The sequence below is a fragment of the Phalangium opilio genome, unplaced genomic scaffold (assembly GCF_054372755.1).
Source record: "Phalangium opilio isolate 3A_F unplaced genomic scaffold, DU_Popi_V2 ptg000352l_1, whole genome shotgun sequence".
NCBI lineage: Eukaryota > Metazoa > Arthropoda > Arachnida > Opiliones > Phalangiidae > Phalangium > Phalangium opilio.
In genome coordinates, this window is record NW_028324228.1 from 5,006,391 (window position 1) to 5,078,479 (window position 72,089).

The 72,089-nt window shown below is 35.6% G+C and overlaps 2 protein-coding genes and 4 long non-coding RNA genes across 17 annotated transcripts; 2 read left to right on the forward strand and 4 right to left on the reverse strand.

Moving 5' to 3' along the window:
• Window positions 1-10,084: 10,084 nt before the first annotated feature.
• On the reverse strand, window positions 10,085-11,592 carry LOC149607111 (uncharacterized). The gene is made up of 3 exons (XR_016377048.1): window positions 11,442-11,592; window positions 11,220-11,345; window positions 10,085-11,100 (listed from the first exon to the last, which is right to left on the reverse strand). It is a non-coding gene; the product is annotated as an uncharacterized LOC149607111 (long non-coding RNA).
• A 746-nt stretch (window positions 11,593-12,338) lies between these two features.
• On the reverse strand, window positions 12,339-18,045 carry LOC149607112 (uncharacterized). 11 transcript variants are annotated; one of them, XR_016377003.1, is made up of 11 exons: window positions 17,483-18,043; window positions 17,337-17,396; window positions 15,064-15,300; window positions 14,840-15,008; window positions 14,472-14,759; window positions 14,101-14,408; window positions 13,889-14,011; window positions 13,392-13,814; window positions 13,191-13,281; window positions 13,005-13,127; window positions 12,339-12,786 (listed from the first exon to the last, which is right to left on the reverse strand). XR_016377003.1 is itself a non-coding variant. In XM_089860305.1 (10 exons), the coding sequence occupies exons 3-5, from the start codon at window positions 14,723-14,725 to the stop codon at window positions 14,293-14,295; spliced, it is 291 nt and encodes a 96-aa protein (XP_089716431.1). In that variant the 5' UTR covers window positions 14,726-14,759; window positions 14,840-15,008; window positions 15,064-18,045; the 3' UTR covers window positions 12,339-12,786; window positions 13,005-13,127; window positions 13,191-13,281; window positions 13,392-13,814; window positions 13,889-14,011; window positions 14,101-14,292. The 11 variants fall into 11 exon arrangements, 4 of the variants coding, with proteins under 4 accessions (XP_089716431.1, XP_089716430.1, XP_089716432.1 ...); XR_016377000.1 differs by having other exon boundaries at window positions 15,064-17,396; XR_016377002.1 differs by having other exon boundaries at window positions 17,337-18,043.
• Window positions 18,046-30,229: 12,184 nt separating this feature from the next.
• LOC149607113 (uncharacterized) lies at window positions 30,230-33,892 on the reverse strand. The gene is made up of 2 exons (XR_016377023.1): window positions 33,795-33,892; window positions 30,230-33,480 (listed from the first exon to the last, which is right to left on the reverse strand). It is a non-coding gene; the product is annotated as an uncharacterized LOC149607113 (long non-coding RNA).
• Window positions 33,893-35,847: 1,955 nt separating this feature from the next.
• LOC149607114 (uncharacterized) lies at window positions 35,848-38,236 on the forward strand. Its single transcript, XR_016376955.1, has 5 exons — window positions 35,848-35,961; window positions 36,320-36,402; window positions 36,768-36,851; window positions 36,915-36,997; window positions 38,104-38,236. It is a non-coding gene; the product is annotated as an uncharacterized LOC149607114 (long non-coding RNA).
• A 1,053-nt stretch (window positions 38,237-39,289) lies between these two features.
• LOC149607115 (uncharacterized) lies at window positions 39,290-40,757 on the forward strand. Of its 2 annotated transcripts, XM_089860176.1 has the most exons (5): window positions 39,293-39,377; window positions 39,587-39,669; window positions 39,733-39,815; window positions 40,181-40,265; window positions 40,623-40,757. In XM_089860176.1, exons 1-5 carry the CDS (start codon window positions 39,369-39,371, stop codon window positions 40,714-40,716), a joined length of 354 nt encoding a protein of 117 aa, XP_089716302.1. In that variant the 5' UTR covers window positions 39,293-39,368; the 3' UTR covers window positions 40,717-40,757. The 2 variants fall into 2 exon arrangements, with proteins under 2 accessions (XP_089716303.1, XP_089716302.1); XM_089860177.1 differs by lacking the exon at window positions 39,587-39,669 and having other exon boundaries at window positions 39,290-39,377.
• Window positions 40,758-43,381: 2,624 nt separating this feature from the next.
• Window positions 43,382-45,263, reverse strand: LOC149607116 (uncharacterized). The gene is made up of 3 exons (XR_016377056.1): window positions 44,943-45,263; window positions 44,598-44,832; window positions 43,382-44,524 (listed from the first exon to the last, which is right to left on the reverse strand). It is a non-coding gene; the product is annotated as an uncharacterized LOC149607116 (long non-coding RNA).
• Between the last annotated feature and the right edge of the window lie 26,826 nt (window positions 45,264-72,089).

The following is a 72,089-nucleotide window of genomic DNA, read 5'->3' on the forward strand; positions in this document are numbered from 1 at the left end:
AAAATTTCAGATTAGCTCACTTAAACTAGGTTTTTATGACGTTACTGACGGGATCGGCAAAAAATACGTTATTCCTTTTTACCTTTGTCGCTTTGACACGCCTCTTCTTTCATACCCCTCCTTTCCGTGGAAGGGGGTCCGGGAATTTGACGCGTTCCTAGATTACTCTATTCTCTATTCCCACTTCTAAAATTAAATCTATCCCTGGCCTCACATTTGCGCTAAACGCGGGAGGCCATAGCCAACCTCAGGCTCCGTTTAGCGAAGCTCAATCGCGTAGCGAACATTCCTAGCATAGAAGCCCTCTCCTCTGAAGTTGTTTCTTATTTGGAATAGTCGAATATGTCTATTTGAAGGGATCTCGTGAAGCGCATACGCCATCATGAATGAGATTTTCTCTTGGCTGCAATGAATCGGGCTGAAGACCTAGACGTAATTAATATGAGTTCTAAATATTATGATATCATGGCCCATAATAACAAAATTTTCAAACCGCTTCTCCTCTTCAAAAGACGCGAGTTTTCTCTTAAAGGGAGTGGGAAGTGGAAAATAAAGTGATTTTTTTATTGATTCTTCTACCAGTATGCATAATGAAAAATTCAGGAAATACCTCCCATTGATTTTAATATTCAAATTAGGTTAAGATTTTAAGAATAATTTCAAAAAAGGAACTCCGACCAATCCCGTAACGCCGTGCCTTAATTTTCGCTAACAAAAGTTTCGTGGCACACTCCATGTCTCGCGCCACAATTGTCACATCGTGCAAATTTTTTCAAGTCTCGCGATAAATTTATTCAACACGGAGCGTGCCAAGAGAAAATTGTTGATAAAAAGGCGGGGCGCTACGCGATTGGTCGGAGATCCCTATTTAAAATATCCATGAAATTTCAAACTAATTGTCGTTTAAAAATCGTTCGGTGTTATTTCCTGGATGTTTCACGATGCAGATTGGTCTTATAGAAGAATTAATAAAAAATTACTTTATTTTCCACTTCACCATCCCTTTAATGAACGTCTGATTTGTTTCAAAGTATTGCGCCAAAAGACCAATCATATATATATGCATAAAGTGTCATAACATCTAACAAGCATTATTACGACAAAGATTCGATACTCGATTATGAATTATCGCCAATCTAACCAAGTTTGCCAGATTTTGAATAAAGGCTGATTACTCGTGACCTATTCATCCGAATTGAATTTGGTGAACACTTTTCAAATATGAATCGACCCCAAGGATTCCGAAAATCGCATTTATATCCTCGAGAATCCAATATTTTCAAAGTTGATAATTTTGACATTTCCGGTTTCCGGTATAAGTATGCAAAGGAAAACTTTGGAACGGGTAAAATATGAAAGAGAAATGCAAAACTTTTATAACGCACTTTATTCCAGAGCGCTAGCTTGAATAGTTTTTGAAATATAGTAAAATATGTGCGAAAACGCAACGCGCAAAGACTTTTTTAACAGTCTGTACATTGCAGGCGCGTTTCAGATACTTTGCAGGGTCATTGCAGGCGCGTTTCAGATACTTTGCAGGGTCATTGCAGGCGCGTTTCAGATACTTTGCAGGGTCATTGCAGTCGCGTTTCAGATACTTTGCAGGGTCATTGCGGGCGCGTTTCAGATACATTGCAGGATCATAGCGGGTGCGTTTCAGATACTTTGCAGGATCATTGCAGGCGCGTTTCAGATACTTTGCAGGATCATTGCAGGCGCGTTTCAGATACTTTGCAGGGTCATTGGTGGCGCGTTTCTGATATTTTTTAGTGTTGAAATTTTGGAATTTCATTTTTATAAAATTAATTTTTACCTCTCCGAGTGACGATGACGTCACGGAGAGGTATAACATTATGTGTGTGTTTGTGTGTCTGTCACCACGTTCGCAGTTGGAAAATCGGAGCAAACGTGTTCGCAGAAAGATACATTGGCTTCTACTCCACTACCCTCGTTAGGGTTAAGATGTACACGGCGATCGCCTAGGGTTACGAGAAACGTTAAGCTTCCAAATGCAAAGGCTTCCACCAAATATTCAAGCCATTGCGTTTTTTTTATCAATTATTGTGAATCAGTCGCCTTATATACCCTAAATTTCCAAACATTATTAAAGGCTTACGCTTGAGTTCAAACGTCAACAATAGCTATGCTTAAAATTATTTTAGGAATAAATTTTCTTAAAACGATTTAACTAGAATTAAGGTAAATTAATGATGATCAAATTAATAAATATCAATTATATTTATTTAAATATTTAAGAGAGCCTCTAAATTGCGTCTCAGCTCGAAGAGGTTTATTTAGGATTCCCAACTTGCACTTCTGATTAATATCTAGAAAATTTCCAAATCAGTTGAAATTAGAGGCTACCCATACAAAAATTTTAAGCTGTAATTTATCTGCATACACGCTTTTTTATCGCTACCACGCTGTAATAGGTATACATTAAGGCTACATTTTCTGCAGCAGATAAACGCGAAAATTTCACAGCAATTCCTGAACTGCAAATTATCTGCCGTTTCAACATTTTCTGTTTGTTAACTGTTAATTGTCTATACTGGCAGAAATATGCAGAGCGATTTTGCAAAAGCGATGCAAAAGTAGAAATCCAGCTGCCAATTTAAAATTGCAATTCGACCACATTTATAGTCATGTTACAGGTCTGCAAACGTGATGGAAAAGTAGAAATCCAGCTGCCAATTTAAACCTGTAATTTGACCATATTTATAGACATGTTACAGGTCTGCAAAAATTATTTAAAAGTAGAAATCCAGCTGCCAATTTAAACCTGTAATTTGACCACATTTATAGACATGTTACAGGTCTGCAAAAGTCATGGAAAAGTAGAAATCCAGCAGCAAATTTAAACGTGTAATTTGACCATATTTATTGACAAGTTACAGGTCTGAAAAACTTATTTAAAGGTATAAATCCAGCTGCCAATTTAAAACTGTAAATTAACCACACTTACAGACATATTGCAGGTATTCAAAAGTAGAAATCCGTCTGACAGCTATTTTAAAACTGTAATTGTGCATTATAGATATTTCTAAAGCTTATAGACAAAAATTTTATTCAATAAGAGCTGTGGAAATTTTCTAGACATTAAACATTACATACTCCTGTTTAATCTCGTATCCTGTTTAATCTCTTATTTGATTTTTGTCTACTTCTGCTACGATTTTGCAGACGTTCAAATAAAATTCTTTTCTATAAGCTCTAAAAATACGGATATCTACTTTTAAATACTTACAATATGTCTGCTGGATTTCTGCTTTTCAATTACTTTTGCAGACCTGTAACATGTCTATAAATGTGGTAAAATTGCATTTTTAAATTGGCAGCTGGATTTCTACTTTTAAATAATTTTTGTAGACCTGTAACATGTCTATAAATATTGTGAAATTACAGGTTTAAATTGTCAGCTGGATTTCTACTTTTCCATCACTTTTGCAGACCTTTAACATGTCTATTAATGTGGTCAAATTACAGTTTTAAACTAGCAGCTGGTATTTCTACTTTTGCATCGCGTTTGCAGAATCGCGCTGCATATTTCTGCTGGTATAGACAAGATCATGCAATATTTTAGAATGCCCCCAATGCAAAACCTCAAAAAAGCTAAACTCAATCTTCTATGCAGGAGTAAAGCAAAACGATTGTGTACCATTGGGTAGAATACCATTGGATCGCATGTCTTGTTCGACCGAATCCCATTGGGCCGAATTTCACAATTTGGAAAGATTTTCAATTATAAGTTTTCCTTTCATTTCTGCAGTGGACGTGTGCTATTTCTAAGTCTGCACGGCGCTCGATGCTGCTTAACTTCCTCGATCACACAACTCACTCTATTCATTGCGCTACTGGAGCTCGGCAACTCAAGGAAACGTTATGATTTTATATGTGTAAACCCATCCCATTCAGTCGAAAGCTCTTCCATATAAATATTCACATTGAGCAGAAAATCGCTCTTTGGGCTATAAATTGTTTTAAATTAGGCTACAATTGTACAAATCTGAATTCGGTCCAACGGGACTTTATCCAATAGGAGTATACCAAGCAGAACAACCAAATTTATTTACTTATATGTGAAACCAAAACCTTCGCTTTAGTTAAAAAAAAAACACTTAAAATACATGTACTAAATGGCAGTGTGTAGCCATCTTTGATCCATTTGTTCTTTAATTTTTTTATTTATATTTATTTATTTATTTTTTCCTTTTTTTGATTATTTTTTATTTCAAGAAAAACAACTAGTTTCATATTTTATATTAAATCAAGAAAAAAAGTCATGCTTTCCAATAGATATTAGAGAGTGAGGATAGCCTTATATCCCAGGTTTTACCCCTTTCTTTCCCCCCTTTAGGGGGCGTAAAACCCGGGTTATAAGGCTATCCCTCTGGTTGGGGGAAGGGGAGGGGTTGCTCTTCCCTCATGTTGGGGGATGAGGGGAATTGATGACGTCACGCGATGGAGTTGGCCAGGGTTGGCAAGTTTTAAACAAATTGTTTTAAACTTTGGTTTAAAACATATTTTAAACAGCCATTAAAAAAACTTTAATTTGATTTAAACGTTTTAAACAAAAAGTTTAAAACATGTTTTTTTATGGAGAAAAATTTCGAATATTTTTAACTCTTTTTTTATTTGAAAATGAGCGAAAAGATTAAATAATAGAAATAATAAGCTCCAGTCAAAACCTTCCAATTATTGGACTGTTTCAAATGTTTGTTTAATTGTTTGGAGACCCTACCACTTGATTTATCCATTACCAATCTGTATTGAAGACTGATATTCAAAAATATGATTAAGGATAACTTATTTTGGCATCTACTTAAAGCAAAGCAATAACATTTTTCCTATGTGGTTTCTCTACACTGTTGGTACAACTTACTGTTCTAAAAAGATTAGGCGTTATCTATAAAGCCAGGCCTTTGACAGTGCTAAAATTAATACGCTTAATCTGAAAACGGAAAGCATGAGCGCCTACAAATAAGTAAGGGGTGGTGAAGTTTCAAATGTATGATGAGTTCTGACCAAGAAATTCAGATGTACGGAAGCGGAAATGCCTGAATAGTGGCCACAAAAGAAATCAGGCATTAAGACATTAGGGGTTAAATGTACAAATTTACGCATCACCCTCATTTTGTATCCGCTATTAAAAAAAATATATTTTACTTTTGAAAAGATCGTTTGCACTTTTTTAAACAGTCAGTAGAATTTTTCAAATATTCAATATTGTTCCCTCAACACGCACTCCTTTTTTAACTAAGTTTTTGCCAACCCTGACAAGGACCCTTTCTTACACCTTCAAATTCTAAATTTTTGGAGCTCTTGATTTTCGTGTTTGACTTTGCAGTACATGTTCGTGGTACGTTGGTCTAGGGGTATGATACTCGCCCTGGTTGCGAGTGGTACCAGGTTAAATCCCGGAAGGTCGCGTCTTAGAGCTTCATATTATAAATTTAGTATTTTTATTTTCGTGTTTTACTTCTCAATACGTTTTCGTGGTCCGTTGGTCTAGGTGTATAATACTTGCTTTGGGTTCAAGTGGTCCCTGGTTCTAATTCCACACGGACAATTTCTCACACCTTGAAATTCTAAATTTATTCAATATTGAACGCTCAAAATAATTAATATCATAAAATAATTTCGGAAAATCTAATTTGTTCTTGAAAATGCGTAAATTTGTAGTTTTTTCAATCGAATTAAATATTGATTAAGGATTAAATTAATATAAATAAAGAAAAATTGCAATATCGGGACGTCACACTTATCGTTTGTTTTTTCTGTCTTGGTCCAAACCAAGACCTTTTTTTAATCAAGTAGGCTGTGAAAAAAAGCGCCTTGCGCAAGCAGGAGTAGTGGCTTAAATGGAGAGCCGCGATATAGACTATTAGATCTAAAAGAGTGATTTAATCATGTTTAAAACTAGTTTTTTTTGTGTTTTTTACTGTTTTTTCTACTTGTTTAAAAAACAGTTTAAAACAAAAAGTCGTGTTTTAAACAATAAAAAACACATTTTTTGTTTTTTTTTTAAACTAAATTTTTGCCAACCCTGGATTTGGCGGGAAATTTGAATTGTTACGCCACTGGTAGTGGATTTCTTGTCAGCATATTTTAGCCTCATTGGTTGTACATGTTGTCAATTGTTACATGCTGCTATGAAATTTTTTACACGGTCGTAATCATTGTAAGACATAGTACCGCGATTTATATAATATTTTTGATTAATATCATTCATGCATTTAATAACTTCGGCTTGATCATTTAAAAGATTGTAGTGAAATTTCATGAAACCAAATTTCTCCATCAGTTTCCTGGCCTCGGCCGTTGTTAGAGTAAAAACGCCACCATCGTTAAATACTATCTTCCCCTCCATAACGGTTACTTTTATTTTCAAGTTTAAGTAACGATAATTACCCCAGTCGCCAGTTTCCAACGCTGAATGGATTTCCGTCCACTCCTCCATGAATTCCTTCAAAACGTTTTCCGAGATGGTGACAATGGTTCCATCTTTTTTGTCAAAAGTAGGCTTGGCTCGTATTCATTCACCCCGAAAACGGCGTCGCATTCATCCCCTAGTCTAACGCGGGCATTAACGCGATAATCTAAAACACGATTTCCTACCATGGTGGACATTCTTGAGACAGGTCTTTACGGCTTAAAAGGTGAAAACCGAATGATCTTCATCGAGGGATTTTCTTGAGAGCGGGGTTGCTATTTAGCCTGAGGGTATATTGACTGATACTTATCTGCTTTTTATTGTCTTTTCTTCAATGGGACACATACCAGGTGGTTTAGGACCTTAAAAGGGGGCATGGCTAAAACATTTGTATTGCATTGATATCCATGGAATTTATCCCCATCGGCTTTTTTTATTTATACGTAAACACGTGCAGACGCGTCTTAATGGCTTCTGGGGCGGGTGTGTGTGGTCGGAATTTATTTTGTTATTTATTGCTTTGTTAGTTGGTGACTTTTCCTACCACCAAACATTTAATTGATTCCAGGTGTAGGGCATTATGCTGACAAGTCTCTACATGTTTAAAATATTTTTTTGCGTTACCTGAAATTAAAGTTATATTTTTAATATACCAAAATGCAAATTCAACTAAAAATACAGTTACGTGGATGAAAGTAACTGCCACTATTTCCCCTGGCTTTGAAAGAGCTTCGCGAATTAACGTCTACTTAGTAACAGCGTCCATTTTAATCTAACCTTTCATCGACTAATTTGGGGTATAAATAGCGGGTGATTTGGTTAGGACCTCATTCGGTTGTTTGACACCGCAAGGATTAGATGAATCGAGAAATTACTCGTCTAGAAACGTTTACTGGATTTTCGAGTACGTTTGTAAAACCGTCAGAACTAGCTCGTCATGGGTTTTGCTGGATTTTCGAGTACGTTTGTAAAACCGTCAGAACTAGCCCGTCATGGGTTTTACTATTTATGTTAAATGCCATTTTTGTGACTTAACGCTACCTAACGACAATGTTTTCGAATAGCATCAAAAATTCAAGGCCGACTGTCCATTACTTCAAGGATTTCCAACTAATAACATGCCTATATTCATCCAAAACCCATTGACTAAAGACATACCATCAAACAGAAAGTACAGAGATGTCCCTCAAGAGGAGTGGGTGAAAGAAAAAGTCATTCCGCCAACTCAACCCATACCAACAACACTTACACCGAATGACGATATTGTACTAAGAATTAACGCGCGAATCTCGAGAAAGCTATAATTGAAATGTTTATTCAAGAACTTTTTCGACATGAAAGTTAAATCCTATTGTTGTAATTTATTTCATACCTTACGAAAGTCGAATAAATTTCAATCAATATATTACGTCTTATACACCGAATTATAAAAAGTTTTAGAACCAGTCAAAAAAACTCGAAATCTAACTCTAAAAATAAATATAATTTTTGTCTTAATTTGTTCTTTGTAATTCTATTTTAGCTACTGCAGTCTTGACAAAACCTTTGCAGTGGTGATAGTGTAGGGTGTTATTTAGCTTTTCGCAACACCATTTCGTGTTATAACTAAAAATCAATCAAAACATTTTGGAACATATACATTACATTTCATCGAAACGATAACGATCATTTAAAATTTCTAAAATCCCATAGGAATACATGGGAAATTGAATAATCCATCGAAACGAAATCAGTCGTTTACATTACATTTTACCGAAACGAAACGCGTCATTTGAAAAAAAAAACATTTCAAATGTTTAAAGCGTTGAAATAAATTTTAACTAAATTTAGGAGAATTATTAAAAAAAAAGTACCATTTTCAACTTGGTCTTTGAGAGTTCATCAAAGTGATTTATGGCTTTTGTGAGGCGTGGCTGAACTTGGTCCCTAACAAAAGTTGGCTAACAGTTTTTAAGATGCAATGGAATTTATTTTTATTTAATTGGGCCACCCCACAAGTTGGTCCATGACCTTGAAAAGGGTCGAACCTTAACAAGCGAAATTATTCCCTTTGTGCTTTTGGGGCTTTCCAGGAGTTCTATGACCTTAAAAGAGTCGAACTTGAACAAAATAATCTATTCCCTTTGTCCTTTCCTCAATTGGCTACATACCAGGGGATTTAGGACCTTAAAAGGGGGCGTGGTCGAACCAGTTGTATTTTTTTCAAAGGAATTTATATTTAGAGTGCTTTATAACACACACAAACGTGTTAAGACATGTCAAAGTTTATGCCATTGAGGGCAATCTAATTTTCTAATTGTACCACAAAAGCATAAAAGACCGGGTCACTCCAGGCTACTCATCAGTTTAGTTCTGACCGCTGTTGATGCAAGCCAAGAAATGTTTCCAAACAAACTTGTGAGTTATTCCGTGCCCATATCTCAGTCCTTTAGTATTTTTAACTTAGTTTTTTTTTAAATTTCATTTTTAACTTAGTTTTTCTACAAGTGTTTTAGTATTTTCATTTAGTTTTTTACAAGTATTTTCGTATTTTTAACTTAGTTTTTAACATGTGTTTTAGTATTTTCGTTTTAACTTAGTTTTTATAAGTATTTTCATTTTAACTTGGTTTTTTATTAGTATTTGACTGCTTTAGTGTTCTCATTTTAACTTAGTTTTTATTAGTGTTTTACTGTGTTAGTGTTTTACTGTGTTAGTGTTTTAGTGTTTTATTGCTTTTAGCATTAGTGTTTTAGTATATTTTTGTGTTTTAGTACTATTATTGTTTAGGCCTATTCTGTTTTATTATTAGTATTTTGTGGTATTTGTATTTTTAAATTATTACAATGGCCAATTCTAATGTAGAAATTGCTTTCCTTAATGAGGATGATAGTTTTTTAGGCGGCTTTCCAGACTTGTTAGAAATAGCATTTTTAAATGCCAATGACACGTTCTTGGCAGACTATTCTACCCCTCAGTCTATGGCTATCAATAGCCCTCCTCCTCCATCACCTTTATCGCCTCTGGAAGAGGCTTTTCTTAAAATGGACGATTCTTGGTTTTCACTGGCCCAAAACGCAGGAAAAACCGCGTTCCGTGCCTTTTTTTAAAAGGTAACTTGCCGCAAAATTTCGCGTTTTTTAGGCGGCAAGCACGGAATTGGTTTTCTTAGGACGCAAGAAATACCGTAAGAAACAGTGCTTTAACAAGTTTAGGAAAGTAATATATTTTAATTTATTATTTATAAAGTTTTTGAATATTTTAGGAACTATGACGATTTATCTCCGGAGAAAGAAAACGATTCTCAAGTCTATAAAATCGCTGAAGTGGCTGCAAATATATTTGAAGATGTGGAAGACCAACCAGGCTTGCAAAACAAGGCCGATTTTGAATTTTGCTGTAGTACCGAATCTAAAAACCGCTTAACATCGGAAAGTCCAGTTAGTAAATTTAAACCTTCAAGAAAACGCCGTCATGATGAAATTGATAAACAAGTGGTTGATATACTTCAGACGGCAAGCAATAACTGCAACATACTACAACCTTCAAAAGTTAAAGATGACTTTGAAAGTCTTGCTCATAAATATAGAAAACTTCCCAAAAAACTACAAAAAGATTTGAGATACCAGATTGAAACATTTTTCAATAATGAAGTAAATGACAATGAATAAATTTTATGATTTTAAAACAATTACTAGATAATTTCTTTTATTTTCTTAGTACATAGTCTTTTTGAAAATTAGTAGCACCTTCACTGAACAGATAACTAGCCAGTTTGTCTCTCTATAATTTGAAGGCTTCATGCCAGACCTGTTAGACTTTCTCATACCAGGTACTACTCTAACAGCTGAATAACCAACCTTTGACCTCCATTGGCCTTCCTTAATTATGTTTCCGTTCTCATCCAAACTATCAGTCATACCATCGGGGTTATATTTGCTATGATGAGTCGGTTCCCACATTCATCTGTCATTAGGAAATTGTGTAAACATACTGTGGCCTGTATTATACCATCTACATTTTCAGGATTTTCTTTTATGGTTCTATGGTAAATGTTCCATTGAGCTGCCATAATTCCAAACACATTTTCAACTATTCTACGAGCTCGACAAGTACGATAATTAAAAGTACTTTTTACTTCATCCAAAAAACGACCGGAATAAGGTTTCATCATGTTGGTAAGCAAAGGAAATGCATCATCCCCAATGAAATAATGTGGGAATGATATAGACGAATTGGGGAGATTCCTTTCTTGTGGCATAGAAAGTTGCTTGTTTATGACTTTGACACCAAATTCACAAGAGGAGAATATAATATGCCTGCGTCACTTGCACTTCCATTATTTCCAATGTCAACCATGATAAAGCGGTAATTTGCATCACAAAGAGCCATTAGAACAACACTAAAGGTTCCTTTGTAGTTATAATATTGGGATCCACTATTGGCTGGGCACGTGATCACAACATGCTTCCCATCTAGAGCTCCGCAACAATGAGGAAGATTCCAACGTTGGTCAAATTCTTCGCCAATTTTTGTCCATTCCATTTCAGTTTGAGGCATTTTAGTACCTTTTCATAAGGGCTTCCCAAATTGCTTTGCATGTATCACGAATTACATTGCATACTGTTGTCTTTCCCAACCTGAAGGCAAATGACATGTTTGTTTGATTATCCCCACTAGGCAAGTACCTATAAAAGAATAAATTAAGCACGTAAGAAATGAAATGTTTAATAAAATTAAATTATAATAAAGCAAGGACTCGGACTCATTGCTCTTAACAAACCTATCATTACTATTTTAAACTCACCTTAACGTCAATGCCAACCGTTCTTCAGGCCGAATTGCCTTTCTAAAATTGGTGTCTCGCTTCATTATTTTGTCTTTCACCATAGCCAAGATTCTGTCAAATTGATTAGGTGTCATCCGAAAGAATCTTTAAATAATAACACCATACGTTCACATCACATTAACATCAGTTGCATTATGAATTCGTTATTATGGTACCAAAGTGTTTAAGCCTAGGCCCTACCAAAAATGGGACTCTAAATCCGATTCACGCATTTCTCGAATCAAGTTGGAGTAAACACCATGTTGTTTTCTTCTTAAGAAAATGTCACGAACCCAGAATCGCCTTTCATATCGGCTTTGCCTTTGTTTTCGCCATAGCGAAAAGACCAGTACAGCGTTAATTAAATTGAAGTATCATGGGTGAAGGATGAAGGATGCGCGTGAAAAACATTCGACGCTCATCAGGATGTGCAACTCCCTATACTAAAAAGTAGACAAGTCGATACTAGCGCCGCCTGGCTACCAGCGCTGGAAACCTCCGCGGGAAAAATAAAAAATACTGGACACGAGAAAAAAAAAACGCGCTACCATCGTTTTTTTCCTTAGCGTCGTCTGCTAGAAGCAAAACAGTTTTTTTTTCTTATGTCCTGTAATTTTTATTTTTCCCGCGAGGGTTTCCAGCGCTGGTACCCAGGCGGCGCTAGTATCGACTTGTCTACTTTTTAGTATAGGGAGTTGCACATCCTGTAGAGCGTCGAATATTTTTCACGCGCATCCTTCATCCATGGAAGTATGCCAAAGCATAATGCTCGACCGAAACCGTGCCGTCCATTTTGAAAAATAACGTCAAACTGCTCAGCTGTATACTCTCTTTGATCAAAATTAGAGTGGTATATAGACCGAGTGGGGAAAGGTGAAGCCCCGCCCATTGACATGCGCGGTAACTCCTGGATGTTTTACTTCCAACAGTAACAGATAGATGGCGGGAAAATTTGGTCTTTGGCGCGAAATTTAAAATACTTCGTTTTTAGAACATTGATGTTACAAAAGACATTGTTGGTTGAAATTGTAATAAAAAACTGAAAATTGGTGTTATTTTATAGATTGTGAAAAATATTGCCTCCATTTTTAAACACAACTTACACATTGTTTATTACTAAAGAATAAAGTTGAATATATTCAAGTTCACGAGTTTTTCTTTATTCAATTTAAAGTCAAGGGAGTAGGTTGAATTTAAATTTTCAATTTAAAATTTACTATGACTCGTAAATGCGCATTCCCGCCTTGCACAAACACAGAAAAGGATGTTTATTTATTTTATTTTCCAAATAATCATGACGTTAAACAACAATGGTTTAAATTTATCGGTAGAAATAGCAATGATGCCTTAAGTGGAAAATATCGGCACTTGCGTCTTTGTAAGGTAATGTCTTGTTTTATTAATGAATGAATAATAGTTATCTAATAACCACTTGGTTTGAAGGATCATTTTTCTGCTAATTGCTTTGGCACAAATGGTAGAAAACTCCCAAATGCAGTTCCTATAATTGGAGCACCAAACCCAATTCAAAAAGAAGTATCCATGTCTGAGAGGAATAAAAGAAAAAACACCGGAAATGATATGGTAAGTTTAGATTTAATAACATCGCAATATTGTTTGGTATCAGGGATGTTTTAGTTATTTATTGCAATTAATCCCAGGACGAGATGGTAAGACTTTCTAAAGTGCGGCGTTTGGAATCAATTGATGTGGCCAAAAATGTAAATAATCACGATTATGAAACATATTGAATGTATGTTATACCTTTTGGCGTTGGTCTAAACTTTGCATTTATATGTTAAAGGCGTCTGTTGACAATTCACGAAAGTGCCACATCGAAACACAGACAGAAACTTTTCTGATGAGTCAAAGAATGCCTCTGAAAACCTGAAAATAATTATAAAAGATTTGAAGACTTCAATAGCGGAATTGTCAAAGAAGAATACAGACCTTGAAAAACAGCACGCTAAACTGTTTTCGGAACACGAAAGGTCGAGGTACCAATTAGAGAAAGTAATGACGGCCTTTGGCAAACTCTTCACTGCGGATCAAATAAATCACGTTGTAGAACAGCGCAAACGATGCAAACAGCCATACAATCGTCGTTACAACTTCTATACAATATTGGTACAAATGGGTACAATTTCTTACGTGAGCAAGGCCATCCACTTCCAACAACAAGGTGCCTAAATCAACATCTAGAGACGCTTCAATTTCCGCCAGGTATTCAAAGTGCCACGCTGCGTCTGCTGCAAAAACAATCACCCAAAATGACAAAGATAGAAGAAAGTGTTATACTTTTGGTTGACGAAATGCAAATTAAGCGGTCATACGAATATGATGCCGGATTAAAAACTGTATTGGGACATTCAACATTGTCCAACCATGCAGTCGCTACCCAGGGATTAGTGGTAATGGTTCGTTCTGCATGCTCCAAATGGAAATACATTCTTGGTTGGCATTTGGTTGGCAACAGTATAGACAGCGGTGATCTGAAGAATTTCACGACGGACTGTATAAAATGCCTTCATGACATTGGATTTAACGTTGTGTCGATAGTAAGTGACATGGGCCCTAAAAATATGGCTATGTATCGTGACCTAGGAATTAAGGTGTCATGTTATGAAAAGAAACACCACTTTACACACCCGTGCAATCCAGAGAACAAAATTTTTGTAGTACCAGATCCACCTCATGTTTTGAAAAGTGTTCGAAATTCTATTCTGGTCAATGTCTTGGAGCTGCCAGAGCAATGTGTTGCGAAATATAATCTTCCTTGCAAAAATGTTGACATTAAGTACTTGAAGCACCTCATACACTTTCAGGCAACTTCAGAACTGAAACTAGCGCCTAAACTTACCCCAACACGTGTTAATCCAACACATTATCAGAAGATGAGAGTGCCTCTCGCGCAACAACTATTAAGTGTCGATACAGCTGCTGGGGTGGAAACCGCTGTTCACATTTCCATAGATATGTTTAGAAAAACCGGCCTCTGACATTCTTCGAACTCTAGTGGAAGACATATTTGGTACAGAGGCCGTTTATGGCTTTATGGAAGACCAAAATAGTTCTGGCCACAAGCAAGCAAGGAGTTCTGATTCATGCTGTGATAATTTAGAAGACTTGGTGGAATTCCTTGGACTTGGAGGCTTGGCACAAAAAGACCTAAAAATTACTAAAGTAGAGAGCATAGACCCAAAGGAAAAGGCAAAAGAGTTAACAATTTACCATATAGCAGGATATATTTGTTTTAAACTCCAGAAACAAATTTGCGAATCCTGTTATAACGTAATTTCACATGAAAATAAAACGTACGAATTGCCTTCATCATCAGTTCTTACACAGCACAAGGCTTTTGGTAACCTCAAACATCCTTCATCGAGACTATTAGACTTCGTTAGCCTGTCTGAAAAATTCCTGGACACAGTTCTACAAAACATTATAAGCATGAAATCTCCACTTGAAGAATTAAGTTCATTCATAACTAGAATGCTCCACAATCAATTGGAGATTGAGCTAAGTTGTTGCAATGTCGAGCGAAAAATTGTAAACTTGTTTGTAAGGCTAAGAATGCACATTAGAAACAAATTCCTTACCTTTAAAATGAAAAAAAATGTTCTACATTACACCAGATCATCAGCTCTGTAATATGCAAATAATAAAAGTCGTGTAATGCACTTGGTGCGTGACATGCCACTATTGCCCAAATTCTATAGTACTGTCTCAGATTACGCATAATGTTGAGCAGACTCCTAAGCAGACGATCTTAAAAAAAGTATTTTAAATTTCGCGCCAAAGACCAAATTTTTCCGCCATCTACCTGTTACTGTTGGAAGTAAAACATCCAGTGGTTACCGCGCATGTCAATGGGCGGGGCTTCACCTTTCCCCACTCGGTCTATATCCCACTCTAATCAAAATGACTTGGCAGATCCTCAGTTCAGTTCAGTTTCATGGCGGGTGGAGGTCACTCTTTTTCACGTTACAGTTTTTAGAGAAAACGTTTTGCCGCCGTTTTTTTAAGGAATTTTCCGCAAAATTTTGCGGTATTTTCTTTTCTGTTCCAAGAAAATTTCGGCAGTGAAAACCAGGCTTTAGCCAGCTATTCTACCCCTTTTATAGCTCCATCTCAAAATGAGTCTACGGATCTAGGGGAAGGACAGTTAGGGGTGGGGCTCACACTTCTCCACCTCCATCTCCGCTAGTTGCACCACCAGGTGTAAACATAACTTCTAGCGGGGAAGTGTCCTTCCCCAATTTTTATCTTAATAGATGGGAAATACAGGTACTTGACAACAACATCGTCGAATCAGTAAGCGATTTCCTAGAATAAGTTTTGGACGACTGTTTACCCGATGACATGATTGCAATTTCAATGACAAGCATTAGTAATCCAGGAATTCAAACCGCAGACTTTAGTTTTAGAAGAAGGGACCAAATAGATATTGGATACATACTAGAATTAGTGGCTGATGAGGCCTATAATTCCGAAGGAGGGTTAAAGTTTTCTCTCGGTCCGATAGGAATAAACATACAGCGCGTGAGGTTGCCCCAAGGCGCTCGCCGAGGAAAAGCCATTGGTATCTGTAGTTTCGAGACTTTTGCCAGGGAGAAAAAATGTATTGTTCAGATCAAAAACAACGATTGGTCTCTAGTTTTTGCCAGAGTATACAGGAAGCATACAATGCATCCCTTGATAAAAGCCTCGAGGCAGATTTCAAAACACTATGTCGTCCCGATATTAGTAAAAAATCAGGAGAGAGGCTTAGGAAGATGGCGGAAATACCACTGGACGAGTGCGCGGGAGCGGGTGCTCTACCTCGATTTCAATCGTACTTGGTTGAATACCAAATAATAGTATTTACAGTTAGAGCAAACGTCCCCTACCGTATTTTCGGTGAACAAAATTTCATTCCAGGTGCCGATGGTAATCCAAAGCCGCGTCTATACCTTTTAAACTATCAAAATCATTTTGACGTCATCACCAAACCTAAGCCTCTCTTCCATTTCGAATATTTCTGCGAGAGCTGCCTTGTGGGAATAACAACTTAGACTTTAACCACGCTCGCAACAAGTATTGTTATTCCTGTCAAAGTGCCGATTATTGCGAGAGGGGAGAAATTAGATGCGGTACTTGTCATCGCGACTTTAGGGGGCAGGAATGCTTTGATGCACATAGGCTAGTGGACGCAAAACCCTATCCGTTTGTCAAAGGGTTTTTAAATGCCACCATTGCGCGAAAACAATAGATATGCGGGGAGGTTTAGTCCATCGTCTGTAGTAAATTCAACCTACCCTCACTATATTTAATGCAGGTTACCGTTTCTAAAAGACACCCTGCGTCTAAAAAAGCTAAGACCCATCCTGCGGTTACTATCTTCTATGATCTCGAATGTTTTCAAAATACCCCAGACCCTTCAAAACCCAATTCTTTCCTACACACTCCTATCTTAAGTATTTCTCAAAAAATCTGTGATAAATGCATTCTCGAGAAATCCGATCAATTTAATAGCGCCACCTGCGGCCCTCGAGAACGGGTGTTTCTCGGGAATGATCCGGTTCTGGATTTTTTGAATTATCTACAAGAATTCCACAATTCTCCCAAAATAACGGTCGTAGCCCATATCGCCAAGGGTTATGATCTACAATTTCTGTACAAAGCCATGTTAGCCATCAAAGCGTGGCGCTCTCAAGTGATAATGACGGGAACGAAGATTATGCAAATTCGATATGAGAATTTGACATTTATGGATAGTTTATACTTCATTCCTTTCCCCTTATCAAGCTTTGTATCTACTTTTCAATGTTTCGATAGCATTTGCGACCCCCAATCTAACCATACCCTGCATCCTGATGCAATTCATGCTGGAAACAAAGCTTTCGGAAACCTCAAACAGCCATCAACGTTATTCCTCAAGTTTATTACGTCCTGCGAAGAATGTTTGAGGGAGAAACATTTAGATAACCTAGATACAGTAACCGATCCTTTTAATGTATTTTCCAAGTCAGTTCATGACTATACAGACAGGTACAGACACACCTTTCGCGAGTGTTGCAATGTAAGATCGAAGGCAATAGTGAAATATGTACGTACCCGTGTACATATACGAGCGAAGCATGTAACCAAAACGCTCAAAGGTGTACCTATTCTTCACTACACGAATAAATAGTATATACATAAACACATTGTTGGTGTACTCAGTTAATGGATAAAATACCTTTACATATATATATACATACCTTCATGTTACATACCATTGCCGCCTATATTACCCGTTGCCTTGCCTTAGCTTAAACGTTAACGTACTTTTTCCTATTACATGAAACAAAAGCAGACGACATATGGATTGTGGGATTTAGATCGTTTCAAATCAGTTCTGCAGTTCCGAACTGATGGAGGGAGTGTATAACGCCATCTATTCACGTACACACGAAACAAAATGCGTGCACCGTTGTAGATGAAACCGTTGATCTGTGACGTCGAATTTCACCAATCGGCGCTACTCGGTCTATAATTACTCTGGTGCCGAGAGGAGAGGAGAGTTTTCCCACGTGACCCTACATTTCGCGTAGCCGTCTGCCTATTCATCTCACCATTCCATTACACCCTTCTTCTTTCATGGTTAAAGCCCTTGGTCGTCTTCCTCTTTGCCTATCAGCTCCACCGTTAAACTCGTTATTTCTGTCACGGTCAATCCAAGTAGCCACTGTCGTAGGTGAAACATTTAACTGCCGAGCGATTTCGCGATTACAAAAACCTTGCTCATGAAGTTCAACAATTTGACGAAGAATTAATACTCTATCAGCCATTTTACTTGTTCGGAGAATATGAAAATTATGTGATAAAAAGAGTGGTTTGCGGTCTCTTTTATATAGTAAACTTTGAATAGGTGAAAATATTTTTTCGTCGAGTGGAAGGTAAAAATTAGTTTTTGGTTGAAAAAAAGACATTCTTAAAATCTTAATTTAACGATGGAGGTGATAGGGAAAGAATAGGACGACCAAATATTTGACCTACCGAGAATTTTTTTAAGCGTGATACTTGTGAGCTACTTCAAATAAGTTTAAAACCGTAAGATGAACTTTGGTGAGACAGGGTCTTTTTGAACGCTTCGCGTGGCACTTTCTTTTCTCTAAAAGTCTAAAGAGGCTTCAATTTGGAACAGAGCAGGGTTGTTAATTTTTTTATATTTTTTCAAATAAAAGAAAAAAAATCGATTTTTTTATTTAAATCGGATTTTTTTATTTTAATTGAGTTATTTCATTTTTATTGAACTACTAGATAGTAAATTACCAACATGAAAAGTCTTGAGTCAAAATTAACCCCATGCAAAATAATCATGACATTTAAGCAGCTATTGGATATTGTTGCTATTCAAATGTTTGTATAAAAAGACTAGCTTGACCGCTATTTCATTTCTTAGCCTATCCAGCAAGACAAACTGAAGTTCTGGGAAAAACGTAAATTGAAATATAACAACACTATGATTGTTTTTAATTATGGGTCTTTTTTAGTTAAGTTTCTTCTCGAGTTTCTTAACCTACTTCTTGGAATCTTAGAAAACATTTTTTAAAAATAAAAATATATTCTTGGTTTTAATCAAATGATTTTTTTTAAAAAAATCGCTTGATTTAAATCAAACAACCCTGGAACAGAGCACTCAAATTAGACACTCGAGCAGTTAGAATGTGTAGTCTTTACGAATGATAAACGTTTCGTCGTCGAACACGATGCCCAGGCAATTTTTTAGAGGATGGATGTGCACCAATTTCAGCCCATCCACTCGAGCACTCGAAAGGCTTAATGTGGTTTAGTAGGGTAAAAGTCTTAAAACGGAAGTTAAAGAATGCCATTTTTTACAACTCCAATAATAGAATTTATATGTTGCCTTTCATAATTTCTCTATTAGGTGATGAAATGATTTTCAAAAAGCTGCGATATCAAATTATGAATGGTTTTAGCATTTTTCAAATATTAAAATTTTTATTAAGCGCTTTTATTGCTATTTTAGAGGAAACCTTTTCGTATATTTCTATGTAAATATTGTAATAATATTGTAAAATATAATGTTTACCAAAAGTTCTACCGCTAAAAATTTTAAAAATCAATTTCTATTTATGTAAAAAGGCGGATCTCAGTCTGTTTTTCCTTCCAAGGGTTTTTATCCTACTGGGTACCATAGGAGCATGGATAAAAAAATCCGCGTGAGGAAATTTGTTTTCACGCTATAGGATAGGCAACTCCCCTATTTCTGACGACAGCTTATTCTGTATAATCTGATTCAGCTTGGGTTGTCAGCACGCGCAAAGCTGGGTCTCAATGTAACGAAGAAAATAATGATTCTCTGGATTTAAAATATCCGCGAGTTTTAGCTCAAATGTATGGGCGGAAATTCTAGTAGGCTTCGAAAAAAGTTGAAGTGCCTCCACTGTCGAGTGTCGACTTCATAGTCGAGCCAGTGACTTTTAAAATTTCAAGTAATACTAATTTAGACTATTAGAGAAGGATGTTAGAGTTAGTATTTATTACGTTTCTAAATCTTTTGGGAATCTCAAGAAATAATTTTCGCTATTTTTAATAGCACAACGTTCCTCGATAATGTTTGAAGTCCCACCAATTGATTACATACGACTATGCACGTATTTGAATCTAAAGCCTACAGGTCCGTGCATTTGAGATAAAAATCTCGCGGATATTTATAATCCTTTTTTTTTCTTCGTCCCTTGTCAGCACGCACAAAGCTACATAACATAGAGACCTAGCTTTGCGCGTGGTAACAACCGAAGCTGAAAATATAGTATATACAGAATACGCTGCTGTCAGAGATAGGAGAGTTGCCTATCCTATAGCGTGAAAACAAATTTCCTCGCGCGCATTCTTTATCCAAAACAGAAGGTTGAAATTTGGCAAAGAGTTTCCTGAGACCCCGTGAATGGTATGAGTAATTCTAAAACTCCCACAAGTGTTCTTTAAGTGGTTGAACTTATTTTTTCCCTTGAAATGAATGAAAGTCAACGAATTAATTAGAAATAGTCCAACGCCTGATCTATTGCACTACCGGATTTCTGAAGTGTTTCGGATTATATTGATATTGTATTTTTTGTATGATGGGGATAATTATCGGGGGATTTTTCACTTTTCTCGGATAGGGTTAACAATCGAGGATTTTGTCTGGGGATGGGAGATTATCCCTGGGGTTCTTTGTCTTGGAAGGGTTTAGTCCGTATACCCATGTGAATCGATAAAACCTAAAAGCTATTTTTCAGTTCTAATATGTAAATCGAGATATTGAACAAGTTTTGAACACATTACTAGCTGTTTATACGTCAATCAATCCTATATCGCGTTTTTTGAATAAGTAAATAAACCGTCGTAAGTATACCAATACAGAAATTAGTACTGGAAGACGACCCATGTTCTATACCCTATATACCATTTGTTACTCAAATTTCAAAGACACCACTAATCTGAGACATCGAGTTTTTTACATTGGGAATTTCAATTTAAATCTTAAGGACGTCTAGGAAAGGTCAGACACTTTTAGGCTTAACATCTATAAAACCATTCGTTATAATTTGAAAATATTCAAGATTTATTTTTTTCCAAGTATTCATGATGCATTTTTTCTCTATATATTCATGAAGAAGTTTTTTCGAAATATTCATGATAGATTTTTTTCTTAGTTATCATGATTGATTTTTCTAAATTTTCATGATTAAATTCATGAAAATATTCATGATGAAATTCTTAAAAATGTTCATGATCAAATTTTCAAAAATATTCATGATTAAATTTTTGCAAACACTCATGATAAAATTCCTGAATATTTTCATTAGTGAATAAACGTAAATCGTAACATCATCTCCAACGTAGGTAGGCACTTGTTTACAGTGATTATACACTTTGGCGTGGCTGATGAATTAAGTGATTGCCATGCTGCAAGCTTAAAAAACAAGGCAGCCTACCTACTCGGAAATAAAATGCAAAAGGTATTTTTTTTTCGTTTCATGAAGCCCAGCCCCTATTATTATTATTATGTTGATGACTGTGTAAGTTCCAGTGAACTACTTATATAGTTTTTTATATACACATTAAAATCCACTTCATTCATTATTTGTAGACTACTTTTTTAAATACAACGTTCTAAAATTAACCTTAGATTTAACAAAAAATATATGGCATTCTAAAATTTAAAGAGATATAGTCTGTCAAACGAAAGAAGAGCCCTGAGAAATTTGTCCAAATTGGTGTCGCCACCATCGACCCCATAGTAATTTATCAACTTGCTTTGTTTTGTCAATAGTCGTCTGTAATATAGTCTGCTATAAACAGATAGGCTTAATCGCAATAGAACCAATACATTTTGCAATATATGACAAGTACTTTAACTTATGTCATTAAAATATATTGCAATGCTAGTTCAACAAAGATAAAACTGGTGTCTTGTCGTTAATTTTGTTTTATATTCTTTATTACTCGATGATCGTAAAAACCATGAAACATAAACATATTAAATATATATTGCAAAATGTATTGGTTCTATTGCGATTAAGGCTATCTGTTTATAGCAGACTATATTACAGACGACTATTGACAAATAAAACAAGTTGATAAATTACTATGGGGTCGATGGTGGCGACACCAATTTGGACAAATTTCTCAGGGCTCTTCTTTCGTTTGACAGACTATAGTTGTCTAATTTCAAAAGTGGTGGAAAAATTAAACTTCCAGACAAAAGGAGAAGTATTCGAATATCAATATTTTCATGTCATTAGGACAAGTGAGTCTTTTTAACATAAATAATATAATAATTCGAACCATTATCTTCGGAGATTACCATCCATTTCACAATGAGAATTAATATTCGCATCCTTCTTCAAGAATTTGTCGTTGTTACATTCTTCTCTAATTCATGTCATCGTGAATCTTCATTCCCGATTCTCCGCTACATTTCCATGGTAGACACGTCACCTATTCTGCAAACTGGAGTTCGGCCACGATATTTATCCTCCAAGCACTCAAAACATTTCCTAACAAAATCCAACCAAACATTTTTATACCGAAAAGACACCCAAACATTATTTACCGAAAAGACACCCAAACATTATTTACCGAAAAGACACAAAAACATTAATCATCGAAAACCCACCCACCCGGAAGCTACACAAAATATTTTTTCTTAAAGAGCTTAAAACATTTACTTCAGAAAGAATTCAACCCAAAACGCAAACTTCGCGCATTATGGAATATTTTTAATGTCGAAAATCCTTCCACTTTAGCAATCACAACTTGCTTATTATTCCAAATTCACAGACTTAACACTACCTTGCACACAAATCCAAAATTTCTACTTTCCAAAGCGCCATCCAAAACCTTTATTTCTAAATTGGAACCCTATTGTCCTTTTAAAATCAAGACCCTACTGGCAATTAACTAATAAATCGCCACATTACTGAACGTAATTCTTAAAACCTCATTTCTATAATTTCAGAGTAAAACTATGCTATGGCTTGAACATCCTGTTTTCTGATCGTAATGTTTTACTACTGAGCTAAGTTGATAAAGATGAAATAAATATTCGTTAGGCTTATTTGCCAATGTTTTTAACGTCACGTTTTTTGTCACAACTTTTGATTGTCTGAACCGATTGACAATTTGAAAACAGTTTTGGATTCTACATGACAAGACGCGTGCAACGATAGCATTGCTGATCCATTTGAAGCATTATTTCGTAACCATTTGCGCTATGGCTTACGCCCTATTAGTTCCATCGTGTCATTTTTAATATTAAAATAATTTTAAGAAGGCTACCCATCTAGAAAGTCCTATTTTGTTACTCTAGCTCAAATAGGAACAAAATGGCAGCCAAATGAAAATGTCCAGAAACTTTTGTCCGGGACTGTACTACAGTCTATCACTACACTAGCCAGTAGCGAAAATTATCATTAATCACAAATTAACCCAATCAATAGCATTTCGGAGTTTTACGCCTTTTGTTATGCCAGTTTTGTATACACATCGGTGGAGAAAGGTCTTTTGTTCTATTCCTGCGAAAGACGTCTAATGTTTGCTATTCGACTTGTTTTGAGAATTTTGATCCGCAGATAAACCTTTTCATAACGAATACTAGCTCAATTGGCGCTGTCTCTACTAAAAAACTTTCGAAATTTAGCCTCTTAAGGAATTAAATACGTTATATTTAAATGCCTAGTTGCTACCTGATTAAAAATATTTTATTGCCTATTCCGTAAACACGTTCAGGCAAGGGCTTTAGGAGGTGGTTGACCCGTGCTATTGCATTGTTATGAACGGAATTTATTTTGTGATTCTTTGCTTTTTTTAATTGTGTAGGCTGACTTCTCTCCTACACAACCATAGTGTGACTCATGACCGTGAGAAACTATCTTGTCATAGGTTAGAATTTTTTTGAAAAGTGTACAAGGGTTTTTATGACCTGTTAGAGAAATTCGGAACGTTATTATTTAACAGACTTGAAGATAACAAAGGATATTTTCACAATTGAGAATCACTAGAAACTTTTTACACACCATGTTTTTTATTTATTACCCTAATAAAGTATTGTCTCTTATTTGCTGTGTTTGTAACAAAAAATCTATTTATGGACCACTCTTTTCTTGACAATTTATTTCACATAAAGCAAATCCAACGTTCTTTTATTATAAAATCGGAAAACTATTAACAGGCGTGTGTCCGAAAATGCATAGTGAGAAAAACATCCGTTAACTGGTAAGATCAAGCAATAAATCAGGCTATTGTTGAACGATTGAATTATGTGGGCGTGTCTATTAAGAAATTTCGTTAGCTTAAGGTAGCATTTTTTTTTGAAAAGTGTACAAGGGTTTTTATGACCTGTTAGAGAAATTCGGAACGTTATTATTTAACAGACTTGAAGATAACAAAGGATATTTTCTCATTTGAGAATCTCCAGAAATGCTTTACACACCATGTTTTTTATTTATTACCCCAGTAAAATTGTCCCTTATTTGCAGTGTTTATAACAAAATTCTATTTATAGGCCGCTCTTTTGTTGACCTTTTATTTGACATAAAGCAAATCCAGCGTTCTTTAGTTATAAAATCGGTAAACTATTAACAAGCGTGTGTCAGAAATGCATTGTGAGAAAGCATCTGGTGACTGATAAGCAATAAATCAGGCTATTGTTAAATTATTGAGGAATGTGGGCGTGTCTATTAAGAAATTTAGTATAAAAGCGGCTGAAGAAATGATCAAAATACACAGTCGATCTTCAAACACCGAATGATAAACATGGATCCTGAAACTCTTAGTACAACTTTGAACGAACTGACTATAAATAGACCTTGGTCGTTACGTTTAATATATGAGTTTTATTTCTACCTATGCGCCTATCTGCGAATAGATCCGATGTACGGACCTCAGACTCTACCACAACTTGTAGTACAGGCTGACTTAAATGTCATTCAAGCCTGCCTCGACTTACTCGAATATATGAAAACAGTTGTTCGAACACCAGAGGACTGTACCACCATAGAAGAATTGGAAAACCTAAGGAATCTAATTCCTAGTCCCTTAAGAACTGAATACTCAGATCGCCTAGCGAAACGACAATAAGAAATTGAGCGCGGTATACGGGAAGAGGATGCTCAAATCGTCGACTTCAACAACTCGCAATATGACAAAGAGATAGCCGCATTTTTTTTACGGAAAAGATCAAGGACCACCCGTAGAGGAGACACCATTGAATGGTACCTTACCGAGGGAGAGCGGATCTGTAGAGGCCCTTTCTGACGAAGAAATTGATGTACAATGGGGAGGAGGAGAACCGTACCCGCCTACACCTATTGACAACGTACCTTCTTGTGAGATACTAGGTCAAAGTGAGAGATTTTACAAACATTTTAACATGTATGGTCGAGAGGTAGTTCTAAGAGTTACTGAAGATCCCGTCGCTAGTGTATGTACCGTAACCAAATGTGTTCTTAGTAAGTACAGGCCTACAGACTACGTCCAAATTACTTTAAAGAGTGCGGCAAATATTTGTAGGTCTGAACTAGAATTATCTTTTAGAAGAGCAGATCAAGTCGACCCTAATATTCCTTTTGACCAGCTTAGCGTTATGCTTTATGATGACGAAATGGAAGCATTTTTCCTTGGTCCTGTTAAAATTATTTTTAGCATTGTAAGGTTGCCTGAGGGCCAAGGGCGCTCTGTAGCCCGAGGTATTAAACCTTTCAATCTATTCTGTCAAGATAGACGTGGTATTGTACGTATAGTCAGTTCTGATAACCTGTGTTTAGCCAAATCCCTTTGTGTGGCTATAGCGCATAGAGCTTACACAGACGATACAACAGAGGCTCTGAAAACTCAATACGAAGCTATATCTAGGGCAAGACCGGGGAATAAATCCCAAAAAGAGGCTGCTTTAGACCTATGTCGTAAGGCAGACGTAAGGGTTAGTGAGTGTGGGACGGCTGAGTCTTTTGAAAAGTTCAAAGTTTATTTAAATAAATATTCGATTTTCGTCTACAAATTCGAAAATAGCGTTCCTATCTTGATTTTAGGCGAAAACGATCCCGATGATAGTAGGCCCCGTCTTTTTTATTGAATGAAAATAACCATTATAATGTTATTACATATTTAAAACCCCTTTTCAACCATGACCTATTCTGCGAAAAATGCCTCACCCCCTATTGGCGAATACAATCTCATAAATGTAATGACTTTTGCTTTAATTGTATGAGACCCACTATCTGTCAAGGCCCCCAGATAGCTTGTGGGTTTTGTTTACGGAAATTCTTAGGCGATGATTGCTATCAAAGTCACTTAGCATCTTCCAGCAATAAAAAGCCTCTATGTGAACGTCTTTTTCACTGCAAAGACTGCTTAAAAATTATTGATTTTTCCCTAAGAACTGAGATGCATACGTGTGGAGAGATATATTGTCAGGTCTGTAAGAAATATCAGCCGAGCAATCACTTGTGTTATATCCAGGTTATCACAGACAAACCTCTGAAAGTGCCCTCTGTTAAGATATAGAATGCGTACAAACGAAGGTATGTCAGGAAAAGTTGGGGGCCTACGAACACCAGGCTATCCTATTAGTCAGCACAACCGTGTGTGAGCATTGCATAGATGAAACGTCCCTAAATTTCAATTGTATTATGTGAAGTCAGTTTGGTAAGCGTAAACAACAATTTTCAGGCGGGAATCCTATAGCTTTATTTCTAGATTATTTAATGCAATTGCATGCCGTTAAGAACGTCATCATACTGTCACATTTTGGAAGTAATTATGATAATCAACTACTAATTCGAGAAATCATTAATCGAGATGAAAAATTCGTTCCGTCTTTGAAAATTAACGGAACTCGAATTTTAGAAATGAAATTGTTTAAATTTCATTTCTAAAATTCTGGATTCTTATAATTTCATCCCTGTAGCTTTAGCAAAGTTTCCCGCTACTTTTGGTATACCCGACGCAGCCAAAGGGTATTTCCCACATTTTTTATTCAATGTCGTAGAACATAAATTTGATGTAAATAGACAGGATGAAACCAACTATGTTATAGAAACTAATCTCCCCCCTATCGAAGCTTATGGTTGTCAATATTTTACAAGGAAAAATTTAGATGCCTTCTTAAAATGGCATAGCTCCGAAGATAGTAAAGGTAAAGGTTTCGACTTCTTGAACGAACTAAATTATTACTGTGAGAACGATACGGTTTTACTATTCCTAGGCTGTTTAACTTTTCGTACACTACTCTTTAAAGTAACGGGCGTAGATCCATTTAATTGCGGGGCAGTTACTCTTCCCGGCGTGTGCTCTTACGTATTTTGCAGAAATTATCTTAAACCCGATACTATAGGTATCATACCAGCCAATTATTACAGACTTAGCGAAAATCAGTCAATAGGGGCTATAGAATGGCTGGAATGGACCGCGCACAAACGAAATATATCTATACAATCTTCCTTTAGAGGGAGAGAAACCAGAATACAAAAAAATAAAGTAGACGGTTTTTGCGAAATCAACCAAGAAATATTTGAGTATCACGGATGTAAAATGCACTTTCCTCTAAACAGAAACAAGCCTTTGCACGGAGACCCTGCACAGACTTTGAATTCCAGATATTTTAGAAGCATGAGCGTGTTAGCTAAATTAGAATCCCTCAATTATAAAGTAAATGTCAAATGGGAGTGCGACTGGCAGGAAGAAAAAGCAAATAAACCCGAAATAATAGAGTTTTTAAAACGTAGCGACATAAGGCAAAAAATAGCGAAAATATTGGACCCGCGTGATGCCTTCTTCGGTGGAAGATGTTGTGCCACAAAACTATACCATAAAACAACAGAATCAGAGCGTATTCATTACGTGGATTTCACAAGTTTATACCCTTTCATTAACAAAACATCCAAGATACCTATAGGACATCCTGAAATCATATTAGACAACTATCCCTACATATCATCGTTTGATGGACTTCTTAAATGTGACGTCTTACCGGCGCAAAACCTGATTCATCCTGTTTTGACTGCTCGTATTAACGGAAAATTAACATTTCCATTATGCTACACATGTTGTAAAACCCAGTTTCAAGGCGATTGCGAACATACTCCTGAACAAAGAGAATTGAGAGGTACATGGGTAGTCGATGAGTTACGTCATGCAGTAGAGAATGGGTACAAAATCACACGAATGTACGAGGCTTGGTCATACAAAGTGGCACAGTACGACCCCAAAACAAAACAGGGAGGACTGTTTAAAGATTACGTTAATACCTTTTTAGAGTATAAAACCCAAGCTAGTGGCTTCCCGGCAGATTGCCAGACTCAAGAAGATAAAGAGAACTATATCGAAAGCTTCAAAGACTAAGAGGGTGTAGAGCTAGATATTACTAAATTAGAGAAAAATGAAGGCCTGAGATGCCTTAGCAAACTTATGCTTAACTCTTTTTGGGGTAAATTTGGCCAAAAAACAAGACACAACTCTACCGAATTAATCAAAGATGCCAACAAATTATACGCAATAATATTAAATCCGGATATAGAGGTTATAAGTTTACTAACAATCAACGAAAACACCGTACTAGTAACTAGAAACGTAGTTATCGCTTGTTACACAACAGCTATGGCGCGATTACATTTATTAAAGCATCTTGAAAAGGTAGGTGACCTTTGTTTTTATTATGACACTGACAGTTTAGTCTACCTCTCGCCAGACGGCGTTCTTTGCTACCCACAGGCGATTATTTGGGGCAACTTAAAAATGAATTAGAATCTTATGGACAGATGCGTATATTTGTGAATGGGGGTGTGCTTGACCATAGAACTATTCTATGGACATTCTAGACCCTAAAACTGGCACTAAAACCAACATTATTAAAGTTAAAAGATTTTATTTAAACGCCTTTACAGAAAATTATATAAATTCCGAAACAATGAAGAAACTATTGGGAGTAAACAATGAAGGTGAACCTCTACTGAACTCGGTTCAAGTCCCTATTGGCCCTCAAATCAGACGTCTACAAGATCACACTCTGATCACGATTAACCAGACCAAAACATATCAGGTCGTAGTGGATACCGTTTTCCGTTGAAATAACTTATTTTACAGGTAATCAATTTCAAAAATTTACTTATCTCGGGTTTTCGGGCACAATTCCATTCCCCCAAAACATTTTATCATTACATTAATCACTTTTGAGAGAGTACGTGTATGACATTCCCTCATTTGTGCCCGGCATGCTTCGCAGTGGATACGTTTTAAGACAATGGCGGAAAATTAAGTAGGGACAGTTAGATTTTTTACTCGTGGTTATGAAAAATGATGTAATGTCTAGTGTACTTCAGTCAACAGTCATACTGTTCATTCTCGTAGCTCAGGACATGATTAATGCTGCTCACTATTTCTCTCTCTAGTTTCAAACAATGGTTAGAGACCATTCAGTGCCGCAGGTCGCACATGAATATATTTCAACTGCAGTTTACATCAATTCTCTGTGGTCGTACTATTAGCGGGTTAAGCACTAATTTGTTCAGAACATGTCTCGAAAGTGTGCTTGTTGTAAGTTTTTAAAGCAGTGTTGCCAATGTTTGGGTAATTTCCCACATCGTGGGAGATTTAGGTTTGGTTTTAGGCTCTGTGGGGAAAAAGTAATATTTATCCGAAATCAATCAAATGTCGGAATTTTCCTGTTCAAGGGTTAATAGTGCAAAATTTTCAAAAATGCACTAATTTTAACTGCACAGTTAAAATTAGTGCATTTTCGAAAATTTTATCCGGTTTAATAATTTCAAGCGACATTTTGAAATAAATTCGGTGATTTTAAGTTTGGCACTGAAAAAAAGAAAGCATATTTTGAGAATTTTAAAGCTTTATAGCATTTGTACATATTGTCAAAGCCATGCGGAGTGATATTCCATATTAAACTTAGTATGATAAAATAGTCCAGATAAATATGACTGTAAAAAAGGGGGTGTGGGAAATGCGGCAAATTTTTAAAATGGAAGTGGGAAAATCCACTTTCTAACATTAGCAACACTGATTTGAAGGTTTTGGTCATGGCTAAACAGACCGCTCATTCAGTTTTCTATTGTTTTAAAGCTTATTTTGACACGTTATCTCTCAAAAGTAATGTAATGATAAAATGTTTTGGAGGAATGGAATTGTGCCCGAAAACCCGAGATAAGTAAATTTTTGAAATTGATTACCTGTAAAATAAGTTATTTCAACGGAAAACGGTAATGGAACGTTGTTTTTTCTTAAGAATGCCTTTAAGTTTCAATTAAAAAGAAAAATTAATATCTGATCCTTCAGTCAAGTGATAACCTCAGTCTTATCGATACTTTTTAGGACTTGATTCTAATCAAGACATTTTTGATTAATATCTGCTCCTTCAGTCTTCATTTTAATTAAGATTGTTAAGAAACTGTTTTACATTTTCAAAATCTACACTAAGCAGAAACATATAAAAAGGGGACCGTAACTTTAGCTCAATCAGTCATTTATTTATAATGATACTCCAAAAAATAAAAACGTAACTCATTGAAAGTTTGTATTCTTATTGTAATTAACATAATACAATTTTTTACAACCCTTTATTGAAACGCGAGGCGCTCCCCTAAAAATTCCACAAATAGGACCAAATTGACAGTTTTACACAATTTTTTAAAACGCTGATTTAGCCTATGTCTGTTTAACCTTTAGCTCAAACTTTTCATAAGCCCAATATGAAATTCGGATATCCATAAAACTTCTCAAAGACGATCCGAGATTATCAATTTCGAACTTTTTTGTAGCATTAACTAACGTCTGTTTGATATTAAGCTTATAAACCTTAAACACAATATAGTCAGGGCAATGCCGACTCAATTTATAAGGGCTACCCTAAAAGTCCACAAAGGTGATCCAAGATTGTTAATAAATACGCCTAAAAAGTGCCCTCTTCAAAATATGTAGCCGGGGAAAAGAGAGCGTGATCGAGTGGGCTATGCTAGTGGGTATTTTGGTAGTAAGTAACGGGGGTTGGGACTCCAGGCATAGCCCGCTCCATCACGCACTCGACAACGCAAAGCAACTCGCGCCAGCGTGGGAAATAAGGCGGTAACACAGGGCAAATGACGAGTTTAAAAACTGCCTGTTACAGTTCAAAAATTAAATCGGAGGGGGGTCAGTGGTCCACGAGACTACTAAAAAATTCAAGGGTAACCAGAGTCCACACATTAAAATTCTAATATTTTAATTATCCACTTCCTTAGCTTAGCAGACGACGTTCTCTGGCCAATGGTCACGGACCAGTTTATTTATTCCAAGTCAGGAGGGTCTCTGGCCTAATGTCTAGTTTAAAAAAATCCTTATTTCCCACCCTGACTCGCGCTATAGCGCAAGCAGCTTGCGACGTGTTGCGCGTGATCGAGTAGGCTATGGTCCGGTCAAAAGAAATCTTCAGTTCAGCGTTGTAAATAAGGCGGTGGCACAGGGAAAATGACCAGTTTAAAAATTAAATCGGAGGGGGAGCAGTGGTCCACAGGACCACTAAGGAAATTCTAGGGTAACCAGGGTCCAGACATTATCTCAACTATTTTAATTACCCACTTCTTTAGTTTAGCAGACGCCGCGCCCTGGTCAATGGTCATGGACCAGTTCATTTATTCCTGGGCAGGGGGTCGCTGGCCCAATGTCTAGTTTTAAAAAAATCCCTATTTCCCACCCTGCTTCAGTTGGGAGTCCTGGAGCTCCTAAAGTCCAGAGACGCATATGACAAGGATTCATTTCTCATAAGCGAGAATGGCCAACTCTGTTGTGTTAGAGACAGCCTGGCAGCCTGGTATTTTTTTACTTCTAAGTCAGCTGGGTTTTCACCTTTAAAAGTTAATACAGCCCTTTGAATTTAAATAATTAGAAATGAGAAATGTTATTAAATGAATAAATCTATACGGTTGCAGTTGTGTCGAAATGAGAGCAATTAAATATGTGTCTTTGATATTTAGCTCTGATAATTTCAGAAACTTAATAAAAAGTAGTGTTATGTATTTAACCAGAATTTATTTTATTGAAATTTATTAATAATTATTTAATTTAAAAAATTGTATTACTATTTTATGTTTTAAATTTTACAAATAAAATTCAAAACAGTAAACATAGGGCAAAGGTTATATTGTATTATAAATAGCCAGTGGGATTGATTTTAGCTATATCGCAATAGGGACTTGGCAATCCGGGCTTAACTCCGCCCCCAGCGCCATTATGGTATGTTTTTTTAACAGAATGAAAGCTATATAAGCCCCTCCTCCTGGTATGTTTTTTAGCACTAGTGGAAGGTAGCCTGACGTTGCATGACGTAGTACTGCCAAGTCCCTATTAGAGCTCGACATTTTCTATCCATTATCCACAAATTAGAAATTAATTTGAATGAAAATAGGTGGATATCTTTTATTAATTGGGAAATAATGCACACACTTTACATTTAAATTTTAGAAGTTAATTTATTATTTACTTTGTGTATGTAATATTCAGCATTAATTTCACTAAGGCAATAAACTAATTACCTACGAGGAATTAACTAGTATATATGTTTAAAATTATAATTTAATCGTTTCAAAACTAATATGGTTTTGAACCGGTCTTTGTAATTTAGTTATTAAAATTTGTGATTATCGATTGGTCGATATTGAAAATCAACCAATGGTGGAACGAATTTTTTTTAAACTCAATGAAACGGAAATATCAATGAATCATCTACTGAAAGAGGTATCAACCTATTATTTTTTTTCAAAAGAAGGTAAATAAGGATTAGATGGCTTGCTGCTTCAAACAAGATTTTTAACCATGAATAGAATATATTGTTAATTTTAGTCAAATTTAGATATTCGGTAATCGAGTTGATATGAATAAAGCTGTTTTTGCTCATGTCTATTTTAAATTTTAATCACAGATTTCGCTTACCATTTCACAAGCATAATAAACACTACTGAAGGGCGCAAATCTATCTGTGATCGGTAATGGTGACCAATATAGCAATTTGCCCAATTAATCAGTTTGAACTTCATTTGCACATTTCTATTCGTTAATTTGAAATGTTGCGAGAAATTTGAATGGAATATAAGTAGATATCTCTATCAGAAGATAATTTTTGATGTTGATATTTAAGATTCATTGAGTTAAAAAAATTGGTATTGGTATTTCAAGTAAGCTTAGATATCAACATCGGTGAATTTACGATATGGGCTTATGATGGTAGTCTGTTTATAAGATTAAGTCGTTACTTTAAGTGTCACTAGACAGTATCTACCTCCAAAATCGAGAGTTAGGAACTTTATAACCATCTCCTAGTCAGAGGATATCCGAGGGTCAATTTCTTATATCATTGACTGACGAAGGCTCACTATAGCTTAGTCAACTTTTGGCAAGGCCTAATACCGTTTTTGCATGACTGTCGCCGTCAAATTCCTTTTAAAGCATAGATCATTAGATCATATAGTATCCACCCTTGATTTTCATTACGCAACACACGTTGGATTCGTAAACCTCGACGTGCACCACGATTAGAAGCATTAAAATGCAAAAACAACACACTGACCGCATACATTTTTGGTAAATAACAGAGTCACTACAGCTGTTTTCGGGGGAATCGGGGCTGAACGAGCGACCGAGAGGGCGTAGAAGAAAAAGCCTCCGGCGGCCGGTCTCTTAAAGGGGGTAGTTTCGAGGGAACGAAATTCAAATGCAAGGCGCGTCCCTTCAACAAAAAACATTGAATTCGTTAATACGGACGTTTTAGGCAATTATAATATTGAAATTTTATACAATTAAGTAATATTTAAGAAAACTAAGCACTACTTTCAAAGTCTAAACTTTAAAAATACGACGATACGAGAAGGCGAAGTAACAACAAGAGGTAAACATTTTTATAAATGGCAAAAATTAACGGTAGGCCAAGGCTTAGCGCAATTTCACCGCCTTAAAGAAAGTGCCAAGTTTAGAAATAGATTGTGGGACAATAAAAAGGTGGAAAATTATGAAATTAGGCTTATATTAAAGCTTGAAACCTACTTTATATTATATTTAAAATCCATCCATGAGCAAATCCTCAAAAAATATGAAAATGGCAACGAAAAAGGACCCACTCTCAAATTTTTTTCCCTTAAAAAAATGGCGGCCACAAACGGGGTGAAAAAGGGGAAAAGAGCTATTAAAGGAGAACCGTCACCAGAAAAAAATTGTTTAAAAACCATGCAAAAATTTCGACCGCAAACGGGGTAATTTGTCACGGCGGCAATATTAAAGCAGTCTTATCTCACTATCGATAGGCCATTTCAACCAAAAGGCATTAAGAAGAAACAATCGGATTATTATGACGCAACTTTACGTAAAAAAAGGCCAATATTGGTCGCGCTGATATTTACCAATAAAAGAGCGTATCCATGCTAAAATATCGCAGATTGGGGTAGTTTTTAAAATTTAAAATTAAACATACTTAAAATTAATTTTTCTCAAAAACCTTAAAAATGGTCCTAGAAAAAGGTTTAAATTTTGATATAAAACCGTTCCCAAACGTAACAAACGAATATTTCATTTCAAAAGGGTGGCGACAAAATGGCTAAATTTGAAAAAAACTCCATGTTATTTCTATGGGAAAATTTAACTTCTTCACCAAAAGGGCTGATTAATTTATGGAAATGAAAACCACCCTTAGCAACTTTATTTTTTATACAATAAACTAATGGGTGGATCTTCTTGAAATTTTAACCACATATTGAGGGCCCGAATTGTGGTTCTGTGGAATTTTTTCAAAGCAGTTAATACGATACAAAAAAAGTTATAACCAATCAAAAAACCATCCTTATACATTAAAGTCGGTATGAGGTCTTATCTAAGAGAGCTATCGCTCTCCTAGAATAGTAGTAGTAGTGGTAGTAGTTGGGACCGGGGTTTTCGCTTTCGTTATCGGTAGTTTTTACCTTAAAAGTAACTCTATAGTATATCAACCCACCCATAGGTGGAACTGAGCTTAGAAATTTTATTTTAATTAAAATTTTTCTCGGTCGCAGCCGGGATTCGAACTTGGGTCGCTCGCGCAGCCGTAAGGCACTGTACCATGAGGGCTTGTCTTAAAGAGCGAGTTTTCTTCCTTTAACTTATTTCTAAAGGATCGGGAATGAGGGAGGGCCCTATTTATCTGTGGGGTCGGATACTTCTGTAATTTTGGAGTCGGATTCCTATTGGCCACCGCTTTCCTTTCCGTAAAGATTTGCGGAAAATAGAAAACCAATTCCGTTCTTGCCGCCCAGAAAACGCGAAATTTTGAAAAAACGGCGCGGAACGTGGTTTTTCCAGTGTTTTGGGTCAGTGAAAACAAAACATTTGTCAAGAGAATTTCTTGCTCTGAAAAGCACTAACTCTCGCTAAAGGAGGGGAGGTCCTAATTTAGCAATAGATTTTTTACAAACTTTTTTTACAAACTTGCCAATACTCGTTGTAACTTACCCCTCGAAAAGTTTGCAAAAACATATACTAATTTGCCCATACTTTTGAAATTTTTTCACAAACTTGCCAATAGAAAATTTTGTAAAATCTTATACTAATTTGCCCATAATTTTTTTCATTTTTTTACAAACTTGCTAATAGAATTTTAAAATAACAAATAATAAGTGGAAATCACAAAGGTCAAAGGCTATGTGACCACTTACCCACCGTCGTCTGCTTAGAACTACAGCTTATGAAGAAGCCGAAGATGTAATTCCCCAGAGAAATTAAAGAAGTACATCGTAATTGCTTAACTTTTAATCGAAATAATGTAGAAAAACAGTGTAAAGTTAATAATTATACAAATTGTTAAAAAATCTTCGCATTATTTTTCAGTTTCTAAGACTTTTACGCGTAAATTCTTTGACAAAGGAGTTTTCCTCCATGGAAAAGGTACTAATTAGTCTCTAAATTTAATTAAATATTATAACTTAGTATAATTTACGTTTTCAAAGGATTTAATGCTGAAAAAGAAACGAAAATTGAATTTGCCACTACTTTTAATTTTAACAAACTTTTCAAAAAATGAGTTTTCCTCCATGAAAACGGTAACAATTAGTGTCTAAAATTAATTAAGTATTATTACTAATTATTATTTACCGTTTTCATAGGATTTTATGGGAAAAAAGACAAAAAATTAATTTGCCACTACTTTTAAAACAACTCCAGAAACGAGTTTTCCTCCATGGAAATGGTACCAATTAGTCTCTAAAATTAATTAAATATTATTACTAATTATTATTTTCCGTTTTCATAGGATTTTATGGGAAAAAAACACAAAAATTGAATTTGCCACTACTTTTAAAAACAACTCCAGAAACGAGTTTTCCTCCATGCAAATGGTACCAATTAGTGTCTAAAATTAATTAAATATTATTACTAATTATTATTTTCCGTTTCCATAGGATTTTATGGGAAAAAAACACAAAAATTGAATTTGCCACTACTTTTAAAACAACTCCAGGAACGAGTTTTCCTCCATGGAAATGGTACCAATTAGTGTCTAAAATTAATTAAATATTATTACTAATTATTATTTACCGTTTTCATAGGATTTTATGGGAAAAAAGACAAAAATTGAATTTGCCACTACTTTTAAAACAACTCCAGAAACGAGTTTTCCTCCATGGAAATGGTACCAAATAGTGTCTAAAATTAATTAAGCATTATTACTAATTATTATTTACCGCTTTCATAGGATTTTATGGGAAAAAAACACAAAAAATGAATTTGCCACTACTTTTAAAACAACTCCAGAAATGAGTTTTCCTCCATGGAAATGGTACCAACTTGTGTCTAAAATTAATTAAGTATTATTACTAATTATTATTTACCGTTTTCATAGGATTTTATGGGAAAAAAGACAAAAATTAAATTTGCCACTACTTTTAAATTTTTACAAACTTCTCCAGAAATGAGTTTTCCTCCATGGAAATGGTACCAATTAGTGTCTAAAATTAATTAAATATTATTACTAATTATTATTTTCCGTTTCCATAGGATTTTATGGGAAAAAAACACAAAAATTGAATTTGCCACTACTTTTAAAACAACTCCAGAAACGAGTTTTCCTCCATGGAAATGGTACTAATTAGTGTCTAAAATTAATTAAATATTATTACTAATTATTATTTACCGTTTTCATAGGATTTTATGGGAAAAAAGACAAAAATTGAATTTGCCACTACTTTTAAAACAACTCCAGAAACGAGTTTTCCTCCATGGAAATGGTACCAATTAGTGTCTAAAATTAATTAAGCATTATTACTAATTATTATTTACCGTATTTACAGGATTTTATGGGAAAAAAACACAAAAACTAAATTTGCCACTACTTTTAAATTTTTACAAACTTCTCCAGAAATGAGTTTTCCTCCATGGAAATGGTACCAATTAGTGTCTAAAATTAATTAAGCATTATTACTAATTATTATTTACCATTTCCATAGGATTTTATGGGAAAAAAGGCAAAAAATGAATTTGCCACTACTTTTAAAACAACTCCAGAAACGAGTTTTCCTCCATGGAAATGGTACCAATTAGTCTCTAAAATTAATTAAATATTATTACTAATTATTATTTTCCATTTCCATAGGATTTTATGGGAAAAAAACACAAAAATTGAATTTGCCACTACTTTTAAAACAACTCCAGAAATGAGTTTTCCTCCATGGAAATGGTACCAACTTGTGTCTAAAATTAATTAAGTATTATTACTAATTATTATTTACCGTTTTCATAGGATTTTATGGGAAAAAAGACAAAAATTAAATTTGTCACTACTTTTAAATTTTTACAAACTTCTCCAGAAATGAGTTTTCCTCCATGGAAATGGTACCAATTAGTGTCTAAAATTAATTAAGCATTATTACTAATTATTATTTACCGTTTTCATAGGATTTTATGGGAAAAAAACACAAAAAATGAATTTGCCACTACTTTTAAAACAACTCCAGAAATGAGTTTTCCTCCATGGAAATGGTACCAATTAGTGTCTAAAATTAATTAAATATTATTACTAATTATTATTTACCATTTCCATAGGATTTTATGGGAAAAAAGGCAAAAAATTAATTTGCCACTACTTTTAAAACAACTCCAGAAACGAGTTTTCCTCCATGGAAATGGTACCAATTAGTCTCTAAAATTAATTAAATATTATTAATAATTATTATTTTCCGTTTCCATAGGATTTTATGGGAAAAAAGACAAAAATTAAATTTGCCACTGATTTTAAAACAACTCCAGAAACGAGTTTTCCTCCATGGAAATGGTACCAATTAGTGTCTAAAATTAATTAAATATTATTACTAATTATTATTTACCGTTTTCATAGGATTTTATGGGAAAAAAGACAAAAATTGAATTTGCCACTACTTTTAAAACAACTCCAGAATCGAGTTTTCCTCCATGTAAATGGTACCAATTAGTGTCTAAAATTAATTAAATATTATTACTAATTATTATTTACCGCTTTCATAGGATTTTATGGGAAAAAACACAAAAAATGAATTTGCCACTACTTTTAAAACAACTCCAGAAATGAGTTTTCCTCCATGGAAATGGTACCAATTAGTCTCTAAAATTAATTAAATATTATTACTAATTATTATTTTCCATTTCCATAGGATTTTATGGGAAAAAGACACAAAAATTGAATTTGCCACTACTTTTAAAACAACTCCAGAAATGAGTTTTCCTCCATGGAAATGGTACCAACTTGTGTCTAAAATTAATTAAGTATTATTACTAATTATTATTTACCGTTTTCATAGGATTTTATGGGAAAAAAGACAAAAATTAAATTTGTCACTACTTTTAAATTTTTACAAACTTCTCCAGAAATGAGTTTTCCTCCATGGAAAGGGTACCAATTAGTGTCTAAAATTAATTAAGCATTATTACTAATTATTATTTACCGTTTTCATAGGATTTTATGGGAAAAAAACACAAAAAATGAATTTGCCACTAATTTTAAAACAACTCCAGAAATGAGTTTTCCTCCATGGAAATGGTACCAATTAGTGTCTAAAATTAATTAAATATTATTACTAATTATTATTTTCCGTTTCCATAGGATTTTATGGGAAAAAAACACAAAAATTGAATTTGCCACTACTTTTAAAACAACTCCAGAAACGAGTTTTCCTCCATGGAAATGGTACCAAATAGTGTCTAAAATTAATTAAGCATTATAACTAATTATTATTTACCGCTTTCATAGGATTTTATGGGAAAAAAACACAAAAAATGAATTTGCCACTACTTTTAAAACAACTCCAGAAATGAGTTTTCCTCCATGGAAATGGTACCAACTTGTGTCTAAAATTAATTAAGTATTATTACTAATTATTATTTACCGTTTTCATAGGATTTTATGGGAAAAAAGACAAAAATTAAATTTGCCACTACTTTTAAATTTTTACAAACTTCTCCAGAAATGAGTTTTCCTCCATGGAAATGGTACCAATTAGTGTCTAAAATTAATTACATATTATTACTAATTATTATTTTCCGTTTCCATAGGATTTTATGGGAAAAAAACACAAAAATTGAATTTGCCACTACTTTTAAAACAACTCCAGAAACGAGTTTTCCTCCATGGAAATGGTACCAATTAGTGTCTAAAATTAATTAAATATTATTACTAATTATTACTTTCCGTTTCCACAGGATTTTATGGGAAAAAAACACAAAAATTGAATTTGCCACTACTTTTAAACAACTCCAGAAACGAGTTTTCCTCCATGGAAATGGTACCAATTAGTCTCTAAAATTAATTAAATATTATTACTAATTATTATTTACCGTTTTCATAGGATTTTATGGGAAAAAAGACAAAAATTAAATTTGCCACTGATTTTAAAACAACTCCAGAAACGAGTTTTCCTCCATGGAAATGGTACTAATTAGTGTCTAAAATTAATTAAATATTATTACTAATTATTATTTACCGTTTTCATAGGATTTTATGGGAAAAAAGACAAAAATTGAATTTGCCACTACTTTTAAAACAACTCCAGAAACGAGTTTTCCTCCATGGAAATGGTACCAATTAGTGTCTAAAATTAATTAAGCATTATTACTAATTATTATTTACCGTATTTACAGGATTTTATGGGAAAAAAACACAAAAACTAAATTTGCCACTACTTTTAAATTTTTACAAACTTCTCCAGAAATGAGTTTTCCTCCATGGAAATGGTACCAATTAGTGTCTAAAATTAATTAAGCATTATTACTAATTATTATTTACCATTTCCATAGGATTTTATGGGAAAAAAGGCAAAAAATGAATTTGCCACTACTTTTAAAACAACTCCAGAAACGAGTTTTCCTCCATGGAAATGGTACCAATTAGTCTCTAAAATTAATTAAATATTACTACTAATTATTATTTTCCGTTTCCATAGGATTTTATGGGAAAAAAACACAAAAATTGAATTTGCCACTACTTTTAAAAACAACTCCAGAAACGAGTTTTCCTCCATGGAAATGGTACCAATTAGTGTCTAAAATTAATTAAATATTATTACTAATTATTATTTTCCGTTTCCATAGGATTTTATGGGAAAAAAACAAAAAAATTGAATTTGCCACTACTTTTAAAAACAACTCCAGAAACGAGTTTTCCTCCATGGAAATGGTACCAATTAGTCTCTAAAATTAATTAAATATTACTACTAATTATTATTTTCCGTTTCCATAGGATTTTATGGGAAAAAAGACAAAAATTAAATTTGCCACTACTTTTAAAACAACTCCAGAAATGAGTTTTCCTCCATGGAAATGGTACCAATTAGTGTCTAAAATTATTTAAATATTATTACTAATTATTATTTACCGTTTTCATAGGATTTTATGGGAAAAAAGACAAAAATTGAATTTGCCACTACTTTTAAAACAACTCCAGAAACGAGTTTTCCTCCATGGAAATGGTACCAATTAGTGTCTTAAATTAATTAAGCATTATTACTAATTATTATTTACCGTATTTACAGGATTTTATGGGAAAAAACACAAAAACTAAATTTGCCACTACTTTTAAATTTTTACAAACTTCTCCAGAAATGAGTTTTCCTCCATGGAAATGGTACCAATTAGTGTCTAAAATTAATTAAGCATTATTACTAATTATTATTTACCGTTTTCATAGGATTTTATGGGAAAAAATCAAGAAATCGATTTTGCAGATACTTTTTAATTTTTGCAAACTTCTCCAAAACCTTTTTTTTTTTAAAAGAGGTTAAAAAAAAAGTTTTTTTTTAACCTCTACAATAAAATAATGATTTTTTCGAGCTAACATTTATCATTTTCATAGTTTTTCATGGGAAATTATCTAGGCCTAGTAGATATTAATCAAAAATGTCTTGATTAGAATCAAGTCCTAAAAAGTATCGATAAGACTGAGCTTATCACTTGACTGAAGGATCAGATATTAATTTTTCTTTTTAATTGAAACTTAAAGGCATGCTTAAGAAAAAACAACGTTCCATTACCGTTTTCCGTTGAAATAACTTATTTTACAGGCAATCAATTTCAAAAATTTACTTATCTCGGGTTTTCGGGCACAATTCCATTCCCCCAAAACATTTTATCATTACATTAATTACTTTTGAGAGAGTACGTGTATGACATTGAGTTTTAAAAGGTTCCCCATTTGTGCCCTGCATGCTTCGCAGTGGATAAGTTTTAAAACAATGGCGGAAAATTAAGTAGGGACAGTTAGATTTTTACTCGTGGTTATGCAAAATGATGTAATGTCTAGTGTACTTCAGTCAACAGTCATACTGTTCATTGTCATAGCTCAGGACATGATTAATGCTGCTCACTATTTTTCTCTCTAGTTTCAAACAATGGTTAGAGACCATTCAGTGCCGCAGGTCGCACATGAATATATTTCAACTACAGTTTACATAAATTCTCCGTGGTCGTACTATTAGCGTGTTAAGCACTAATTTGTTCAGAATATGTCTCGAAAGGGTGCTTGTTGTAAGTTTTTAAAGCAGTGTTGCCAATGTGTGGGTAATTTCCCACATCGTGGGAAATTTAGGTTTGGTTTTAGGCTCTGTGGGGAAAAAGTAATATTTTTCCGAGATCAATCAAATGTCGGAATTTTCCTGTTCAAGGGTTAATAGTGCAAAATTTTCGAAAATGCACTAATTTTAACTGCACAGTTAAAATTAGTGCATTTTCGAAAATTTTATCCGGTTTAATAATTTCAAGCGACATTTTGAAATAAATTCGGTGATTTTAAGTTTGGCACTGAAAAAAAAGAAAGCATATTTTGAGAATTTTAAAGCTCTATAGCATTTGTACATATTGTCAAAACCATGCGGAGTGATATTCCATATTAAACTTAGTATGATAAAATAGTCCAGATAAATATGACTGTAAAAAGAGGGGGTGTGGGAAATGCGGCAAATTTTTAAAATGGAAGTGGGAAAATCCACTTTCTAACATTAGCAACACTTGAAGGTTTTGGTCATGGCTAAACAGACCGCTCATTCAGTTTTTTATTGTTTTAAAGCTTATTTTGACACGTTATCTCTCAAAAGTAATGTAATGATAAAATGTTTTGGAGGAATGGAATTGTGCCCGAAAACCCGAGATAAGTAAATTTTTGAAATTGATTGCCTGTAAAATAAGTTATTTCAACGGAAAACGGTAATGGAACGTTGTTTTTTCTTAAGCATGCCTTTAAGTTTCAATTAAAAAGAAAAATTAATATCTGATCCTTCAGTCAAGTGATAAGCTCAGTCTTATCGATACTTTTTAGGACTTGATTCTAATCAAGACATTTTTGATTAATATCTGTTCCTTCAGTCTTCATTTTAATTAAGGATGTTAAGAAACAGTTTTACATTTTCAAAATCTGCACTAAGCAGAAACATATATAATTATAAAGGGGACCATAAAGGGGACCATAACTTTAGCTCAATCAGACATTTATTTATAATGATACTTAAAAAAAAACGTAAATCATTAAAAGTTTGGGTAAGTACCCACAAGCACCCGGGGCAAGAACCCACAAACACCCGGGGCAAGAACCCACAAACACCCGGGGCAAGAACCCACAAACACCCGGGGCAAGAACCCACAAACACCCGGGGCAAGAACCCACAAACACCCGGGGCAAGAACCCACAAACACCCGGGGCAAGTACCCACAAACACCCGGGGCAAGTACCCACAAACACCCGGGGCAAGTACCCACAAACACCCGGGGCAAGTACCCACAAACACCCACAAGTACCCACAAACACCCACAAGTACCCACAAACACCCACAAGTACCCACAAACACCCACAAGTACCCACAAACACCCACAAGTACCCACAAACACCCACAAGTACCCACAAACACCCACAAGTACCCACAAACACCCACAAGTACCTACAAACACCCACAAGTACCTACAAACACCCACAAGTACCTACAAACACCCACAAGTACCTACAAACACCCACAAGTACCTACAAACACCCACAAGTACCTACAAACACCCACAAGTACCTACAAACACCCACAAGTACCTACAAACACCCACAAGTACCTACAAACACCCACAAGTACCTACAAACACCCACAAGTACCTACAAACACCCACAAGTACCTACAAACACCCACAAGTACCTACAAACACCCACAAGTACCCACAAACACCCACAAGTACCCACAAACACCCACAAGTACCCACAAACACCCACAAGTACCTACAAACACCCACAAGTACCTACAAACACCCACAAGTACCTACAAACACCCACAAGTACCTACAAACACCCACAAGTACCTACAAACACCCACAAGTACCTACAAACACCCACAAGTACCTACAAACACCAACAGGTACCTACAAACACCAACAGGTACCTACAAGCACCAACAGGTACCTACAAGCACCAACAGGTACCTACAAGCACCAACAGGTACCCACAAGTACCTACAAGCACCCACAAGTACCTACAAGCACCCACAAGTACCTACAAGCACCCACAAGTACCTACAAGCACCCACAAGTACCTACAAGTACCCACAAGCACCAACAGGTACCCACAAGTACCTACAAGCACCCACAAGTACCTACAAGCACCCACAAGTACCTACAAGCACCCACAAGTACCTACAAGCACCCACAAGTACCTACAAGCACCCACAAGTACCTACAAGCACCCACAAGTACCTACAAGTACCTACAAGTTTCCGCACCCCTTTTTCGAGGAGATTAAACATTAAACTAATTTGCAATACCAAAGTCAGAGTAGGAAATGGATGGACACTTTTCTAGTGTTATATGTTACTTATGGTTTGTTTTTACCCTTGGCACCAGTTTAGAAACCAGGTAACAAACCTATGTGTAGAGTTTGCATTAATCTTAAACAACAAAAATTTGTCTAATTTAAAAAAAAAATTATTCTAATTAGCGGTTATTGTTGGTCGATGGCACTAATAAATAATAAAAATTTAAATGTTACCTAATAAAAATTATTGGAAGAGCCGGAATAAAAAATATTGGTTGGTTTGTTGACAGGGTTTAGTGATCGTGTGATTTAATCTATCAATTATTTTACCACTAATGAAACATTCAAAATGATCTAAGCAGGGGTTATCGTTTGCCGGTTGCACCAGATATAATCTTTGTAGCGTTTATCGTTGGCAATCTGGCCATTGTTTACTGTTTTCTTAGGCAACGTTAGAATTGGCGCAAAATAATTAATAATACAATTGTTACCTAATACAAATGATTGGAAGGACCTGAATTAAAAATATTGGTTGATTTGGTGACAGGATTTAGTGATAGTGTGATTGAATCCATCATTTATTTTACCAGTAAAAAACGTATCTTCGTAGCGGTAACCGTTGGCACTTGGCTGGCCGCTGGTGGCACCAGTCGAGAAAGCAGGGAACGAACCCTTGTGCGTAGTTTAAACAACAAAAATTGATTTATTTAAAACAAATTACCTAATTAGCGGCTATCGTTGGCCGATGGCACCAGGTGAAACACCTTAAAACGAACGCAACACGGCCAATTGGTCTCTAGTCGACTCTCTACATACAATCAGCTGTATTTAAATTTTGACCAAGGCTTAGTGAAATCAGTGAATTTAAAAATTATCGGCTAAATCCTAAATTTAAATTCTTTTGTATTAAATTATAATAAGGTTTAACTTACGAAATTAAAATAAAATGAGGACGAATTAACCCCTTCTTTTATGTGAAAAGTTACAAATTCGCCTTAAGCTCGACACAGCCACACTCGTTGTGTAAACAAAAATCTTCGCTCAGTCTTTCTATTAGAGGTAAAACAGCGTAAGTCCAACAGTACGTTTCTCAATGATTTTAGCCAGGACTAAAACACGTAAGTCCAACAGAATAAAAGGTCGTAAGTTTAAGCATGTGCTTAAAAGTACAAAAAGTAATACTTAATATTAATTGTTTTCAATAAAACTTCGAAAGGCACCAGTTTAATGTTCAACCTTTCATTTAAAACCATTTTCAGACCTATCGAATTAATAGTCTTCAAAAAATGCTCGAGTCAATTTGGCCATCACAGCAAACATTTCCCATGTTATTCCTATGGGAAAATTTCCCTTTTTTTGCCAAAATGTCTTAATTTTTTTATGGAAATGAAAACCACCCTTAGCAACATTATTTTCTATAAAAAAAATTAATGGAGGGATCTCTTTGAAATTTTAACCACATATTAAGGGTCCGAATTTTAGTTCAGTGGATTTTTTTCAAAACAATTAATACAATACAAAAAAAACTACATCCAAACAAAAAACCCTCCTTATACATTAAGAGCAGTATGAAGTCTTATCTAAGAGAGCAATCGCTCTCTCAGAATATTTGTAAAATTTGACAATTTTCCTGTAGAAGGCCCCTCCCTGCCTTTGACTGCATGTAAGAGCTATGGGCATTTAACATGGAGTGCCATTACTCGGGTGAAATGTTTTGTAGCACATATTGCTACATGTTTCTATGTCAGCCAATAGGATCTCAAGAATTTTGCAAACTCCATAATTAAGTTTACATGTATGTATATCAAAGCCATGTCTCTCGTGGGTTTATTAGAGTGGGTGTTTTTGTGTGTCTGTTAATGTTTTTTTGAATACGGTAGTTTCTCTACAGAAATGGTACTAATTTGTCTCTAAATTTAGTTAATAATTATTTCTAACTACTGATCCTTAATATAATTATAATTGAACTTTTCAATTATTTAAACCTCAATTTCGACACTTTGGTTACCTAAAAACAAGGAGAAAAAATGTTCAACTTTTATCGCTTTAATAATTATTATAAGAAAGTCGTCAAACACCTTATCGGTCACGATACTAATCCTAATTAAAACTATTTATTAAGTTTAATCCACACATTTGTGCTACCAGACTTGCTCGACAGATGGCGAGAATGCATGCACTATTTGAAACATATTTTCAATTTTTAATTCCTAAGCCTTGTCTTGTCTATCCTTATGGCGGGCGTTTCAAAATATTCTGAACTTTAGTCAGACGCCTGGGTATCGGGTGGTTTTCAACCAATCCTGTGGAAATTAATTTAAATTATCGATTTGGGACAACTAATCACGATAAAAAAGTACCTATAATAATTATTCCATGATATTTTAAAATGTAGACATTGTAATTTTATCAAGAACGTCAGGGATTTTCGATTTATACTCTATCTGATCTCGTAATGTTAATCTCTGTGGAGTTTAACATTAGGAGGTCACTATGTTTCTCGCAAGTTAGACCCAAGGTTTCCCGACCAATTTTCACAACATATCTCATACAGCTCTAGCAAAGGCTGAAAAGGTATGTGGTATCTCATTTCACGTAGGGTGAAGTTTAATTAACAAATTTGTATGTTTCAAAAAGAAAACTATTCTTAAGCCATTTGGGCCTACTTTTTATCTTGCCAGGTTGCCGTTTCATGTCATTGGTGATCTATACATATCCTTTGGATATTACATTCCGTTTTCGCTAATATGTTGAACTTACTGTTTTGGAGGCCCACGGACAGTTGACGCCTGACGGTAAATAATTCACTGTCCATGGGAGACCGCAAAAATCCGAGATGGCGTTCTTACAGTACTGTTTTAATCCTCGCAGCGAATCAGGGGCGTCGGAAGCCGGGGGCAGGGTGGGCTCAAGCCCCCTCGATTTTTGAACCTGGGGGGCTGAGCCCCCTCAGAATTTAGGCCAAAAAAAAGTATAAATAATATAAATGTTAATAATACCAGTAAAAATAATAGATTTTAAAATATTATATTATTCAGCTGTGATTAGGTGATCCCCGTGGCTCAAAAACAAAAAAAGGCATAAGTTTCCACCCCTCTCGACAAGTGCAAGTTCCCGGGTGAAAAATATTTTTGTCACTCTCGAGAGAATTAGGCCTATAATAGATCCTCCACTGCCAAGACAATGAACAACCCCCCCCTTTCCTAAATAGGCCCGATCCACAATGCCGATAGAGTAGCTTTTACTTGCTTTTTCTCAAAATCTCACTAGAGGCTATTCACAAATGTTCTAAGGCAAAAATCGTCCAATTTTGACCTTTCTCTCAATTTGAGCAAGGATAATATACCAAGAGGAGCAGAAACTTTGTAAATAGGGACCAGCTCTGAATTTGGAGAAACTAGTTCCGGTTGTTCACGTGACCGTGTCGTCTACTTAAAAATTACGTTTTGTACGTCAACGGTCAACCCAGAGATCAACCCTTTGCCACCACCAAAAATTAGCAGCCGACATAATTTAACCAATAACATTGTCCAAATTGTCAAAGAACAAAATCTATTCTTGAGTGGTTAACGAAACGAACTGATTTAACAAATATTTCAAGTAATAAAGACAATTTAAGGTATTGAATTATTATTATTGGGGGAGAGGGGGGATCACGTCCTTGCACCGATGCCAGAGGCATATTGTGCACCCTCATATTCAGGCCTTGAAGAGGCCTGTGGCCGCGGTGTACCGTAGAATTTGTTCCACCGTTATGGAAGAGACCCGCTAGGGCTCCACAGTATGTGAATCGAAGTGTTCTAATCTGAGTGAGGCGAAGTAATCGCACTCGCACAGTATGTGAGAAGGAGTTTCTTCCTTCTCCCGGCACGACCGGCAAAGAGGGTCGTCAGCAAGGCCCATCAGATGGAGTTGTCTATTTAGCCGACAGTGTCCGGCCAAAAGACCGGTGGTCAGCCAAATATTCCAACTGCTGAGCGCAATAAGGTCCCTAGCCCTAGACCTGCAGGGGCCATTGACAAACTGTTTCGTTTGTCTCTGGCCCTCACCCTCCATATTATGCCAGAGCTTATTTTGAACGACTGTCAACCTGTCATGCAGACTCCGTCTAGCGTATGGGGACGACCGGTGACGGTCCCAAGACCTTGGCCTTCGCCCCCTTTTAGCAAACCTATCGGCTTGCTCATTGCCATGATGTCCGCTATGCACCGGCACCCAGTACAACTGGACCCTGTTGCGGGACGCCAGTCGATCAAGCAGATCAAGGCAACTGCGCACCAGTTGAGAAGTTATCTGACACTGGTTCAGCGCTTTCAAGGCGGCCTGACTGTCAGAGTAAATTCTCACAGTCCCCCCCCCCGAAAGAAAGGCTGCATATAGAGCTTGCTCAAAGTGAATTTTCATTTATTCGATATTAACTGCAAATAATTTTTTACGTTGAAACGGATTATAATTACCGTGCGTAATACTTGACTATGCTTATAAGTTTCTCTTTTTTAAAATGACTAATGGGTCAATAAGTGAAACTTAAAACCAGTAGAATTTACCCAGCTTACATCAAAACAAAATTTATAATTGCATTTTGTTTGACTGTGTACGTGAATAAGGACATCCCTAATTTCATGTCCACCTTTGTTTCAAACTTTCCCATTATTCAAGCATTTTTCTCAAAAACACATAAGGCCAGCTAAAATTCTCAGCCCCCCCAGGTTCAAAAACGTTCCGACGCCTCTGTTCTGAACCGTGAATTTTGAAAATGAAGTAGAATGGAGACCGTCTGAACTTTTTTGACTATTTTGCTGCAATGCTGAATTCAGAACCGTGAATTTTGAAAATGAAGTAGAATGGAGACCGTCTGAACTTTTTTTTACTATTTTGCTGAAATGCTGAATTCTGAACCGTGAATTTTGAATATGAAGTAGAATGGAGACCGTCTGAACTTTTTGACTATTTTGCTGAAATGCCGAATTCTGAACCGAAATTAATGTAAGATAGAGACCGTCAGAACATTTTTGACTATTTTGCTGAAATGCTGAATTCTGAACCGTGAATTTTGAAAATGAAGTAGAATGGGGGAGAAAGGTTATTTTATTTCGGAAGTAGATAATTCTAAACAGTAATTTTTTGATAAAGGCATATTATAATTTGAGAAAGGTTATTTTATTTCGGAAGTAGATAATTCTAAACTTTGGAAAAGGCATATTATATTTCGAGAAAGGCTATTTTATTTCGGTAGTAAATAATTCTAAACAGAATTTTTTTTTGGAAAAGGCATTTTATAATTTGAGAAAGGTTATTTTATTTCGGAAGTAGATAATTCTAAACAGTAATTTTTAGGAAAAGGCATATTATAAGTCGAGAAAGGTTATTTTATATCGGAAGTAGATAATTCTAAACAATAATTGTTTGAAAAACAATATTATTATTTGGGAAGTCAATGAAGATAAACAACAATATTTTAGAAAAGACGTAACATTGTTACACTATTTCCATTTTCATTTTCAAAATTCACGGTTCAGAATTCGGCATTTCAGCAAAATAGTCAAAAAGGTTCAGACGGTCTCTATCTTATATTAATTTCGGTTCAGAACTCGGCATTTCAGCAAGATAGTCAAAAAAGTTCAGACGGTCTCTATCTTACATTAATTTCAAAGTTCACGGTTCAGAATTCGGCATTTCAGCAAATAGTCAAAAAAGTTCAGACGGTCTCCATACTACTTCATTTTTAAAATTCACGGTTCAGAATTCAGCATTTCAGCAAAATAGTCAAAAAGGTTCAGACGGTCTCTATCTTATATTAATTTCGGTTCAGAATTCGGCATTTCAGCAAGATAGTCAAAAAAGTTCAGACGGTCTCTATCTTACATTAATTTCAAAGTTCACGGTTCATAACTCGGCATTTAAGCAAAATAGTCAAGAAAGTTCAGACGGTCTCCATTCTACTTCATTTTCAAAATTCACGGTTCAGAATTCAGCATTTCAGCAAAATAGTCAAAAAAGTTCAGACTGTCTCCATTCTACTTCATTTTCAAAATTCACTGTTCAGAATTCAGCATTTCAGCAAAATAGTCAAAAACGTTCAGACGGTCCCTATCTTACATTAATTTCGGTTCGGAATTCGGCATTTAGCAAAATAGTCAAATAAGTCCAGACGGTCTCCATTCTACTTCATTTTCAAAATTCACTGTTCAGAATTCAGCATTTCAGCAAAATAGTCAAAAACGTTCAGACGGTCTCTATCTTATATTAATTTCGGTTCAGAATTCGGCATTTCAGCAAGATAGTCAAAAAAGTTCAGACGGTCTCTATCTTACATTAATTTCAAAGTTCACGGTTCAGAATTCAGCATTTCAACAAAATAGTCAAAAAGGTTAAGACGATCTCTTACTTTAATTTCAATGTTCACTGTTCAGAATTCGGCATATCAGCAAAATAGTCAAAAAGGTTCAGACAGTTTACGGTTTGGTAGGATGGGAGAATTTTATAGTAGGAATTCTACTATTTTCAGCAGTTCAGACGTTCAGACATTCAGCAGATTAGTCTATCCCGTAAACGGAACGGAATAAACTTTATTTTATCTTTAACTTTAAAGAGTTGTCGTATTTCAATAAACTATTACTTAACACACGAAACCTACCCTAACATTTGGTGTCAGAAGTGGGATAACGACACAGGTGCTTTGCTACGCCTGGAACTGAATGAAGTGTTAACTAACTAGTGCTAGAAAATCCAACGGACGATTCCTTGGACTACGAAACCGACGTTTCGACAGACGTCTACGATACCGAACTCTTTGCAACTGGAAACAAGGAAGATCCGGCCTTTGACGAAGACCACGCGCCCACAATGTCGTGTAACGGTAACCCAAGTCTTCAAATTGGATACTTTTCGGCTGATTTCGGGGAATCAGCCGCCGAATGGCTGGTTCAATATGAGAGGCTCGCCACCCAACTAAAACGGACGGTCGCCCTAAAGCTCAGCGCTGCGGCGGGGTATATGCTTCCGAACAGTACTGCATATAACTGGCATCGCGTCTGGGGAGAAAAATGTGCGGACTTCGAGGAATGGAAAAAGAGTTTCCTAGAAGCGTTCCCCGATCGTTTTTCGGAAGAGGAATGGCTCGTACAGATGAGAGCCCGAGGACAGCAGCCGAACGAAAGCGTTGAAGCTTACATTTTTGCCAAACTCGATCTGTGTAAAAGAAGCGGCCTCAACCCCGACGACCAGAAGACAATCCGACATGTCGTAATTGGACTCGCAAATCGTAACCACGCGGCGGTTATTAGTTCGTCTAAACCCAAGACGTCTGGAGAGATTTTGAAGCTTGCCAAGGAACTTGAGAAATCGGACAGTTTTCATAACGTAAATGTAACCACAATAGCTACGCTCTTCCCGTGCCCACCACTTGGCGTCCCTCCGGCCGCCTCCTTCGCGCCGCACATGGCGGCACCGTATAATTATTGTCAGGCGCCCACGATGCTAGGAACGAAGCCTCTGTCGTGCCTGTGTTGGACGTCTCAGTTAGAGACATTGGCCTGATTAAAACTCTTTTGGATACAGGCGCCCGGAAATCGGTCATTGATGAGTCTTACGTAGCGCGGAACAATTTACTCGGAAACGTGTAGCCATGGGACGGCCCTCCTGTCATCGGTTTTGACAAGCGACTCGCGATGCCGAAAGGAATGATAGATATTATAGTTCAAGTAAGCGGTTTTGACGCGGTGCGCGTAGAGTGTTTTGTGGTTCCAAACGCGATCCTACCCCTCGTTCTGGGTGTGGACTGGTTCACGTCACAACGAGCTGGAATTATATTCGACGAAGGTCAGTTTCGTCTGATTTATCTGGATAATAATCATCAGATGCAATATCTCAACCCCGTTCATCGTAGCAGAAAGACTCATTTAAATGCGGACGCCCTCGCAGGAGCCCCAATCCTTCCGCCTGATCCCGGAAGTACTGCGGATCAAATCCCCACATGTGCCTTGAACTTTGAAGCCATCCCCATTAATGAACTAGCCCTTGCTCAACAAAGCTTACCTAAAATAAAGGAGATGATGATGAAACTGTACCGGCAAGAAGAAGAAAACCAAGCCGAACCCCAAATAGCCGAGTACACAATGAAGAACAGAACCCTCTATAGAGATAACCCTTTCGAAGAAGGCCGGGGCAAGCTTCTGGTAGTGCCTCCATCACTTCGAAAAACCATTCTCGACTTGGCCCACGACTCAGAAACCGGAGGACACATGGGAATAGAGAAAACACTCTCGAAAGTCCGACAACGATACTGGTGGCCAAGACAGAGGAAAATGGTTAAAAGGTACGTCGAGTCTTGTCAAACCTGTCAATTTCGTAAAGAACCCCCAGGCACGTCAGACGCGTCCCTACACCCGACAACACTCCCCACCAAACCCATCGAATTAGTCCATGGAAGATTACCGGTTCTGCCAGGCGAAGGAAAAATAATTGGACCACTAGAAGAGCCGGTCAAAGTTGTGACCGTCTCGAAACATACCGAAGACATCCAGAGTGAAGCGCGGACAACAACAATCGAGAGTCAAGCCCATCAGAAACAGCGTAACGATGAGAAGAACGGCAAAACTGCTACGAAAGTACCGGGACCCGTGAAGCCATTCCAGGTTCGTAACCTTGACGACGATGGAGACGCGCTCGACGACAGTTGGGATGACGAAAGCGAAAGTGACAGCAGCAACGACGAAACAATTAGTTTCGACCACCGCGATTTCGACACAACCCATCTAGAGCAGAGTGAGAAGACGTATAACTGGGGATTCTGCTACTCCAAAGAGAAGTCTCCTGAAACCTCAAATAGTCGAAAAGTTGGCGTTTTTGAACAAGTGCACTCTTTAAAGGAATAGCGACGTGGTTTAAAAATGATCTCAAATCTAAAGAAAACCTTACTTTTTTGAGAGTTTAAACTCTTCTGATTCCAAAAATATTATTGGTCAATATTTAAATATGAGGAAAACACAGAAAAAACACTTTGAAAACTTGAAATTTGGGGGCTAAAGCAAATTTGCCGAGTTTGCGGGTTTTTCTCCTTGCTACGTCACTCACGGCATCTCGCGGAAAAACCAAGCGCAAGCGCCCGAGACTCCCGAGTATACCAATGCCGCGCGAATCTAAATAAAATAGGCTTAACGCGGCTCTGAAACACTAACAGGCGTCACGTGAGCGACATCTAAAGAGAAAATTTCTCCTTACTACGTCATCAAATGAAACAAAATTTAGCTAAGCCTTTTCCAAACACGAAACTTTGATTGCAATTTTATAAATTTCTACGAAACCAAATACAAAAGTAAACATATCATAATAAACTGGATTTTTCAAGGATTTTTTTCGTATTTTAAGTTTGTGGGTGACGAAAATTATGTCACTAACTCTTTAAATACTGCATTATTACAAAATACAATTAATATTATTTCTTTGTATAGCTGACCTTCAAGTTGAACGTGTTTTAACACGGGGAAAGATTATTTTTCTGTGATACGCATACAGTCTAGCAAATTTCCAAAAATATAAGAAATTCTCATATTGGAATAAGTTACAAGCTGTGATTTATTATCAAAAAAGTTACTATTTTCCAACCTATATTTTCGCATCTATTTTCTTATTTATTGTTTTTATTGGTATCGCTTCAATATCGGTATATTCGAAGGATCGGGTAAAATATCGGTATCGGTACGTATCGGTTTCCCAAGTATCGAATGATATCGGTATCGGTTAAAACTTGTATCGGCCCATCTCTAATGTACAATACTATTTTTTAAGAGGTGTAGCTATGTTCAAGTTGTATTATTCATTATTGAGCTTAAAAACGATCGATATAATTTGTTTTTGAATTTTTGAAAATTACCATGTATACGGTAATTTACGCGGTAACACCAAAGATTCACGCAGTTGCGGGTTTTCTTATCCCTAAATTCCCAAAAATTGTTAAAGAGGGATACGCTTGAATTCAAATGTCAAAAATAGCTATGCTTAAAATGATTTAAGGAATAAAGTTTCTTAAAATGGTTTAACTAGAATTAAGGTAAATTATTAACGATTTAAATAAATAATATCAATTATATTTATTTAATTATTTAAGAAAGACCTCTTAATTTCGTCTCAACTCGGAGAGGTTTTTTTGGTTTGCCAACTTGCTACAATTTATATTAATTATAATATTAAAAGTTCACGGTATTGAAACCTTCAAAGAGCGGGCTTGACTAATCTGCGGGTCCTCTGAATGTCTGAAATGCAGTCCACGTTAGAAAACCTACTATTTGTAGTATTTTGATTTAATTCACAAATCATTGCAGGCAACTCTGAAATCAATTGCCAAATATGCAGTACTCTGAAATTCATTGGCTAATATGCAGTACTCTGAAATGCAGTCCTCAAATTATAAATTAATATCTGAAATAGATCGACTAAAATGCAGTACTCTGAAATGTAGTCCACGAAAATTATTAATTTCAACTCTGAAATTGGTTGACTGAAATGCAGTACTCGGTTGACTAAAATGCAGTACTCCGAAATGCAGTCCACGAAAAAATTCAACTCTGAAATCGGTTGACTAAAATTGGAAAGATATTTTCAAGTGCTTGTGTTTGTACTTGTACTTGTATTGCCTGGTTCATGATTTAACTATACAAATAAATTTTCACAAATTTGAAAAATATTTTCAAGTATGTGTGTTTGTGCTTGTACTTGTATTGCTTGGTTCATGATTTAACTGCGCAATTAAATTACGCCAAATTGGAAAAATATTTAAAAGGGCTTGTGTTTGTACTTGTATTGTCTGGTTCATGATTTAACTACATAAATAAATTACCCCAAATTGGAAAAATATTTACAAGTGCTTGTAATTGTATTGCCTGGTTCAAGATTTCACTACTCAATTAAATTTCCACAAATTGGAAAGTTATTTACAAGTGCTTGTTTTTGTACTTGTACTTGTATTGCCTGGTTCCCCAGTAGCACTGCCGACGTGGGGCCTACATGGTCGGCTTTGTGTGTTACCGACGAGTTGGTAAAAAGTCACTAATAAGTCGGGAGAGTAATGGTTTGAAAGTCGAAATGTCCGCCTGGAGGGACGATGGCCCGCCGGTTTTCCTATTGTTTTGAGGCTACTATAAAACGACTGTTGGCCGACTACAGGTCGGCGTCATTATGTCTACCTAAAGCCGCGCTCAATTCGACGATTTCGCGGCTTTTTAGTATAGGAACGGTAAATCGTCGGTAAAGGGCTGGTAGAGTAAGGGTTTGAGAGTCGATATGTCCGCCCGGCGGGACGACGGCCCGCCGGTTTTCAGACTGTTACGACACGAATGAAATACGACCCTCATGCAACACGTTTGAGAGTCGACTTAACCGCCTGTCAGCAAGAGGTCCGACGCTTTTGCGACGATCAAACCTTAACTCGAGGCCCGAAGGTTTTGCGACGATCAAGCCTTCATTCGCTTATAGTAAAGGATACTGATAACCTAGTATTGAAATTTCTTTAATACATTTTCAATGAACAACACTTCAGAATTTGTACTTTTTATATTTCAAGTAACATGCAGGTCAATTATAACAATTTCAAATATTAAACAATGTATTCTAGATGACACGACTAGTCGAATGAAAATATTAGCTGCCTAGCTAATTGGTTTTAACAAAAAGTAAAATTTTTCAGGGCGAGTATAATATTTACATCAATTAAAGCATTTATTAATATTCATTGTTAATATCTTCGATTTGGCCAATTACTGTCTCTTAAATTACAAAAATCTTAATGAAAAATATACACTTACAGATTTTTTAAGGAAAAAGAAAAACATACAATTCTAAAGGGTATTACTTGACACATTTTTCTCTTAAAATGTTTGAAACCGCATAAAAATTCTCAAATTAAAACAAATTGAGATCTATTTTGGAATTCAGTATTATTTTCACAGCCAAAAATCTTTAAAATCCTTAATATATAACTTTTCTTTTTAATTGAAACTTAAAGGCATGCTTAAGAAAAAACAACGTTCCATTACCGTTTTCCGTTGAAATAACTTATTTTACAGGTAATCAATTTCAAAAATTTACTTATCTCGGGTTTTCGGGCACAATTCCATTCCCCCAAAACATTTTATCATTACATTAATCACTTTTGAGAGAGTACGTGTATGACATTCCCTCATTTGTGCCCGGCATGCTTCGCAGTGGATACGTTTTAAAACAATGGCGGAAAATTAAGTAGGGACAGTTAGATTTTTACTCGTGGTTATGAAAAATGATGTAATGTCTAGCGTACTTCAGTCAACAGTCATACTGTTCATTCTCATAGCTCAGGACATGATTAATGCTGCTCACTATTTCTCTCTCTAGTTTCAAACAATGGTTAGAGACCATTCAGTGCCGCAGGTCGCACATGAATATTTTTCAACTACAGTTTACATCAATTCTCTGTGGTCGTACTATTAGCGGGTTAAGCACTAATTTGTTCAGAACATGTCTCGAAAGTGTGCTTGTTGTAAGTTTTTAAAGCAGTGTTGCCAATGTGTGGGTAATTTCCCACATCGTGGGAGATTTAGGTTTGGTTTTAGGCTCTGTGGGGAAAAAGTAATATTTTTCCGAAATCAATCAAATGTCGGAATTTTCCTGTTCAAGGGTTAATAGTGCAAAATTTTCATAAATGCACTAATTTTAACTGCACAGTTAAAATTAGTGCATTTTCGAAAATTTTATCCGGTTTAATAATTTCAAGCGACATTTTGAAATAAATTCGGTGATTTTAAGTTTGGCACTGAAAAAAAAAGAAAGTATATTTTGAGAATTTTAAAGCTTTATAGCATTTGTACATATTGTCAAAGCCATGCGGAGTGATATTCCATATTAAACTCAGTATGATAAAATAGTCCAGATAAATATGACTGTAAAAAAGGGGGTGTGGGAAATGCGGCAAATTTTTAAAATGGAAGTGGGAAAATCCACTTTCTAACATTAGCAACACTGATTTGAAGGTTTTGGTCATGGCTAAACAGACCGCTCATTCAGTTTTCTATTGTTTTAAAGCTTATCTCTCAAAAGTAATGTAATGATAAAATGTTTTGGGGGAATGGAATTGTGCCCGAAAACCCGAGATAAGTAAATTTTTGAAATTGATTACCTGTAAAATAAGTTATTTCAACGGAAAACGGTAATGGAACGTTGTTTTTTCTTAAGCATGCCTTTAAGTTTCAATTAAAAAGAAAAGTTAATATCTGATCCTTCAGTCAAGTGATAACCTCAGTCTTATCGATACTTTTTAGGACTTGATTCTAATCAAGACATTTTTGATTAATATCTGCTCCTTCAGTCTTCATTTTAATTAAGATTGTTAAGAAACTGTTTTACATTTTCAAAATCTACACTAAGCAGAAACATATAAAAAGGGGACCGTAACTTTAGCTCAATCAGTCATTTATTTATAATGATGCTCCAAAAAATAAAAACGTAACTCATTTAAAGTTTGTATTCTTATTGTAATTAACATAATACAATTTTTTACAACCCTTTATTGAAACGCGAGGCGCTCCCCTAAAAATTCCACAAATAGGACCAAATTGACAGTTTTACACAATTTTTTAAAACGCTGATTTAGCCTATGTCTGTTTAACCTTTAGCTCAAACTTTTCATAAGCCCAATATGAAATTCGGATATCCTTAAAACTTCTCAAAGACGATCCGAGATTATCAATTTCGAACTTTTTTGTAGCATTAACTAACGTCTGTTTGATATTAAGCTTATAAACCTTAAACACAATATAGTGAGGGCAATGCCGACTCAATTTATAAGGGCTACCCTAAAAGTCCACAAAGGTGATCCAAGATTGTTAATAAATACGCCTAAAAAGTGCCCTCTTCAAAATATGTAGCCGGGGAAAAGAGAGCGTGATCGAGTGAGCTATGCTAGTGGGTATTTTGGTAGTAAGTAACGGGGGTTGGGACTCCAGGCATAGCCCGCTCCATCACGCACTCGACAACACAAAGCAACTCGCGCCAGCGTGGGAAATAAGGCGGTAACACAGGGCAAATGACGAGTTTAAAAATTGCCTGTTACAGTTCAAAAATTAAATCGGAGGGGGGTCAGTGGTCCACGAGACTACTAAAAAATTCAAGGGTAACCAGAGTCCACACATTAAAATTCTAATATTTTAATTATCCACTTCCTTAGCTTAGCAGACGACGTGCTCTGGCCAATGGTCACGGACCAGTTTATTTATTCCAAGTCAGGAGGGTCTCTGGCCTAATGTCCAGTTTAAATATATCCTTATTTCCCACCCTGACTCGCGCTATAGCGCAAGCAGCTTGCGACGTGTTGCGCGTGATCGAGTAGGCTATGGTCCGGTCAAAAGAAATCTTCAGTTCAGCGTTGTAAATAAGGCGATGGCACAGGGAAAATGACCAGTTTAAAAATTAAATCGGAGGGGGAGCAGTGATCCACAGGACCACTAAGGAAATTCTAGGGTAACCAGGGTCCAGACATTATCTCAACTATTTTAATTACCCACTTCTTTAGTTTAGCAGACGCCGCGCCCTGGTCAATGGTCATGGACCAGTTCATTTATTCCAGGGCAGGGGGGTCGCTGGCCCAATGTCTAGTTTTAAAAAAATCCCTATTTCCCACCCTGCTTCAGTTGGGAGTCCTGGAGCTCCTAAAGTCCAGAGATGCATATGACAAGGATTCATTTCTCATAAGCGAGAATGGCCAACTCTGTTGTGTTAGAGACAGCCTGGCAGCCTGGTATTTTTTACTTCTCAGTCAGCTGGGTTTTCACCTTTAAAAGTTAATACAGCCCTTTGAATTTAAATAATTAGAAATGAGAAATGTTATTAAATGAATAAATCTATACGGTTGCAGTTGTGTCGAAATGAGAGCAATTAAATATGTGTCTTTGATATTTAGCTCCGATAATTTCAGAAACTTAATAAAAAGTAGTGTTATGTATTTAACCAGTATCTATTTTATTGAAATTTATTAATAATTATTTAATTAAAAAAATTGTAATACTATTTTATGTTTTAAATTTTACAAATAAAATTCAAAACAGTAAACATAGGGCAAAGGTTATATTGTATTATAAATAGCCAGTGGGATTGATTTTAGCTATATCGCAATTAGAGCTCGACATTTTCTATCCATTATCTACAAATTAGTAATTAATTTGAATGAAAATAGGTGGATATCTTTTATTAATTGGGAAATAATGCACACACTTCACATTTAAATTTTAGAAGTTAATTTATTATTTATTTTGTGTATATAATATTCAGCATTAATTTCACTAAGGCAATAAACTAATTACCTACGAGGAATTAACTAGTATATATGTTTAAAATTATAATTTAATCGTTTCAAAACTAATATGGTTTTGAACCGGTTTTTGTAATTTAGTTATTAAAATTTGTGATTGTCGATTGGTCAATATTGTAATTTAACAAATGGCGGAACCAATTTTTTTTGACTCAATGAAACTGAAATATCAATGAATAATCTACTGAAAGAGGTATCAACCTATTATTTTTTTTCAAAAGAAGGTAAATAAGGATTAAATGGCTTGCTGCTTCAAACAAGATTTTTAACCATGAATAGAATATTTTGTTAATTTTAGTCAAATTTAGATATTCGGTAATCGAGTTGATATGAATAAAGCCGTTTTTGCTCATGTCTATTTTAAACTTTAATCACAGATTTCGCTTACCATTTCACAAGCATAATAAACACTACCTTATGACACTACTGAAGGGCGCAAATCTATCTGTGGTCGGTAATGGTGACCAATATAGCAATTTGCCCAATTAATCAGTTTGAACTTCATTTGCACATTTCTATTCGTTAATTTGAAATGTTGCGAGAAATTTGAATGGAATATAAGTAGATATCTCTTTCAGAAGATAATTTTTGATGTTGATATTTAAGATTCATTAAGTTAAAAAAATTGGTATTGGTATTTCAAGTAAGCTTTGATATCAACATCGTTTAATTTACGATATGGGCTTATGATGGTAGTCTGTTTATAAGATTAAATCGTTACTTTAAGTGTCACTAGACAGTATCTACCTCCAAAATCGAGGGTTAGTAACTTTGTAAGCATCTCCTAGTCACAGGATATCCGAGGGTGAATTTATTATATGTGATAATCTGACAAGGTGCACTAGCTCAGTCAAGTTTTGGCAAGGCCTAATACCGTTTTGCTTGGCTGCATGTCGCCGTCAAATTCCTTTTAAAGCATAGATCATATAGTATCCACCCTTGATTTTCATTTCGCAACACACGTTGGATTCTTGGATGAAGAATAGTGTAACTATTCTTCATCCAAGTTGGATTCGTAAACCTCGACACGCACTACGATTAGAAGCATTAAAATGCAAACACAACAACACACTGAGCGTATACATTTTAGGAGTGACCGCGGCGTTAAAGAAAAAGCCTCCGGCGGAGTCCGGCCAGTAACTTAAAAGGGGGTAGTTTCGAGGGAACGAAATTCAAATGCAAGGCGCGTTCCATCAACAAAAAACATTGAATTCGTTTTACGCAATTATAATATTAAAATTTTATACAATTAAGTAATATTTAAGAAAACTAAGCACTACTTTCAAAGTCTAAACTTTAAAAATTCGACGATACGAGAAGGCGAAGTAACGGGCAACGAGAGGTAAACATTTTTTAAATGGCAAAATTAACGGTAAGCCAAGGCTTAGCGCAATTTCACCGCCTTAAAAAAAGTGCCAAGTTTAGAAATAGATTGTGGGACAATAAAAAGGTGGAAAATTATGAAATTGGGCTTATATTAAAGCTTGAAACCTACTTTATATTATATTTAAAATCCATCCATGAGCAAATCCTCAAAATATATGAAAATGACAACGAAAAAGGACCCACTCTCAAATTTTTTCACCTTAAAAAAATGGCGGCCACAAACGGGGTGAAAAAGGGGAAAAGAGCTATTAAAGGAGAACCGTCACCAGAAAAAAATTGTTTAAAAACCATGCAAATATTTAGAGGACACCAAAAAATGGTTAATCTCCAATTTTCATCAGAATACGATAAAATTTTAATTAGGTAATTAACAACGAAAGATACAGTTTCAACCCCCCAACAAAAAGTTTAGATAGACCGCCAGAAAGAACCTACGTGTAGCGCCATCTCTTTCGCGCCGAGTTTCATTCCCGGTTTTCCGCTGACTGATCTAACTTCTATCATTCTATGGCGGCGGTCTTGTGGTATTAGGCCTCGGCTAATTTTTTCAATTATCCGTTATCGCTAGTTAATTACCATTTGATCGAGATTTATTTTGCGATGCCTTACAATAAACGATGCGCGATTCTTGGATGTTCAAGTTGTTTAACAGAAAAAACTAACATAATCCGAAAAATTTCCCTTGACAAATCCTGTAAGCCTTGGCTAGAGTCGCTAGACCCGACGGGCCGACGCGCACTCGCGGGAGCTACGGTCTACCTCCTACGGAAGTTACGATCAGCTGGCGTCGATAGTTACACTAAATTCCCTAGAGAGGCGCTGCACGGGGGTTAAACCTAGAATCTTTAAAATCTGAGCGGCTATCCTATACAATTTGAACTTTTTGTAATAACATTTTAAATAAATTTTTAATAATTAAATCCTTTAAGAGGGATAATATTTGATATAAAATCTATCACCCTGTACAGCAAACACGAAAATTTTGATTCTGTTGTCGGTGGTCCTTTAAAGCAGTCTTATCTCACTATCGATAGGCCATTTCAACCAAAAGGCATTAAGAATAAACAATCGGATTATTATGAGGCAACTATACGTAAAAAAAGGCCAATATTGGTTGCGCTGATATTTGCTAATAAAACAGTGTATCCATGCCAAAATATCGCAGATTGGGGTAGTTTTTGAAATTTAAAATTAAACATACTTAAAATTAATTTTTCTTAATAACAAGAAAAATGATCCTAGATTATAGTTTAAAGTTTAATTTAAGACCGTTCCCAAAACTAACCAACGTATAGTTTTCCTAAATCACGAATAACCGATTTGTTTTTTTCGAAAAATTTCCAATGTTATTTCTATGGGAAAAATTCCTGTTTTTCATCAAAAGGTGTGATTAATTTTATGGAAATGAAAACCACCCTTAGCAACTTTATTTTTTATAAAATAAACTAATTTATGGATCTCTTTGAAATTTTAACCACATATTAAGGGCCCGAATTGTAGTTCTGTGGAATTTTTTCGAATGAATTAATATAATACAAAAAAAACTACATCCAAACAAAAAACTCTCCTTATACATTAAAAGCAGTATGAAGTCTTATCTAAGAGAGCTACCGCTCTCTCAGAATAAGGTTTTTGAACTCCAAGCGCCCCAAAACACTTGCTTCTTTTATAATCAAACTCAGAAACTGAAGGTATACATAAACGTTTAAGTTTTGGTTTCACTTTCTATGGGTGTGGTTCCCAGCAGATGAGAAGCTAGGTAAAAAAGCAAAGGCTTATGCATAAAACTAGCTCTAAGATAAATTGATAATTCAATAACAAAATTCAAACCTTACGTGACAAACGAAGACGTTTCTAGTTTATATAGTGTGACAAAGAACCTTGGCGATGAAATTAAAAGTTAGCAAGCCTAGAACTAATCATTTTCGACCACAAAAATCTCGTTTAAACCTTCTAACGACCCAGCTGTGTCAGAGATACTGGAAAGGCTGACTTGCTTTCGCACTAGCAGCGCCCTCTTCGATGATGACGTGCATGGCGTTACCTTAGTTACGCCAATAGAACAGAGGCGTGTCACCAACCCAAGAAATTACAGGTTGGAAAATTCAAACTAGAAAATCAGATGTGTTTTCTTGCTTTGCAGTTTTTTTGTAACGTTATGTTTCTAGTGTTTCCAAAAATATAGTATTATCAACTTCTGCTTGTGGGTCGAAATATAGTATAAGTTAAAAATATAACAAAAAAATTTGGTGGCATATGCGGAATAGTAAAAGTCAAAAAAACCGTCCCACGGAAAAAGAAGGCCTATACAACAACTTCGTTTTTCATTTTACTCTTTTAAAACGTAACCATACCGACTAGCGGGAAGGAGTTGGTAATCAATTGGCAAAAATGGGTAACATGTTTAGGACGGTAGGCAAGCCTACTTCAAACCACCACAGTTCCAACTGTCGGATAAATGTCGGTTACTTAACGGCCTAAGAATAACTTTGCTTTTAATTTTACTCTTCTTAAACTCACAATAACGACTAGCGCGAGGGAGTTGGTAATCAATTGGCAAAAAATGTGTTGGAATTTTCTAGACAGTAGGCAAGCCTACTTTAAACCATCTCAGTTCCAACTGTCGGATAAATGTCGGTTACTAAACGGCCTAAGCATAACTTTGCTTTTAATTTTACTCTTCTTAAACGTCACAATAACGACTAGCGCGAGGGAGTTGGTAATCAATTGGCAAAAAATGTGTTGGAATTTTCTAGACAGTAGGCAAGCCTACTTTAAACCATCTCAGTTCCAACTGTCGGATAAATGTCGGTTACTAAACGGCCTAAGCATAACTTTGCTTTTAATTTTACTCTTCTTAAACGTCACAATACCGACTAGCGCGAGAGAGTCGGTAATCAATTGGCAAAAAATAAGTTGGAATTTTCTAGACGGTAGGCAAGCCTACTTTAAACCATCTCTGTTCCAACTGTCAGATAGATGTCGGCATTGCCAACTAAAAGAAGTAGTCGGCTTCATGAGTCGGAAAAGTGTCGGAATAAGCATGGTACAGCTGACTGGACCGTAAACCGACTATTCGACATTTAACCGACTGTTATGCGGAAGGCTTGTGCTACTGGGGTTCATGATTTAACTACTCAAATAAATTTCCACAAATTTGAAAAAGATTTTCAAGTATTTGAGTTTTTGCTTGTACTTGTACTTGTATTGCCTGGTTCATGATTTAACTACTCAAATTAATTTCCACAAATTTGAAAAAGATTTACAAGTGCGTGTGTTTGTTCTTGTACTTGTATTGCCTGGTTCATGATTTAACTACTCAATTAAATTACCAGAAATTGGAAAAATATTTACAAGTGCTTGTCTTTGTACTTGCACTTGTATTGTCTGGTTCATGATTTAACTACTCAGTTAAATTACCCGAAATTGGAAAAATATTTGAAAGGGCTTGTGTTTGTACTTGTACTGACAGTACTGGTATTGCCTGGTTCATGATTTTACTACTCAAATAAATTTCCACAATTTCAAAAATATTTTCAAGTATTTGTGTTTGTGCTTGTGTTAGTCAACCGATTTCAGAGTTGAAATTATAATTTTTTAGGACTGCATTTTAGTCAACCGATTTATGACTTGAAATTACCATTTTTGAGGACTGCATGTCAGAGTACTTCATTTTAATCAACCGATTTCAGAGTTAATTTTCTGGGACTGCATTTCAGAGTACTGCATTTTAGTCAACCGACTTCATAGTTGCAATTATAATTATTTAGGACTGCATTTCTGTCAACCAATTTCTGAGATTAATTTATAATTTGAGGACTGCATTTCAGAGTACTGCATATTAGCCAATGAATTTCAGAGTGCTGCATATTAGCCAATGAATTTCAGAGTGCTGCATATTAGCCAATGAACTTCAGAGTGCTGCATATTAGCCAATGAATTCCAGAGTACTGCATATTAGCCAATGAATTTCAGAGTACTGCATATTAGCCAATTGATTTCAGAGTTGCCTCCAATGATTTCTAAATGTGAACTAAACCTAAATACTACAAATAGTAGGTTTTCTACCGTGGACTGGATTTCAGACATTCAGAGGACCTGCAGGTTAGTCAAGCCCCAAAGAGCTAATACCGAGGGAATACGCTTGTGTCTGACCTCTCGAGCGTCGTGCGCCTAGGCACCCCGCTATCACCGCTACGTACGGAGGGTCCCCCGTATTTTAAACTTAAGAGGCTAATTATAATCAATGAAGGAGAGACTATATCGCCGTTCTAAACAGATCCCGTTATCACGGAAATCTTCAATGTTAGAATATCATAGCTTGAATTTCCAATGGCATTCGTAAAAGGGCCTAAAGTTTCCCTGGCCGTAACGAAAGTTTTATAAGCTACAGAAAAATCTAACAGCGGTAAACTGAAATTTTCGAGCCAAGAAGCGTGTTAAAAATTCAAACATCGGCATCGGCGCGAACCACACTTTACCATAACCCCACCAACACCTCTTTCAGAAGGGACACTGAAGTTTGATCAGAAACTTTAGCATGCTCAGTTAAATGAGCAGTTCTTCAATCTTACACCAGTGGCGTAACTACAGGGGAGCAGAGCCCGCAACTGCGGGCGGGCCCATGGCTTTTGGGGGCCCTTTTGAAAATTTGCTTATAGAAATTTTGTCCCATATTTTATAAAATGCCCTATAATTTCACAAGTTGTCCAATAAAGTCCTATATTTTTGAGATTACTTACGGGCTTCTAATCACCACCATCTTTTGGTCTTCGTCATCCCATATGACACCAGTCTGTACATACTGGCTTAAAATCACCACCATCTTCTTGTCTTTGTCCATCCCACTTGGACACCAGTCTGTACATACTGGCTTCTAAACACCACCATCTACTGGTCTTCCGTCTATTCCACATACACACCAATCTGTCTCATTGGCTTCTTACTCCATCTCCATCGTTGTGTTTGAAACATTCGCGGCGATCGGCTAGGGTTACGAGAAACGTCTAGCCTCCCTAGGGTTGGTTGTCCACCAAAGGTTTTTGCAATTGCGGTTGTTCTTGCTCTTAACTGTAGCTCAACACCCTTATATACTACCTAATTGTGAAAGGCGAAACAAAGGGTGCATTACACCATTTGGGAACTCAAATCACAGAGCACTGCTCGAAGGGTACCAGACGTTCAGATTTCTAGGTATTGAGATTTTGACTGAGGTTTTTAAAATATTGAAAACTTGATCGAGATTTTAAGATTTTGTGATATTCAATAAGATTTTCACATGTTGAATAAGATTTCAATATTTTCAAGAAGATTTTGAAGATTTCGAAAAATTTTTGAGATTTCGGGATTTAGATGGAGATTTTACAAATGTCGGGATATTTCCAGATTTAGTATTACACTTCCGAGATTCAAAGCGAATTTCGAGATTTAGAAACAATGAAAATTTATTCTGTAATTAATTATAGATTTTGAGGTGAAATTTCAGGATTTTTGGTTACGATTTCCGGATTTTTGATTTTAAGGCTCAGATATCGTGATATTTAGATTTTAAGACTGAGATTTCGTGATTTTTAGATTATGAAGTGAGATTTCGGGATTTTTAGACTTCAAGGAGAATTTTTGGGATTTTTTGATTTAGAGGAGAGATTTTTAGGATTAAGAGATTTTAAAGATAGTTCTAACGAACTGAACTGGATTTTGACAAATGTCTGACCCCTCGCCACTGCTGGTACGCAAAAAGGCCTATAGCCCGAAGAGGGCGCTGTGATCGGAAACAATCTTGCTAAGAGATTGTTTGGAATACGTTGTAAGTCGTACTCTTCCCAAGATAGAATTCATAAACTTCTCCATGTACTACATACTTTTCTTAAGTTATTTCTTTTTATAATTTTACTTTTCAAATTAGGTTAAAACCGATTCAAGACGGCAAAAATGGTTTCAAAATGCTGTACAAGAGAACCTATTTCACGCCTCTGAACTTATGTCCATATTTTTTTACGAAGATATAATAAACGGCAAGGCGTTGATGCTTAGTGAATTTTTACTAAATTTCGCCTTGCAAAGCACTTTGAGCGATCCAGGTGATAAATATTTGCAAAGTCTTTACGAAAAAGGTGGTTTTTACTCTTCAAAACCAAAACTACTTAGCGAAATATTAGTAATTCCAGTGGAACGTTCAGTATTCTATGGAAAACCAAAAGAATTTTCGGAATATTTTACACTAGGGTAAGTATAACGATCTAAATGAGGGGAATTCATATAATTGCTACCAGGAATTCGTACAGATAGTATCACTTGGATATATACAAAAACGTCTTTGTTTGGACCAAGACCGAAAAAACCAACGATATGAGTGAGGTTTATCAATTGACTGAAGTTTCAGATATTGAAATTTTTCTTTAAGTATTTTTAGTACTTTAATCCTTAATCACTATTTAATTCAATCAACTGATTTTACTCTTAATCGATCTATTCCCTCTAAATTTATTCAAAAAATTGCATATCTCCGCTTTTTCAAGAACAATTCCATTTTCCGAAAACATTTTATCATGAAATTAATTATTTTGCATTGATTATGACTAAAAGTGCGCTTCTTTTTAGGGTAGAAAGAAGCTAAAATACCATTTTTTTTAGAAAATTTGTGGCAATAAACAAGATAATTAGCAATAATCAGGGGTAAAAACAAATCCAATTTAGTAGAATTTTGGAACAGGGGAAATATATTCAGTTGATAAAAGTTGATAATTCCAAAAACAGGTGAACATTTAGCCGCTCATAACCCTAACATGATCTATTACATCATAAATCAAATGGGTCTTAGGTTGCCTATTTATACCCTTGATGATCTATACAAATTCGTGATTATTATAATAATTTGCCCTAAAATGTTAAACTTACAGTTTTGGATACTTGGGAGACCACAAAAATCCGAAATTGCGTTCTAACATATGAATGCTCACTGAGAATAGCCAAAATAAAATTAATATATAATTAAAAAATAATGAAACCCTGTATACCTCATATGGAAGTGTTGAATTAACTGCGCTTACGTAAACACCACTGTCTTGACTGCCAAGCGAAAACACTTTTTGTCATCTTTCCAGTAGTATTTTAAAGTGTAAAACCTAGGGTTAGGAACTTAGGATATGTTTCTAGCATGAAACGAAGCAGACTATATCAAATTCCAAAACAGAGCTGGAAATCAGCTTTTTTTATAATCTTAAAGGACGAAAGACGCTATAAAGAGTATATTACACAGACTTACCAAAATTCAACTTAAGCCTTGGCCAAAACGAACGTCGAAAAATTACTTCAAACGATATTAAAACCTCTATTAACTGTAATTATTTACCTGAATTACTTTTTTAGACGAAAATTGGACCTGATAAAAACAATTTTGGTTTTTAAGGGCGTTATAGTTCATTAGAAAATCCAAATAAAGGTGTTAAAGCTCGGATGAAATATCAAAAAAATAATTAGCGGTGCCTTACTGTCGTCTGCTATCATAGCCCACTCGATCACGCGCGTCACGACGCAAGCTGCTCGCGCTGTAGCAGCGCAGCGTCCGGGAGCGCGGATCGAGTGGGCTATGCTGCTGTGAAATAAACTTTCTTACTGTCGTCTGCTATGAAATAGGGAATTCGAGGCATAATTAATTAGTTAAATTACAAAAATTAGACTTCAATTATTTAAAAACTAAGCAGGTAAGTTTCTCATTTAGTAAATACTTGTTAATTTGAAAGTATTCCGAAAACTAACTTCGCTGTAGTTTTTCCGTATCGCCTATGACAATTTCCCCAAAAAACCGGGTAAAATGTAATGCTTTTTCTATGGGACGCTAACCCTAAAAAGGTGATTTTTTCGTTTAGCATTACAAACGGGTATCAAGTCATATCTACAAGGGCCTACCGGCCCTGTAGAATTGAAAGTGTCGCTCGATCATTTCATATGAAGCAAATAAACGCAATACGGGTGTTGGCTTAATGTCTTATCACCTTAGAAAAAGATTTTAATGTTTTCACCCATATTTTGAAATTTTGACTCAGGTCTTAAAAATTTGGACATCCTATTCGACATTTTAAGATTTAGAAAAAGATTTTCACTTTGAATGAGATTTTGCAAACAGTTTCAAGATTTCGGAGGATTTTTCAATGAGATTTTGGGATTAAGAGGGATATTTTGTCATTTGCAGGATATTTTGCAGGCTTAGTACTACTCTTCCGCAGTTAAAAGGTTATGTGGGGTTTTTGAAGGTATTAAATTTTAGAATTTTAGGGTACGATTTCGGGATTTTTATATTTTGAGGCCCACCACTCAGTGTTCTCCAGAAAGATATAGTTCATTTTCTCCACGTGACCTAATTATTTCCTACTCGATTTAGAAGTACCTTACATCCGAGGGTGAATGGCATATTTGATATCCGGCTTTTGGTTCTAGACGGGTATGCATAATACCTTAGTAATTATACATATCTATGGTGCTACTATCTATAAATTCTCCTTGAAGGGTAAGGACACGTTTTTGAAAAGTGCCTAGTGTTGGTTATGAAACAACTATTATTCTTTTCGTAATATCAAAGTTATTATACATTTGGAGTTTTGACGTTCCTCAGAACACCGAAAATAATTTTGTTCCCAATGATGACGAAAGTAGAAAAGCGTCTATCAGGAAATATCGTGATGGTCTGATTTAAATCGAATTAAAATCACTGATTTAAATCACTCGATTTTTTTTACAAAATCGTTTGAATAAAATCTTTTTTTTCTAAAATTCCAACAAATAGTATAAGAAACGTTAGAAACCTAACTAGAAAATGCCTCTTAATCCAACTTTATCGACACAAAATATGATTTTTGTAATTTATCTAATGAAAGAGTCAGTCAGTCATGGATTTTGCTTAACAAACAAAGTTTGTATCCATTTAAGCAGTATATGTTTAAGAAAACTAAAGCTGTAGATTTTTGGGTTTTGCACGAAAATGAACTTACTGAAAACATTTTAGAAACTACAACGCAAATACTAGTACAGCTGTTACTGATAGGATTTACAGTACTGACGGTTTGAGCTCGGCATTGTCTTTCCATTATCCTGAAATTGGTGGATAAACGATTATTTATAAACAACGTTGTGGATATAATACGACTTAACAAGTTAACATGCAAGTTCTGTGGATAATTTTCGACTACGGATAAAGATAAAATGACGTGGATAATGAATAGATAATCCCGAGCTCAAATTCGGTTTGGTATCGAAATAGGCTAAGAAATGAAAAAGCATAAAATCTACTTTTTTGTTCAAGAATTTGAATACAATAGTAACAATAGAAATTACTTGTAGAAAATATCTAATAGCTACTTAATTGTAATGATAGTTATTTGCCTTTTGGTTCATATTGACTCAAATGCTTTTAGGTTGGTGGTTTACTAATTAGTAGTTCAATAAAAATCCCAAAAAGCTTTAATAAAATCTATTTTGTTAAATGGTTGAACAAACCTTGGGACCTACGTCTGATTTTGTGATTAAGTTAAAAAAATGACCAATTCATCCCTCCTTCATAGTTTGAAACACGCAACATTTATCATTACCAATAAAAGTCAAATCAAATTATTAAGGTTAAATTTTTCATTGCAGAATGCTTTATATTTTTGAGACTAAACCATTGGAATATTTCGAGTTCACCAGTCGATATATCAGGGACTACTTAGAATGGGTAAAACCAGTAGTAGGGACTATACAAATACGCATGGATCCAAGATGGCCGCCCTCTCCCCATCCACCAAACTTCCACCCAAAGATTAAGCTAAACTCCTACCTGACCAACCCTACCTTCCAGCATGCTATGACTCTTTAGAGGGGTTTTACCCATTTTCCCCCCCAAAACAAGCTCGGCTTAACCCTCGGAGGCTGTAGTTCTTTTAATAAACCAGTCTAGTTATTTTGTAAGATTCTTGTTTGAATTTCCCGCCATAAAAAATAACCTTTAAAGTATGTCTGAGAAACAAAGACAAATATATAAATAAAGATTTTTTAATAACAAATACCAAATAATATATACAATAAAATAGAGAATAACAAGAATATAAATAGAGAATAACAAGAATATAAATATAAACAAAAATTAAATTAAAACCAGAAATATTTACCGCTACTTTTACCGCTAATGTCTTTAAATCGAAATTTTGAAGGTAGTTGTTTTTATCTCTGGCGTAAAAAGCATCTTGCACAAAGTGACATTTTGATTTTCAAAACTTGATATTTTAGTCGAAATCTTAACTGAAAGCCGCTCTTTAAATCGTAATTAGCGCCGCGTTTTATTAACAATTTCACGACATCAACGTGGCATTCACTCTAGCGGGGCGTCGGCCACTAGCTTTTTTCAGGCACTCTGGTGGTACATGCCTCCATTGATTCATGAGGATCTTGGGCATTTCGGCTCCGAATCCTATCCACGTTGATCGAGCGAACAGCTGTTAAGTTTGAGAAGGACATCGAAGTCAAGGCCTCACTGAAGAGAACGTGCTCCAACTGGTGCAGGGTACGCAGAACCTTATGCGGTGGGACGGGACTTGTGAGCTTTTACGGGCCATATCCCATAAAATTCTTCGTCGACCCTTTACCTCCCGAAGGAAGTTACATCCGAGCCACTGCGGGGCTTGAAGCGACTTCACACAAATTTTACACAACGTTAAAGAGACCATAATAGAAATTTCTTTTCCATCCCGATCTATAACCGGGATGGAAAAGGCGCCAAATTAAGTCCTGGCCCAAACAACCAGACCACTAACAGGTAATCAAACTCGGCAGGTCTTGTTGTTTGGGCTAGGACTTCCCCTTCATCGCGGTAGTCAGTTGTGTGGATGCAAATGACACTGCAATGAAGGGTGATTCATGGGCTAGAATATATGTATCTTTGATACATAAATCTAGCCCATGAATTAAAGTTGGTCTCTTTTCAGGCAATGCCCGAAAAAGACAGTTGGAAAAAATTAAAGTTGGTCCCTTTTCCGTTGGAAAATTGAGTTTGGTCTTTTCTCACCCAACAAAAGCGGCACGAGTTAAAGAAAGACATCTTTAGTTGGACTTTTAAGAGCATAGCTGAGCAACTGATAACTTTCTCCGCGAAACACAGAGCTTATATACTAAATGACCGAGAGCAGATTTAATATTAAACAAGTTCTCTAGATAAAAAAATTTATTTTTTAAGGACCACACCCTGTCGACCACACCCTGAAACGTACTATTAAAGCCCAACGTCTTATATAATAACCGCTTGAAAACAGGTTGAAACCGGCTCAATCTAACCAGGGCGTTGTCTTTTTTATCAGAATCGGGTAAGGTCGATTACCTAGCTACGTAGATT

Excerpts from the sequence above, each read along its gene's own strand:
- LOC149607115 (XM_089860176.1), top strand. Across the intron at positions 39,670-39,732 it reads AGTTTTCCTCCATGGAAATG|GATTTTATGGGAAAAAAGAC; the intron begins GTACTAATTAGT and ends CCGTTTTCATAG. Across the intron at positions 40,266-40,622 it reads AGTTTTCCTCCATGGAAATG|GATTTTATGGGAAAAAAGAC; the intron begins GTACCAATTAGT and ends CCGTTTTCATAG.
- LOC149607112 (XM_089860304.1), bottom strand. The coding sequence starts at position 14,725 with ATGAATGAACTTAATTCTTCAAGTGGAGATTTCATGCTTATAATGTTT. Across the intron at positions 14,522-14,584 it reads TACCAAAAGCCTTGTGCTGT|GATTCGCAAATTTGTTTCTG; the intron begins GTAAGAACTGAT and ends ACGTTATAACAG. Across the intron at positions 14,409-14,471 it reads CAAATATATCCTGCTATATG|GTCTTTTTGTGCCAAGCCTC; the intron begins GTAAATTGTTAA and ends AGTAATTTTTAG.